At 34.4% G+C, this 72089-nt stretch overlaps 1 protein-coding gene across 1 annotated transcript; it reads right to left on the bottom strand.

Annotated features, from left to right (window-relative positions):
• Window positions 1-44799: 44799 nt before the first annotated feature.
• LOC139896199 (zinc finger protein ZAT5-like) lies at window positions 44800-45794 on the bottom strand. Its single transcript, XM_071878796.1, has one exon. It carries the CDS (start codon window positions 45747-45749, stop codon window positions 44934-44936), a length of 816 nt encoding a protein of 271 aa, XP_071734897.1. The 5' UTR covers window positions 45750-45794; the 3' UTR covers window positions 44800-44933.
• Between the last annotated feature and the right edge of the window lie 26295 nt (window positions 45795-72089).

Below are 72089 nucleotides of genomic sequence, written 5' to 3'. Positions count from 1 at the left end.
GAAACTACATTATATGGTTGAATGATCGAAACTGAGTATGCCCCTTTTTATTAAGTCTGGTAATCTAAGAATTAGGGAACAGACACCCTAATTGATGCGAACTCTAAAGATAGATCTATCGGGCCCAACAAGCCCCATCCAAAGTACCGGATGCTTTAGTACTTCAAAATTTATATCATGTCCGAAGGAGGATCCCGGAATGATGGGGATATTCTTATATGCATATTGTGAATGTCGGTTACCAGGTGTTCAATCCATATGAATGATATTTTTGTCTCTATGCATGGGACGTATGTTTATGAGAAATGGAAATATGAAATCTTGTGGTCTATTAAAATTATGAAATGATTATTTATGATAAACTAATGAACTCACCAACCTTTTGGTTGACAATTGAAAGCATGTTTATTCTCAGGTATGAAAGAACTCTTTCGCTGTGCATTTGCTCATTTTAGAAACATTACTTGGAGTCATTCATGGCATATTTCAAAAGATGTTGCATTCGAGTCGTCGAGTTCATCAAGATTATTATTAAGTCAATTATAGTTGGATATATTCTGAAATTGTATGCATGCGGTCAATTTTCGTTGTAAAGAAAGAATGTCTTTTAAAATTGAATGCAATGTTTGTAAAATGTGTCATATAGAGGTCAAATACCTCGCGATGTAATCAACTGTTGTGAATCGTTTATAATCGATATGGATTTCGTCCGGATGGATTAGGACGGGTCTTCATACATGGTGCTCAATCTTGTAGAATATTTTGATAAACGTTTCTGGATGAAACAACTGAAATCTTGTGATCCACCTTTATATACAGATTATGCGATACATTAAAACTGTGAACTCACCAACCTTTGTGTTGACACTTGTTAGCATGTTTATTCTCAGGTTCCCTAGAAGTCTTCCGCTGTTTGCTTATATGTTAGACAAGTTATGTGCATGGAGTCTTACATGGCATATTTTTCAAGGAAACGTTGCATTCACCAAATCATCACCATGTATCTTATTTTGACTGCATTGTCAACGAAACTACTATTGTAAACTATTATTTACGGTGATTGTCTATATGTAGAAATCATCAGATGTCGAAAACCTTTAATTTAAATATTCATTTTTGGTGTGCCTTTTCAAAAGAATGCAATGTTTACAAAACGTATCAAATAGAGGTCAAATACCTCGCAATGAAATCGATGAATGACGTGTTCGTCTATATGGATTTGGAGCGATCGTCACAAGAACTAAGTGAAAAGATGAATTTACTCTCGGGAAATTCCCCAAAATACATTTTTTAATAAAGTTTTATTACAAAATACACTTTTTGCGAAAAAATTGTCTATTTACACCATTAGGTCGACCACCATAGGGGTCGACTACCCCTTTACCAGGTCGACCACCACAAATTTGGGGGTGGTCGACCTTCGTTTATAACTGGAAAGGTCGACTACCATGTGTTATAGGTCGACCACTATATTCGACCCAAAAAAACAAGGGCGACCTTAATGTTGGTCGAGTATACAAAAAGACAATGAAATAGTGAGTTCACACAATTCAAATTACAACTTTAACAAAATTTTGCTCCACAAACCCTAGATACGAACCATCAACCCTGATTCATTGCAGATTCAATCAATTGCAGATAAACCCTAAATCGATCTTTAGGCAAAGATGACAGATATTGAGGTAAAACCTAATTCGCGTTATTGTATCTTTATGTTAGTGTATCTGTATGTATATATATGTATATGTGTGTATGGATGTATCTGTATGTGTGTATACATCAGTATATGTATAGGTATATCCGTATATGTAACTGTATATGTAAATGTATATGTATATGTATATGTATATGTATATGTATATGTATATGTATATGTATATGTATATGTATATGTATATGTATATGTATATGTATATGTATATGTATATGTATATGTATATGTATATGTATATGTAACTATAGATATACATATCTCCCATTGTTTTTGCTAAAGTGTATAACTGTATGATGATGGTGGTGGTGATGTTAGTAATAAATTAGATAAATTAGTTAGGGCAGAAGATCACTTGCATACTCGACCTTTCTAGGGGTCGAATGACAACAAAATACGCTATAGTCGACCACATCCTGAGTCGACTATAGTTGAATTAAACTATAGTCAACCGAAATCAAGGTCGACTATACTGTATTTGTCCCTTTTTTATGGTATGTACATGTATAGTTAAATGTATGTATATGTATAGTTAAATGTATGTATATGTATGTATATTAACATACATATATGTATAATGACATTTTCATTGTTTGATTACAGGTTTGGTTCGAGGCAAAGATCACCATTCGAAGCAAGATGTCTCTTATTCGTGAGATTAAGAACAAACTGACTCCGACTCAGACAAAGATTTTCAGAGAAACGTGTTTTGGTCATTGGTTAGATATAAAGTGTGATGACAATGATCCGGGATACATACATTGCTTATTAATGAATCAGATTGACCGTCCGAAAAACTTTGCAATCAATGGACGTGAAATATGCGAGGAGCCAGAAGAGCTATGGTTTCAAGTTACCTGAGATCATGTCATTAAATGTGGTAGACGTGAGTTTTGCTTGTTACCGGGATGCGGTTTGGTCCGGTTACATCTTTTGTAGATTGGATAGGTCAAGAGAGGTCTGATTTTGACCATTCGGTTTCATCTCGTGTTTTTAGTAAACGACATAGTGGTCCCTGTCATCTTTCAGAGTTTCACGACACCTTTTTTAATGATGAGTTGAAAGGAACTGACAAGGATAAGGTCATAGTCACCATTGCGTTGATAATTAACTTATGCTTCCTTGGCAAGCAGTTGCGGGATGGTGTAAATGATGATATGCTGCTTTTAATAGAGGACTTTGATTTGATGAACAAGTATCCATGGGGTTCTTTCTTATGGACCAAACTTTACAATAGTTTGCGTCACGTGTTAGTACCTTATAAAGAGAGGGCAACAGATAAAACCAGGAAGGGGGTGATGACATACCATTTGAGCGGCTTCACTTCGGCGTTTAAGGTATTCATCCGTACTTATACCCTGTTAAGCAATTAACATGTCTCATGTTTAATCAAATTTGACTTTTGTTTGAAGATGTGGATATGGGAGGCATACAAATAGCGAATAGAAGCATACGCTTTCAAGCCAGAAAGTGATGGCATACCTCGTGGAATCCACTAAGAAAGTCATGGGCTGGAATGAGTACGTTGAGTTGATGCAACTCTCGATGAATATAATTATACCAAAAATTGTATGTATATGTATGTGTATATGTATATGTATATGTATATCAGTGCTTATATGTATATGTATATGTATGTATATGTATATGTATATGTATATGTATATGTATATGTATATGTATATGTATATGTATATGTATATGTATATGTATATGTATATGTATATGTATATGTATATGTATATGTATATGTATATGTATATGTATATGTATATGTATATGACAGGATGCTATCCCTACCAAAGAACGACCTCTTAATCATTTGAGGCCCACCAAGACAGAGGCTAAGTGTGAGTGGTGGGTTGCTAGTGTCAACTATTTCAAGAACCCCGATGCTAAAGTCCCGGTGAAGAAAGCTGATGATCCGAAGAAATTTGATGATGAGACAAAGAAGGAGTTGATGGATATGATTCAGAATTTGACAAAGAGATTAGATGATCAGGAAAAGAAACATGTCAAGGAGATTAAGGTGATGAGTGATCGGGTTGAGTCTGGCATCCGTGTTACACATGAGACACTAAAGATAGTGCAGAGTTTACATGTTTTAGAGGCATCCATGTAATTTAGAGGCATCCATGTAAACTGTATTTTAAAACTCCATTCTATGATACAAAAGCTTCAACAACAACAACAAGTACAGGTAATTTGTTATTATATAATTCATTTATTGTGCAAGTTGATAATTTTCCCAAATTATAAACTGGGCAGTGTGTTGTGGAGTAGTCGACCTTACAATTGGTCGACTATCACATTATTTGCCTATAGTCGACCATTAATTAGGTCGAATATAGTAAAGTTTTACTATAGTTGACCTTAATCAAGGTCGACTATATTGAATATTTCTGTTACATTTGTTCTGTGTTCTCTGTGACAGGATGATGGTGGTTTCATTGGTGGATATGTGTCAGATGTAGAAGTTCAAACAACTAAGAACGATATGTTTGATAATGTGAAGTTTGCTTCACCGGTTTATGTTAGGAAAAGCAAAAGGGGCCGTCAGGTTGCAAGGGCAAGGATGTCTCCTTACGTTACACCATCACAGATGATCAAAAAGGCTGGTAAAAGAAAGCCTGACATACCAGAGAAAGAAATCCCGATAAAACAACTGAAGACGGGGAGACTGAGGGCTTTGGTAGTTGCTGATTCTGTTATTCTAGAAATCATTAACGATTTGATCCATGGATCTGGACTTATCTATCCCAGCCCTTCCACATTATATGATGATGAAAGGAATCTAGAAGGCCCTAAGACACCGGAAGAGATGATGACTCCACATTACGAGTGCATTTCTGTATTTGTTCGGGGCCTATCCGACGGATTTATATTCATCACTGAAGAGTTTTGGGAGCGGATCTACAAAAAATTTGAAGGCGGTTACTTAGATAACTTTGTAAGTGTTTTATAAACTTATTATTAATATCGTAAATTTAACTTCGAAAACATGAGATTGACTACATGTTTGTTAATTGTAGAATATTAATGGTTAGGGATCTATGTTGTTGTGGTGGAGCTACCGTTTAGATCAAATGGATTTTCGGCCGCTAAAGGACCGTCAAAGATGTGCGATCATGCCGGTCGACATGATTAAGTGGATGGGAATTTTTAAAACGAGTGTAACACTTGACCCGAATTACACCAATCCCGATATTACTTGTTATGCAGACGGTTCGAGACTCCCTTTCCCACATTAGTCGAAGTGTCAGAAGGTTAGTATACTTTATACATATACATATACAGTTTTCATATACATAGACATATACATTCAGATTATAGTTATTTGTATAACTTTAAATTGTAGGTCCTATTCCCAACATGTTTGGAAGATGCGGATCACTGGGTGCTTATTGTGCTTGATCTTAAGGACTTCACCGTCGTCATTTATGATAGTTTTGTCAAGCATAAATCAATTGACCACCGCGCTTATTATGTTAAAGAGTTAGGTCAGTGTCTGCCAGAGTTCTTGAGGGCAATTAGCTACACTCCTCCACCACATGTCTCGATGCCATCTACATTTACGTATATCGATTCACCTCAGCAGTCAGGATATTACGGTGACTGTGGTGTATGGGTTTGCATACACATGGAGCGTGTGTTTTGTGAGCTAACGTACCTGTTTGAGAAAGATACGGCGAAGGATGGGGAGGACATTCTTTAGATCTCGAATCGAAGTACGTAAAAGGTCGATCTAATGTTTGTGTTGGTATTGTATTTTGAAAAGGTTATATAGTGTTGTATGTATGTGTAGTGTGTAGTTGTATACTAAGTCAGCAGGTTGAACAGGCTCCAAACATACTGTATTTACAGGTTCCATTTTGAGTGGTCGACCACTAATGTAAAATGTGGTCGACCACTGCTGAAATACACTATAGTCGACCCTGTTGTGGGTTGACCACTTGTAAAATATGCTTTAGTCGACCACTATATATGAAGTGGTCGACCATTGCTGATATACACTATAGTCGACCCTGTTGTGGGTCGACCACTTGACAAATATGCTTTAGTCGACCACTATATATGAGGTGGTCGACTACAAATGGTTTTCATGATTAAAAAGGCAACCTAGGTCCTACATTTAGATAACATTTCTTATCCTTATTAGCTACGGATAGAAAATCTATCTTTCATGATTTTTAATTGGACAACGTTAGATCCTTTTATCCTTTTGTACTCTATAAATAGTACCATACATGATCGATATTCAAACACATCAAATTCATATTCGCAACAAATTAGTAGTTGAAGTTAATCAGAGGTCATTTTGAGGTCATCACTTACTGGTGAGTAATACTTTTATATGTCTTTACATTTTTAGTGATGAGTAAGTTAAAGATATATATTTGTTCAGGAGGTTATTTTGAACATGTCAATAGTCATATAGTTTATATGCCACTTAATTGTCCCAGAGTACCTTTGAAACTTCCAATCGCGCCAAACAAACCCTTAAATCGTACGATTTTGTTAAAAATGTGTTAAAAAATATCGATGTTTCACAAGATTTAGTTATATCTATGAAATACGTTGTCGATAACTGTGTCTTGGATATCAATGATGATGAATATGATTTTAATGATTTTATGAATTTCGCCATCTCAAATAAACCCGTTCACATATATCTAGAAGATATAACGAATTCAATGCATGTTTTAGGTCGAAACCTTACTAATCCTACTGATCAGTTCAACCTAAAACAACAATACAATAATCAGTTAAACCTACAACATCCGACCAATAATCAGTTCAACCTACAACATCCTTACAATAATCAGTACAACCTACATCATCCATCCAATAATCAATTCAACCTACATCATCCATCCAATAATTGGTTCAACTTACAACATCCATACAATAATCAGTTCAACCTACAACATCCATACAATAATCAGTTCAACCTACAACAGTCATCCATCAATTAGTACGACCTAGAACACCAAACTGACAATCAATTCAACCTACACCACCCGTACAATGATCAGTACAATCATACACATCCATACACAAATCATTTCAACCTACAAAATCAATCTGTAAATCAGTTCAACTTACACACTCAAACTACAGATGAAATCAACCAACAAATACAATACACCAATATGTTGAACCCAAAACAACCACAAGTTGAAGAAAAGGAAGATCCTTACATCGTTGACCTACCTACATCTGATTAAAGCGAATCTGAGCATGATGATATGGAAAATGTGAATCCAGTCAAACCAACAAAACACCCTTTTTCTAACTACATAGTTGATGAGGATGATGATCCTAATAGTGATGATGAATACGAAGATGAATACGTAGATCAAAAATCAACTTATGACCAGCCAATTAAGTATAATCCCCAACCAGATAATATATTTTGGAACATGCCACCGTTACTGTCTAACACCTAACCCAAAATGAAACCTAGATCAATGACAATCTATGAAACCTCAGATCTAGTTAAATTGAATCAGACTTTCGAAAACAAGGAATATTTTCTTATGCAATTACGTACAAAGTGTGTTACTGAAGGGTTCCAGATAAAACCAAAGTACTCAGACAAATTAAGGTATACAGCTATATGTATATCACCAAATTGTTCATGGCACATTACTGCTAGGTGTATACAAGATAGCAACAACTTTCAAGTACGGAAGTTGAATGATCTACACACCTGCTCAAATACGCAAATTCTTCCAAACAATAGGCATGCCACCAAGAAGGTCCTAGGGAATATACTGAAAGAGGTGATGAAACAAGAAGGTCGTGTCTATCGACCGAATGATATCAGGACTGATATGTCTGCGCGATTTAAAATTAGTCTATCATACCACCAAGCATGGAAAGCCAAATGTTACGCAATTGTGATGTTGAGGGGTAGTCTTGAAGATTCCTTTCAAGTACTACCTAATTATCTATATAATCTTAGATTGTCTAACCCAGGTAGTGTAACCAACATTCGAACGGACAACGAAGGCAGATTTGTTATGAGTTACATGTCCATTGGTGCAGCGGTATGTTTAATGCTCTCTTCATTTACTTATTAATTTAACTCGTATACATTAACAATTTTCCAATACTTTTATATGTAGACACGTTCGTTTGTTAACTATGCACGACCAGTAATCATAGTCGATGTGGCTCATTTAAAAAGTCGTTACTTGGGGACTAACTTGATTGCTGTCGCTATGGATGCTAACAATGGAATCCTTCCATTAGCCTACGGTATTGGAGCAGGAGAGACCACCGATCATTGGACATGGTTTTTTTGATAATCTAAGAGACTCTCTACAGTCTTCGGGGTGTTGTATTGATAATGTTACCATTATATCTGACAGGGCACATGCAATAGCCGTTGGCATATCAATTGTATTTCCAGAAGTATTTCATGCAATATGTGCTAGACATTTGTTGGGAAACCTCAAAAGTGTGTCTAAAAGGGTTAAAAGTTACGAGTGGCACTACTGGAAAATGTGCAAAGCATATAGAAAATCTGATTTTGATCACCACTATGGTATACTATCACGACGTATTCCAGACAGTACACGTACACTCACTACTGTTGGCCTCAACAGATGGTCTAGACATCATGCAGATCGTGTTCGGTATGCTTACCTGACTACTAATAGTGCAGAGTCCATGAACGCGCTGTCAGTTCATGCGAGGAAACTCCCTGTTACAATGCTTCTAGAATTCTTTAGAGCTTCAGTTCAACAATGGTTTTGGGAACATCGAAACACTGCTGATGGTTTAACAACACCTGTCACACCATATGCAGAGCGTAAGCTGGGTAAAAGAAATAGTAAGTCTCTTACTTGGAGTGTCAAACCAATATCACAAGTTAAGTTTGAGGTAATGGATATGAAAAAAGGCGGTAAAGTCAATCTACAAGATAAAACTTGCACATGTAAACAATGGCAGTTTTCCGGTCTACCTTGTGGACATGTAATGGCACTAGCAAGGTATTTTATCTTACATGACGTTACTACACACGTTCAGAAGTATTTCCACACTGAAACGTACAAGTCTGCATACATGGAAGACATTAACCCGCTAGATCATATTTCTGAATGGATAGATCCAGGACACCTACAAACCGTCCGACCGCCATTGGTTACAAAACGACAATCAGGTAGACCGAAGAGTACTGCTCGTATATCGTCCCAAGGAGAAGACAAAGACAATTTCAAATCTAAAAGAAAATGCAGTCGTTGCTTGAAACCAGGACACACTAGATCAACTTGTACCGCACATTATGATCTATCTGAAGGTACACAAAAGTCCAAGTGTAAGTCAAAAACTAAGGCAAAGCCAAAAGGGATGGTAAAGGGGAGGGGGAAAGGAAAACGTGAAGACTCATGCTCAATAAAATTTGACTCGACTTACAATTTGAGTGATGATTAACTTCTTTTTTTAAGTTTTAAATATGTTAAACTGTCACGGATGATAGGTATGTGTGTTTGTATATTTTCTGTTTCGTGTGTTTAAGTCTTTGTGGTTTAATAATAAGTTAGGTATGTAATCTGATATATCTTATCCAATAAAAGAGTGCTTTTATGCTTAGTCGACCTACATGTTGGTCGACTACAATGCAAATACGGTCGACCTCGTGGTCGACCGTGTTTTTGAAGTAGTCGACCATCTCTTACAAAGAATGTTGGTCGACCACATTGAAATTTGTGGTGGTCGACCAGGTCAAGGGGTAGTCGACCCAAAGGGTGGTCGACCTAATGGTGTAAATAGACAATTTTTTTTCTTCCAAAAAGTGTATTTTGGAATAAAACTTTATAAAAAGTGTATTTGGGCGAATTTCCCTTTACTCTCTTGTGTCCGGCATGTGACTTGATTTAACCGAAATATTGTGCGGCCGTCAAAGAGAGTATTATAGCAACTTTTTCAAACCATGAGGATTATATTAGTAAAACAAAACATAGGGACTATTTCAGTAATTTGTTACAAATTATAGGGACTTTTTCAGCAATTATGTATAAATAAATAAATAAATAAATAAATCATTAAATATGAATATTTTTGGTTTAAATGTTTATTCTGTTTGCTCCATGTGTAGATTGGACTTCGTCATACCCCAAAAAAGCCCAATCAAATTAAAAACCAATCACACCTTAACTTTTCAAGAGCCCATTTATCAGCTATCGTGATAGCCCAATTCTTTAGAAATCAATTTAGGGTTAATCGATTCTAGGGGCCTGCCTTGTAAAACACGACAAAATTATCCTATTACAGTTTGCAGTTAAGTAATTCATGAGCGTTTCCTTCTATTTGATCATCTAATTTGTTCAGAAGAATCGTGTGTGAAACTGCTAAATATGTTAACGTTTGTTGCTTGTTCGCGTGTTCTAAAACATGTGGTGACCTGCAGATCTGGCATCCCTTTGTTGCCAGCATTATCATTCGCGACGTTTCAGTTTATTAGTAAAAGTTATCGCCTTTATTCTAGTGCTGCCGATGCGCCACGTAAGGGCTATGCTCTTGGTAGGAAGCCGTTTATCAGGTATCCTGTTTAGGGTTCAATTGATTGTAGTATATTAGGTTAATCGGTTCGTACTCATATTAAAGTTGACGTGGTTCTTAGTCATATTAAAGTTGACTTGATTTGCATGATATAAGACTTTGATTTTTAATTAGTGTTAAATATTAGTAGATCTTAGTTTTAATGGATGGACTATTAATTAGTTTTGGCTAGTATTTGTGTTGACCGAGTATTTTGGTACACGTTGAGGATGAGATGCAGTCTACCACTTATTTTAGCTTGAAGTGGCTAGTGGGTAGAGCTAGTATTTTTAGTATTTAAGAACTTATTGTATTCTGTTAATTAACATAAGCAATGTAGTTCCTTTGAGTTCCATTGTTCTTTATTTTATTCTCCATATTAATAATGTAACCAAAATGTGTCATTAGCCGTATTGTGTTTTTATGTCATTCAATCCATATCAATTTGTGATTTTGAGTGTGAGTAAATAAGGGGCCTGTGTCCCAACATAGTAAAACTGTTATTTTAGTTTGCAGTTGAGTACTGTAATTCATTAGCATTTTATTTTATTTGATCATCTAATTGCTAAACATGTTAAAGTTTGTTGCTTGTTCTAAAACATGTGGTGACCTGCAGATCTGGTATCCCTTTGCATCCATCATCATCATCATCATCATCATCATCATCATCATCATCATCATCATCGGTGACCAGCAGATCTGGTATCCCTTTGTTGCCAGCATCATCATCCGTGACGTCTAATCACTTTATAAACCCAAAAAGTTATCGCCTTTATTCTACTGATGCTGATGATGATCATAAGCACTATCTTTTTTATAGGAAGCCATGTATGTATTTCATTTATTATGATTATATATCTTTATTAATCCTTAATATAAGTAGTGTAATAATGTTGTATCTATCTATCTATCAATTGCATTTTTGACCATTAATTAACATCCTCCATCTCTAAATTTTGTAGCTTTTACTAATTTATTGTTGCTATATGATATGATGGATTAAGAAACAAGCAAGCATTTGATGCTAAATTCTGTAACAAGATTCTACTTTGATGATTTTGATTGGTTTGATCGATTCTCAGTCTTTCCAAGTCTAGGCCGGCGGTTTGGTCTTCCTAAGATACAGCTGGTTATAGGCGAAGAAACTTATCCCATTTATTCTCCTTATCCGGATGAGCCACGTAATCCTGGTACGAAGCCCCCTTTCTAATATGTATGTATACGTATGTATGTATGTATGTATGTATGTATGTATGTATGTATGTATGTATGTATGTATGTATGTATATGTATATTTAACTTGTATAGACATCCTCCATCTTGTATAAACAACCGGGTAGTATTTGATGCTAAATTTTGTAACAAAATTCTACTTTGATGATTTATTTAGCATGGATTGAACAATTATCACTCATCCGAAGTCTGAGGCGGCTCCCAAAGAGAATTGCTCTAAGATGTTCATCCAATGTACAGGTGGTTAGACCAAAGAGTAAAGAGGAAAATGATGATGGCCTCTACGTGACCATTCCTTTGTCTCGGGTGAGTAGGCCGGAGGACGTGAAGGTGTCTGTTCATCACAACACTGTGTTCATCCAAGGCATGTTTGATCTTAAAAAGCAGCATGTTTGTTGGGTTGATTTGCCAGATATTGATTTACAAGATAAGATCTTTAAAGCTACTGATATCAAGGCCGAGTACAATTCTGGTGATAAACTGATGAAGGTAACTATTCCCAAGCTGAAAAAAGAGGAAGTGGTGTATAATGTTAATATCAAACTTATTGATGATGAGATTTCCTATTCGGGGTATAAAATCAAATGACATGTTCATGATTTTTGACGAGGTAATTGTGACAAAATCATCAAGAAGTAAAGAAGTTAGAGTAAATACTAATTTGGATAATCAAGGTGAGTACAAATTGTGTTAGGGATGGGAATGTGTTCTTATGTTTAGATACAAAATATGGTGACTAACTTATATATAGCTTAGAAACATAAGTTGAAAGTATTTAATGTTGATATCAAAACTACTGATTGATAGAATGTCCTGTTTGGACCAAGATCATCTAAATTGTGTTGCTTCCTTCTATCTTTCCTTGTGAGCTTTGAATAAACAAAGTTTTATGTATTGCGTTTGTCAATATAACAATACACTATGAAAAATCATGGGCCAATTTCTGTGCAAGATCCAAAAGCAGCTTTAAGTGCCATCCTAAATTAGGTACCACACAAATTTTTTAAGTTTTGTATCACGTTATAGGAGTTTAAGGGCCGCTGTCCACAAAAACACAGATTATGTAGTGTTCATTGTTCACTGCCTACGAGAAGTCTAAGGATGTCGTAGGTGAATACATATCCCTAGAGGATGAAAATTCAACCCATGTAGTTGAAAAGGAGTTGATTTGGGTTGTATTTGTACTTGAGCATGTTAAATGGGTCAAAGTTAATAGTTACCAAATTATTACAGGGCGAGCCCAACATGTTGAATGTAAAATTTGAACTGATTATAAAATTAAACAAAAGAAAAATTCATCCCAACAAATAGAACTGTAGGATTATTGGTACACAGAAATTAAGGATTACTGGTTAGATCTTGTGTAAATGACTTGTTACATGTAGCTCGTAACATGAAATATATGATCCATGATTGACCCGATAGTGTGAACTATATAATTAACTTGACCCTTTGTATTTATTTATACATACAGTACAAATTATATAAACCAGGACAAATTTTAACTATGGAAGTTTCTGGGAATTTACGTGCAATCATAATAATTCTACTATACTGTGCAATTATATTATGTGCGTCTATATTCTTACCAATAAAATATATGGTGTATATTTCCTTTACATGCATTATCATATCATGGTATCCTATGTCATACTACTACAAATATGTTCCTTTCTATACTCCGTGTAATACAAGAAACTAGATTATATGAGCATGTATATGTATACGGTTTGTCGAATGTTTTATTTAGTGGCGAGTCTATATAGTTTCAAGTGGGATCCTTTGACCCCATTAAAAAAGAATTTTTATAGCAAAATATTACTATTAAAATTGCATAATTTTATAGGACACCACTAAATCTATAGATAGGACTTCATGTATTTTAAGAATAAATAATTTTAATAAAAGTAAAAAGTCATTTTTTAGAATAAAAAATTACAAACTACCTCTCTAATTGTATAGGACTCCACTGGACTACTGTTATTATTCTATTCTATTAACTATTTAAGTAAATAATTATACGAAATAGATCCATTAAAAATATTAATCTTTTCTTGAAATAATCGATCATATTTAAAAGTTGTGTCTAAATGTCTCGTAATAAAATGTAGTGTTCCTATTATTAAATCACGATTTCGATGGATCATGACAATGGATTAAATATGAATAGGTGATTTCAAATTCATATATAGTTAACTTTTTATATATATGTTCATATTTAAAATAATTCATCAATCTATATCAATATCATATTAGTTGGATTAATCGGTTTACTATTCAAAAACATGTTAAGATATTCCGATTATTAAAATAAACCACTAACATGTTTTTAACAAACATAAATATAACGTAATATAGTAAAATACATACTAGTTTTAATAAGTCATCAATAAAGCAAAATATGTTACAGTTGTATGCAAGTAATAATATGTTTTAATTAATGTTATGGGTAAACTCAAAAATTATATATTATAGTTGCTTTAAGTTACTTTTTATTGTTATTATACTTGATTAAGACTTTGCTATATAGTTTGGAGTAATATTTGACTTACCTAAATTGATGTTTACATTTTGATTTGATAAGTACTCAAATAACGTTAGATACCTTTAGATATATATGATTTATTTATACTCACCTATCTACTTATATCTTCGCAATCTATATTTCGATAACAATATACAATTATATGCATAAGAATATGTAAATGTATATCCATACATTTTAGTACATGTGTATATATATACAAATATATGTATATATATTTTTCAGATTTTCAAAGGATAATGGATTATTTGTGAATGACAGATTGTCATCCATATTCGATCTAGTAATTTTTCACATCATCTATATCCACACCCATATCAACTTTACATTCATTTAGATTATTCATATTCAATTTTTTAACGGCGGTTAGGAGTCACTGACGGAGGTCGTACGCGATGTCGACACTCACTTACTCGATCATTTCCTTACGAATCATTACAATCCTACCGCACCTCTGGAGAAAAACCCCCACGACGAATTCATACGGGCATCGCGTGTGGTAAAACCCCTCGGAAGAGGTCCGAACTCAAGACGTCTCTAACTTCCGAGGTCTATGAAATAGGCGGGTAACAACAAGGAAAATTTTGCAACGATTAAGAATTATGAGAAGACAAGTCATTATCACTACGAGAACTCCTTAATTGTTCCTTCATATCCAATTCGAATTGATTGGATTGAATATTATGAATTAGAGATTCGTTGCAATCCCTACTCATGGGTAGTATATATGTGGGTGCTAGTTTTCTTGTAACAAATTAACAATCCATTAAATTTAAATTGAGAAAATAAAATTGTCGACCATGGAGATCGAGTTAATAACAATAATAATAAAATTATATTATTACTTTATTTGTTTCATTTTTACCTGTAAAAGCAAACTGTAGCTATATATGAGATGAAACGTTGATAGGGACAACAAAATAAATAAACATTTATTTTTAAAATTAATTAATGCTTTAGAAAAACAAATTTATTTGTTCAAAGAAAATTGTCAAGGAAGCTTTGTTTCTCTCATAAGGTGAGCTCATATATCACCGATACTTGTCTAATACAAGTTATTCGAGCCTCATGAAATTATCGACATCATCAAAACCTACAGCTGGTGATGATCCCAACCAGCTGGATGATGAAGATCCAAACTCAAAAGACAAACAACAACTAGCTGACGTCGTCAACGATAATTATGATCAAGACTGTCAAACTCCAACTTCTGATGATCACAAAATCCAGCTACCACATAATCAGTCGCCACCACCACCACCGCGTAAATTCATATATAAAAGACGAAGAAGGTCGTCGGATGATGTCACAAGTGTTGAATTCTTTGAAACAACAAGGCGTGAAGAGGTAGATGCGTTTTTTCAATTGTTTACTTTTAGGGTTTCTTCTTCCTCTTCTTCTTCGTCTAGAAAAAGACGTAGTCATAGTATATGATCATATGATTAATTTTATATGTATGTATGTAACTTACTTTTTCTCTCTATACACGTTAAACTAGCTAGATATATTGTACATCGATCATGTAATATTTATATTTATGTACAAGCTAAAAGAATTCAAGAATTAAGTACGCGAATCTTAGTGTGATTATAAATTTCACCAGCTCTATGATATATTATGATTCTTGTTTGGTTTAATATATATAGAATATAGAATATAGATATAGATATAGATATAGAAAACGTAACTATTTATCTGAGTTTCACAATTTGGATTTATATTAGGAAATAAAGTTGAGTAGTTATTAATGATCAAGCCTAGCCTGCAACACCAATCTTAAGATCAAATCATCTTTTTCTTTGAAAATGAGCTAGCTAGATCGAGTTATACTACATATTACTCCCTTTCTTCCCCTTTAATGATTGAAATGCCAACAAAAATATATGATGTTTTGATTAACTAACTAACTAGACATATATAATCGTATAGAAATTAATGACAATATATATATATATATATATATATATATATATATATATATATATATATATATATATATATATATATATATGTATATATATGATGATCACAGAATCAAATGTCGGGTCGATGGATATTGTAACATCCTGAAAATCACAGAGGTGCGCCGCACCCTTAACAGGTGCGGTGTGTGTCTGGTGGAGTGGGTTTTGACAACTTTTGATAATTGAGCGACATATTGTGTACTTTTGACAAACTCGGGTTTTAATCCCAAAACTGATCCAAGAAGCCTCAATTCTCACCTTCAACATTCCAGCGACATCTTCTACCTAGAGTGAGAAGGTTAGTAAGAGAGTGGCGATTTTACATGATTGATGAAGATTGGTGACCAAAACCTTGTAGATTCTTGTCCTAGCTTCCTTATACACTGATTTGACCTTGTTTGGTAAGTCTCTATCTCGATTTTGTTCTTTGATTCTTGATTTAGTCATGGGTTAGGGTTTGTATATAACTCCAGACTCTTTTCTTGAGAAAATGGGTTTAGATTATTAGGATTTTTGGGCATGCAACCTTAACTTTGGGGTTTTGATTAATTAGATCAATTGGTTAGGGTTCATGATTTGGATGATGTCCAGATGTTTCAAATATGTATTTTATGATGGATTGACTAAATGGTACATGTAAATGTATGGTTTGTATGTTTGAAGAGTCAAAGATGATTTTTGACTAAATTTGATTATAAGACTTGTTGATAGTTTTGTATGTAAAATTTAAGTGTACTATACATCTAATTGATACATAATGTTGGAGTTATCAAAGTTTGTAATAGCAAAGTATCAGTGAAACGCCCTTAAACTCGTATGATTCTATTATTTTTTATGGGCAAATGGCCCGAAAAGGCAACATAAGTTATCAAATTTGACAATCAAGGTAACCCCCAAATCGCATAAGCCCTAAATGGATTTCAATTTTATTTTTGCTCAAGAAAAGGATTGTGTGTTCAAAATTTTTAAAATTAGGGTAATATTCGTCAAATTCATTAACGATCGTTAGTAAAAAATACATGATTAGTCCCTGAAGTTTCTTAAAAATTATACCCATCGTCCTCTTCATCAGCTTCATCCTTTTCATGTGTTTTATTTCAGACCTACTACTGAATTCGTCTCAAAATCAATTTCCGCATCAGTTTGGAGTATCAATTACACGAAATCAAACAATAAGTATTTCATATCTGAGATCCAAATTAACGAATCTCATCATCATCATATTCATTTCAGATTTGAAACGAATTAACAAAAAGTAAAATTGTAGATCTGTTATATTGAAAATGAATCATCATCATATTCATTTCTGATTCGTTTGGAACGAATCTCATCATCATCATATTCATTTCTGATTCGTTATATTGAAAATGAATGGTGAAGTCAAAGCCCGTGGGTTTAAAAGTCAAACTGTTCTTCATTCATCAAATTGAAGAATTATATGCCCTTTTTGGACATGAGTATGTCCAAGGAACCTAAGGAAGATGATTTCGAACATCTTTCTTGAAGGAATCTTCATCTTAAAACATCTAGTTCGTGATTTTGGATCTTGAGTTTATATAAAAAAAAAAAAAACTCACGCTGTTTGCATATCAAGTAATTTGCAATCTCTATTTGCATATCAAAATTTATATTTAGGTTAAATGCACTGATATGACATATTGCTAGTTAATAATTGAAATTTTTACTTGTTAGATACTTAGATCGGTAGGTCGTTAGTGTAAAATCATCATAAAAAGGATTATGGTTGAAATTTTAAAGTAACTTCAGGGACCAAACGTGTATTTTTGTCTAACGATCGTTAATGAATTCGACGAAGATTATCCCAATTTTAAAATTTTTGAACACGCAATCATTTTCTTGAGCAAAAATAAAATTGAAATCCTTTTCTGGCTTATACGATTTGGGAGTTATCTTGATTGTCAAATTTGTTAATTTATGTTACCTTTTCGGGTCATTTGCTCTTTTTTATATAACTACGCGGTGCCCCAAATGTTGCGCGGCGCGCAGTACAACAAAAAATAACATCAGTTGAAGTTTTGTTGACTGACTTTGTAATTCCATTTACGGCACGACGCGCAACATTTGCTTGGCACGCCATAACACTGCACAGACCAGCACATTTTTATTTACAAGTTTGAACCATTACCAAATAACACAATTTCTACCTAAACATTCATTTCAATAGCGACGTGTTTTAAAACATAATTTAAATCTAAATTTAAGTATTCCAAAGAAATTTACATATTAAACGCCCATTAGGTCTTTGATGACCCGTTACACATTAAGTACGCAATTTAGGCCCATTTTACATCTACCAAAGCATAATTTGATGAGATCCCAAAATTAATTCACAGAACACAAAAAGGGAGTGGTGGCGTTCAAACGGTTAAGCATCACGGTGGCAAGAGTCTAGACAATCCTCTTACCACTATAAGCACTTTCTCTAATCCTTAGTCGGTTGTTTTCCATCCATGTGCACATTTGTCCCGCTTGAACCTAAACTCACAACACAAACAAACAAGTAAGCTACAAAGTTTAGTGTGCACAACATAATATGGTTAAATAATTACACATGAGCACAATGCAACTTACACTCCCACACTAATGGATATCCGGATTCCTTAATAACCTTACTTGCCCGAACATAGTCGTGACGAGTCGCTCAAGGTAATTAAACCACATCATTACCATTCTAATAAATAGCCTCTTGCTAGTACGAATCCAACCCGATGGACTAATTATTCACATTTCACCACTTTAGCCAATTAAATAAAACAAGTAAACACTTTTTGAGAACCCAACGAAAGCATGTAGCATCTTGCATGGGTGCAAATCCGGTTCTATGAAATCGTTTCCCAAAGTAACCCTACTAGTTATATAATCACCTTGAATACGATCATATTTGAAGAATGATTCGTTATCTAGAGTCCGCCACACAACCTATACGATTAAACATACATATACACACTATGAAACAATAATTATCAAGTATCTACTACGCGAGTCCTAAAGGTAGGAGTTTGACCCATTTTTACTCTTCCACCTCTAATACACGTTCAATTCCCAACCCATGTTAATCTCACCCAAAAGGCCCAATCTCAAAGCTCAACTTACATATAGAGATTTTTAGCTCAAAATCACACCCATTTTAACGCCACTTCTACTATAGAATAACTTCTTACAGACCTACTCACTAGAATGAGTTCACACACACTCACACACCCAAAATAATAATGATAATAGTGATATAATTTCATAATAGTTGATATAATTTTCATATAGCTAAGATATTATTATTAATTATTAAGTCTTATTATATGTGAATAAAATATATATATATATATATATATATATATATATATATATATATATATATATATATATATATATATATATATATATATATATATATATAAGTATATAATATAATATTTGTTGGTCCCTTAATAACAACAGGAGTATTGTAGAGGGGGGGTGAATACAATTCTTTTCTTAATTAACTAGTCAGTTAAACACGTTTAGTATTCTGTAGTAAATAAGATAGAGTCACAGGTAATTTTCAACTGTTATTCTTTATTGATTAAATCAGAAAGAATCACAACTATCCTTGGCGGAAATGATAGTTGGTTGATACAGATTACCTAGATTATAGCTAAGAGATAAACTAAAGCTATTACACGGTTTTGACTCTAACAGATAAACCCACACCACTAGTTTTTACAATAGTGGATACAACAATATATATAGTAGTTCAATTAACCGTGTAATTAATCTATTGTCCACTAGTACATTGGATGCCTTGTACTTGTGGGGACAATTGTGTCAGAAGGCGTGCTCTCCTTCTTTCCTCTTCGGTAGCTATTTGCTGGAACACATCAATTCGGTTTGGCACTACCATTTGACTTAAACAAATGGAATGTTGTGTTCCCTAGGTATGAATAAAGTATAACACATGTCTGCACATGCGTTCCACTTCTGCATTCCCACGTGGTCTTGTAAGGTCACTTGTCAGCCGCCGACTCCTGTCCTTTTCTGTTCAACTTTGTCTTCGACTTCTGTTGAATAGTGCGTTGATGTAGACCACTCTGGGAAACTACCATGCTTGTAATGGAGCATGGCTGTCTTGTGTTGTATGCTAATATCCAGACTTACTGGTCCTTCATATGCTGAGTCACTTGATATTCTTGATTTGCTGGGTGCACATCCTGTGCTGATTCGAAGAATACATTTCTACCTTGTGCTGATAGACTAGGCAGCACACTAAACACTCGACACAGCTATATTAGCTGACTATACATAAACAAACGTGTGCTGGCTGCACATAACACTTTAGTGCAAATAAATATTGTTTTGTCATAATTAAATCCTTAATTATTTTGGGGACTCAACAATCTCCCCCTATTTGATGATGACAAAACCTATGACTTGAAGAGAAAACACTAAAGCCAGCACTTAGGGACCTAGAGAGAGTAGACAGTAAATTCGTCCCTTTAAGTTTGTTTTGGGATCTTTTGATGAGTTATCTATATCTTATAATTTGATATGATTTTGAAGATAAACTCACTTTACTTACATTACATCAGATATATACAATAATTACAAGATAATTCATAATAAAAAGTAAATTACAAAGATACAAGTTAAGCACATAGGAGACTATCTATCTTTATCCCTTTCTCTTTCTCTTTCTTCATCAGATAGCTCCTCTTGTTTAATCTTCCAGGCTTCAGGGAACAGGAGAGGTAATTCAGCAGGGTCAAAAACAGGGATGGAAGGAGGTAGAACAATTCGGCTTCTCCCAGTTGGTCCTTCACCAGTAGGTTGCTTCCCTTTAGGCTTTTGAGCAAGAAATTCATCAACATCAACTACTGGTGCATTCCCAAACTTAGTTGCCTTCTTGAACAGCTATTGGAGTTCAGTCTTAAGAGCACTCTTGATAGCACTCTCACCTTTACCAATGAAATACTCCAAGATTTCTATCCATTCACTGAATCCAAGAGTTCTTAAGTCATCAAAACTAATCCTTTCTTGAACATTGTTCTCCCTGACAACATTGAAAGCCCTTTTTGTCCCCCTGTTTACCTTGATAATTCTGCAGGGATTAGATCTTCTATTCATCACATTACCATACCTGCTCTTATAATAAGTATCAGGAAACTCAATATTGTGATCAGGTACTACAGGAGCAGTGGTAGGTACTTTCTCAGCAGTTTCTATCTTATCAAAAACCTTATCCTGTTCTTTGACAATGGCTTTGGCTAGTTTGAGGGACTCAGCCTGTTGCTTTCTGTCAGCAGCCAATCTGTCTTCAATATCCTGAAGCCTTGAACGTTCAGCAAGTTCAGCATCAGCAGCTTCTCTGGCTTCCCTTTCAGCAGCTAAACCCATCAGATAATCATCATAAGAAATGTTCAGGGATCTTACTGCTTCAACCATCTTTCTACCCTCTTCAGTACTAAGGGCAGCACAATACTCCCTTATATCCATACCCAGCTGGAGAGCATCTTCAAAATGAATTCTTTCATCAGTAGTGGAGAGCCTGAGACCACTGTTATTCAAGTACACCCTAATGTCAACGCCAAAGGTTAGTGCAGCAATATAGTGTGGCTGATCAAGAGGGTGATGCAGCAGCCTGACTTGACGAATTCTTTCATTAAGTTCAATTTGTCTTTGTTCAAGCAACTCTGGAACAGTGATCTGAAGTCTGTAGGCATCTCTTTCATCTGGGTTCATTTTTCTGATGTTTGGCTCACCATGGGTTACTGAGTCATCTTCCCAAGTGATATGTTTGTCATGAACCCTTGGGGAAGATGGAGGATACATAGATGATTCATAGCTGCCAGATGAACTAAATGGATGCAGATTGACCCGGTTATCCTGTGTTCTGTCAAAGTAAACTTGAATCTGGGGAGGAAGAGGAGATAGAACAAATGTTTGGCCGTCTCTTCCCCAGACTGTGAAGTGAGCAGGATCAACCGTTTCATCACCTACTTGTTTAGCACCCAGCTCAACCGACTTTGCTGGGTCTTCAACACTTGTACTACCCAGCAGCACACTTCTGGCTGGGTCTTCTATCACAGCACTCCTTGCTGTGTCTTCAATGCCAGCTGACTGATTAGTATCAGCTGGCTCAACCACATCAGTACCTTCATCAGCTGCCTCGAATAGGGGTCCTTTCCTCAGGGGCTGATTGTCCCTAGGAGCAGATTTCACCCTGTATTTGTCAATAGGCCTGGGTTCAGCTGATGGTTCTTGTGTCGATACTGGTTGAATAGGAGGCAGGTAAGGAACAATAGCAAGATGCTCCCCCTGTCTAATAACATCATCATCATTAAGGATGATTGTTTCTGCTGGCTGTGTTTGTTGTGTAGCTGGCTGAGCAGCAGATGTTGGTTGAGGAGTAGAGCTGGCTTCTAACATAGCATCAACCCATTTCATGAAAATATCAGCTCTAACTCCACCAGTTGACTCAGTAGAATCAAGGTAATCCTTCATCTCAGCAGGAGTCATGTTCCTGATTCTTTCTGCTCTCTGTGCATACAGCTTTGCCCTCTGTTTGTCGTATTTGACCATGAACTTGGCATTTCTTTTTCTTGCCTCTTTTCTGTATTTATCAAAGGCAGTCAGGTCATCATCGACTTCCATTGCTTTTGGACTCAGCCATCTTCTGTGCATAATCTTACGACGTTTAAGTTCAGCAAAGGCCTCAAACTTGGCATTGAAGGCATCATCTAGTTCCTGCTGTCGCTTTTGATGTCTCTCTAACTTCCTCTTCATTTTACGTTCAATAGATTGAGACAGCACAAAAGCTTCAGCTACAGCCATATCAGAAACATCACTGGGCTTACTGCCAGAACCAATATCATCCACTGGTGTGGCAGACACACTGGGTTGAGTACCACCAGTTGCCTGTGCACCACCAGCTTCAGTATGAGCGTTGCTGGGCTTAGGGCCAGTGTCTTGACCATCACCATCACCATCTCCATCTCTCCTGGGTTGTTTAGGAGCCTTTTCATGTTCATGCTCCCCCTCAGACTGTTTTCTCTTTTTAGATTTCTTTTGAGACTTTTTCTCCCCCTTTTTGTCATCAGCACGGGCAGTAGGGTGAATAGAAGGGGAGACAGTAGCATCAAGATCACTGTCTGACTGAGGAGCAGAGAAGGCAAAATTGTTCCACTCAGCAACCTCTGGAGTAAGATGGGCACCAGGATCCACACCAAATTGTCTTAGCAGAAGATTGGAGGATCTAACTTCATTCCTGGCTACACCCATAGCCATTTGTTCAACGATGGCCCGAACATCACCTTGCAAAGCAGCCATTCGTTGCATGTTTTCAACCATCTGAACATAGGCAGTAGCAGGAATCATGTTAGCCATTTGAGCTTCCTGCGATTCCAATCTCTCGTGTAACACCCTGTTCTCCTCATTTAAGAAAGTATTTCTGCGGTTAGCAGCATCCAAATCAGCTTGGAGTCGGGTGATATTTTCACAGTACTCATTGTGAGAGATAATTCGCCTTTGAAGCTCCTCTTCATCTTCGTGGTGCTTTGTGATTGCTTCAACTGCCACATCAGCAAAAGCACACACCTGCTGGAGTTTAAGATCAATAGGAGTTGTAACAGCCTCTCCAGCAGATCTGACAGCAGCAGAGACACTTTCAACAATAGCTCTGCGAATAGTTTCCTCCAAATTTGGTGTGATCCCTTGCAGTGTCTTATAGACAGCAAAGGTGGAAATATCAGCAACCTCATCTGCATTGAACTTTAAGTATGCAGAGGTTGAAGGTTGGTCAGCACAAGCTAACAGAGGAGTATCACCGTGGGGTGGTGGAGATGGAAGGTCAGGAGCTGACTCATCATCATGATCACCATCGTTTTTACCTTTGCCCGAAGGCTTAGAACCACTGATATCCTTGTCAGCATTACTATCAGCATTGTCATCAGTAAGATCCACTGGTTTGTCTTTGGAACCAGTCACGTTATCATGAATGACTGGTTCGCCCTTACCAGTACCTTCATCAGCATCCTCATCAGAAGAAGATGAGGAGGAAGAAGCTGAGGAAGAAGAAGGTACTGGCGAATCAGGGACATTTTGCATAACACACTTACCAGTAGTAGGATCGATGACAAACTTGAGAGGCCTCCATGTACCAGGAAATGGCGAAGCAGCTGGAGCCATACCAAAAACATGATAGTAAGGCTGTTCATTGATTTGCTCCAGCAGGGCTATCCTCTCATAAATTTCTTCTCTAGCTGGTCTATCAAGCTGAGATAATAGCTCAACCATCTCTTCACGAGGTAATCTGCTGGCTGAGACTATCGCAGATTCGGGATCAATGGTCAGCTGATCGACCAGCATAGCAATCTTGGGAGAGATTGAAGCTCCCTTGAAAATGAAGTTAGGAACAACTTCATCTGGATCTGGTACCTGCACAACATATGGCTTTGTTTCCTCAGTAACAGAAGCCTTAGTCGAGTCAGTAGTTGTGTCAGCAGAGGTACCAGCATCCTTAACATCAGTAACCTGTGCACCAGAATCAGAACCAGGAATGACAATAACATTAGCTGCATTCGGCTGAATGGTTTCAAACTCCGTCTCAGCAGTTGGTTCAGTAGCAACCAAAATCGGACCAATAGGATGACGAACTGCCGATTCTGTAAGAACTTGACGTTCCATAGAAGAAGAATCAGAAGAATCAGCAGGCTCATCAGACATTAATGCAGAGTCCACTCTTGGCTGGGTGACAGGTTCATCAAGAAGAACATCCTTGACAATATTGTCAATAACCTTCTCAAGAATAGGAGGTTCTTCCATGATAACATCTTCCACACCAGCAGCAGCAGAATCAACAGTACTAGCATCAGCACCACCAGTAACAGAATCAGTGGCGCCAACACCAGTAGCAGAGGCAGCAATATCACCAGTAGGAATAACAACATCTTTATTTTGCTCCCCCTCTGCCTGTTCATCTACCCTGCTAAGAACTGAAACAATAGAACAAGTTATGTTAGCAACTGTAGAACCAAATAAATTTGACTCAACAATTGCATCTGTTTTTGGTCTCTGGGGACAGACTTTTGATTTGATCAGCCCTTCGAATGAGACAGAAGAAGGTGTCTGTAAGTACAGCGATGACTCTGCTGACTCATTGGCAACACATGTTGACCCAGATAGTGTAAGAGATCTGGCTGGTAATGATGTAGGAGTGCGACTCTTAACAGTATCCGAGTAACATACTGGCTGTGCAGTCACCTGACCTGGTTCAACACGATGAAGACCCAGCTCAAGCCTGCTTTGGGGGTCAGTTATGTTCTCTGCTGGTTGTACTGTCAGCAGAGAGTATTGCAATAAGTTCATTTCAGAAAAATGTGGAAGTGCCTGGTTAGACGAGTATGGGTTGCTACTCTTCTTGACACCAGTTTTAAAACCAGTCAGCTTGGGAGTCAGGGTTATACCGTTAACTCCCTCAACATTTTTCAAGTCAGCAGTTAAAAAATTTTCAATTAAGTTAGATTGTTCTGCTGTTTGGTCTAGAAACGCACCAGGTTCCATAGCTACATCCTTTGCAGGAGCAGCAGCTGAGACTGGTGCAATCTCCCCTGTGGTTCGCTTGGAGCCAGCTTTAGCACGCTTAGGTTTGCCTGTTACCAAGAAATAGATGAGCAACGGATTCCAACACTAGAATTGGGTAGTCAGTATATAAGACTAGGGCTGTTCTTTATGATTAGAGAGCACTAGATTCTAATACAACTACTGCTTTACCAGTATATGAGACGGTGGCTGTACTAGTTGAGGTAGCTGGCTGCTTCCTTCGCGTTGCTGGCTTTCGCTGAGGACCCTCCCCCTCAGCTGGTGCAGAACCAGAGGCAGTCGATTGGGTGGCTCCACGACGAGCAGCAAGATACTCGTTCATTGCTGGTGTCAACTCAGCATATGGAGCAGCAGGTACATCCTTTGGCATACCCCCTTGTTTTACTGGGACCTCAAATGACTGATCAGCAATTTGCTGATAAGCTTCACCCAGTTCACTTTCAAATACCAGGCTTAAGAATCGTGGAAATGGAATCAAGTTGGTTCTTACTCTAGCAGTCACCATTTCCCTTAGCCTCAAATAAATTTCAAGGGCGTAATCGATGTTCCTGTTGAACAACAACCCATGACCAAGCTTGAGCTCAAAATCTGAGCATTGGTCAAAGCTTCCTGACTTTTGACTCATGCACTGAGTCATCAACCCAAAGAAGTAGTACCACAGAGGTGGCATATGCTTTCTCAACGGTGTATGTGCCACTGGTCCAGCAAACCCAATGGTCTCCAACACCTCCCTTCTTAATTCGTCACTAGTAGGTGAAGCAACAAATAGTCCACCGGGCAATTGAAGAGCACGTCTAATAGCTTCGACGGTGACAGAGCAATTTAGGGTTTCAGTCACCATGCCACGAATACATGGAACGTTGCCGGGAGTGGTGGCAACAGTGGCAGTATACCAAAATCGTGCCAAACAGGCAGCATAGAATCGGGAAGGTACACCGGTGATGGCTCTTGCCAGAGGTGATTGACGGATGTATTCGATGAGGGCCTCATACCCTTTGTTAACCTTCGATTTGGGAATAGATAGGGCATGTGCAGCATTGCCTCTAGATAGGCGAATCAGTGAGTGATCAGGTGCATTGGGAGCCCTAATCAGGTTGGGGTGGAGATTGAACAGTGGTCCTTGAACGACGTGTTCTTGAACCACCGGTTCCTCCGGTGCCGGTGCCGGTTGTGGGGCAGGTTGTGGTTGCTGTTGTGGTTCGACTGTTTGAGGTTGTTGTTGCTGTTGTTCCTCTTGCTGGCTTGCAGCACGTGGTGATTGCTGTTGTTGTTCTGCCATTGATGAGTGTAGGATGAAGATTTGAAGATTGAAAAGATTTTGAGAGTAAAAGTGTGTGTGTTTTGAAAAATGAATAACCGAAGGTTATTTTGTAAGATGAAACACACTTTTATCCGTTGTGATTGGGTGAAAAAGTGCAGGAGAGAGAAAATTACTGTCATCTGCAGGCGCGTGGGCAGATGTGACAGACTGGCACGTTTTCAAATGGAGACAGACGGTTGACATGACATTTATACGGCTTAAACACTCATTACTCCCATACAGCATTAAATGCATCAGATTTCATTTCAAACAAATTGATTTAAAACCTCAAAAATAATTTTTTGTATTAAATACAAAATACTTTTGTTACATTTAATATGTCATGAATTTAATTTAAATCATTGGAAGTAAATGAGTTTCCAGTTTTAAGGAATCATTAAATTTGGAGAGCTATTTATTATTTCATTTAAAACATTTAAGTAACCAAACTATAAAAGACCTTGCTGTGCTGGTTGTTTGACATGTAGGCAGTAAGTAAATAAATGTGACTTACTGGTTTGCCCTACACGTTGTAGAGCCAGCACACCAACAAAAGTTGTCTTTTATTTAAAGCTCAAGCATACCCAGCTCAGAGATGAGATAGTTAAAACGTTTCTCATCTAATGGCTTTGTAAATAGGTCTGCTAATTGCTGGTCTGTAGAAATAAAATGTAACTCAACATCACCCTTTTGAACATGATCCCTTATGAAATGATACCGAACATCGATGTGCTTAGTCCTTGAGTGCATCACAGGATTGTTGGTGATAGCAATTGCACTGGTGTTGTCACAGTAGATTGGAGTTTTTGTAACATGAACACCATAGTCCTTTAGCTGGCTTTGCATCCACAGTACTTGAGCAGTACAACTACCAGCAGAGACATATTCTGCTTCAGCAGTGGATGTGGACACAGTATTTTGCTTTTTGCTTGTCCAGCTGACTAGCCTACTACCCAGTAACTGGCACCCACCAGTAGTACTTTTCCTGTCTATTTTACACCCTGCAAAGTCAGCATCTGAATACCCAATTAGTTCAAAATCCTGGTCTTTGGGATACCAAAGACCACGTTTAGCAGTACCTTTTAGGTATCTGAATATTCTTTTTACTGCCAGCAAGTGTGACTCTTTAGGATCAGCTTGATATCTGGCACAGAGACATGTGGCGAACATAATATCTGGTCTGCTGGCTGTGAGATAAAGTAGGGATCCAATCATACCTCTATATTCAGTGATATTGACTGGTTCACCATTTGGATCAGCATCTATTTTAATGGATGCTGCCATTGGAGTCCCTATGTCTTTTAAACAGGTCAGACCAAATTTCTTTAACATATCTTTGATATATTTATCTTGACTTATGAATATTCCATCATCAAGTTGTTTGATCTGCAATCCTAAAAAGTATTGCAGATCTCTTTGTAAACTCATTTCATATGCCTTTGACATACATTTTGAAAAATCTTGACAATGTTTTTCATTTTTAGAACCATAAATAATATCATCCACATATATCTGTACCAACAAGAGATCACCATCTATCTCTTTTGAGAATAGAGTGGTATCAATTGTTCCAACTTTAAAACCTATACCAGTGAGATACACATGAAGTGTCTCATACCATGCTCTTGGAGCCTGTTTAAGGCCATAAAGAGCTTTGTCTAACTTGTAGACATGGTCTGGATATTTACTTCTTACAAAACCAGGAGGCTGTTTGACATAGACTTCTTCTTGCAGCTTCCCATTCAGAAATGCAGATTTAACATCCATCTGAAATACTCTAAAGTTCATCCTAGCAGCATATGCTAAGAACAATCTGATAGCTTCCATCCTAGCCACTGGTGCATAAGTTTCCCCATAATCCAATCCTTCTTCCTGTCTAAACCCTTGAGCAACCAATCTTGCTTTGTTTCTGATAACGACACCATCTTCATCCATCTTGTTTTTAAACACCCACTTAGTACCAATGATCTTCTTTGTCTTATCCTCAGGTTCAGGTACCAATGTCCACACTTTGTTCCTATCAAACTGAGTAATTTCTTCTTGCATTGAACCAACCCAGCTAGGATCTAGAAGTGCTTCCTCAGGACACGTGGGCTCAATGGTAGACACAAAATTAACATGCATACAAAAGTTACTGGTAGCATGCCTCCGTGTTTTAACACCACTCGCAAGATTACCAATAATCTGCTCAATCGGATGCTCCCTTGTCCATTTGGTGTTATGAACAGGTGAGCTGGTTGTAGAACACACAGCATCTTGATCATCAGCTGGTTCAGATGAGTGAGCAGCAACAGAAGGTTGCTGATCAATATCAGTAGAATCAGTACCAGCTTGTGATCTCTCAGAACCAGCAGACCTAGGCTCAAGTTGCAGCACTTCAGTACAGCCAGTAGGTCCACTTGGTTTAGACACAGATGGAACAGAATGTTCCATTTCATCATCAGAGAACCCAGCAGCATGGATTGGTGAGGGTTGTGCTGCTGGCTCTTCATCATCAAGAGCTTGCTGAGTAGGCTCTTCAAACAGTAACACTTCATCTTCACGATCAGTAGATGAAGCAGAGGCAGTTTCATCGAATGTAACATTAATGGATTCTTCAAAACAACCTCTTCTTTTGTTGTAGACCCTATATGCCTTTGACATGTTGGAATATCCAAGGAATATACCTTCATCAGCTTTAGCATCGAATTTGCCCAGCTGATCCCTATTATTTAGAATGTAACAGGGAGTGCCAAATACATGAAGAAATGAAATTGAGGGTCTTCTTCCTTTGAGAACTTCATAAGCAGTTTTCTGATGTCTTTTCACAATAAGAGATCTATTCTGGGTAAAACAGGCAGTATTCACAGCTTCTGCCCAGTAGGAATTCTTCAACCCAGACTCAGCCAACATAGATCTTGCTGCTTCAATGAGAGTTCTGTTTCTTCTTTCTGCAACACCATTTTGCTGAGGTGTTCTCACAGCAGAGAAATTTTGGGAAATACCTTTGTCAGCACAAAATTCTTCTAATGTAGCATTTCTGAATTCTGTACCATGATCACTTCTTAGTTGCTTCACCAGTTGCCCATTCAAAAGCTCCATTCTTTTGATAAAATTGATGATTTCATCAGCAGCTTCACTCTTTTGCCTCAGAAAGAACACCCAAGTGTATCTCGAGTATTCATCAACAATAACCAGTGTATACTTCTTCCCACTACAGCTGGCCACATTCACTGGACTAAATAGATCCATATGAAGTAAGTGAAATGGTTTCTCAACAGATGAGATTTGCTTTGATTTGAACGAGGCATGCTGATGTTTCCCCTTTTCACAACCAGGACACAATCTGTCCTTCACATAAGACATTGTGAGTAGCCCAGACACCAAACTTCTACTGGATAATTTGTGAATATCTTTGAAGTTGAGATGTGAGAGTCTCTTGTGCCATAACCACTTCAGGTTGTCTGCTGCCTTCGAATAGAAACAAGTATCAGTTGTTGTGACTGCTGTGTTCATGTCAATTTGATACATGTTTTCATGACGTTTTGCAGTCAGCAGTGGCTTCCCTGTCTTATCAAAAATAGTACCAATTTTCTTTCTGAATTGGACTATCTTATTCTTGCTTGTCAGTTGGCTTATGCTGAGTAAGTTATGTTTAAGCCCAACTACATATGCAACATTTGAGAACGTGACATTCCCATTTGTTAAAGTACCAAAACCCTTTGTGTAACCCAACGAATTATCTCCATACGAAACAACTGGACCATCCTTTTCCTGATAGTCCATCAGCAGGGACTTACTTCCGGTCATATGTCTCGAACAACCACTGTCGAGATACCAGATTTGCTTGTTTTGAATGCCCTGCACGATAACTTAGAGATTAGTTCTTTTTGGGAACCCATCCAAGGATGGGTTCTGAAGGAGTCACCTTTGATGACTTCTTCTTTTCTACTGGCTTGCTAGAAGAAGCAGCAGATGGGGTTTGGGTTTGAGTACACTGGTTAGCCAGGTGAGCTTTGCTGCCACATTTGTAGCATTTTCTCACTTTTGGCTTTTGTGGCTGGTCATGCACAGATCTAATAAGGGCAGTAGGATCGGGTCGACTTTTAGTTACTGCCTCAATTAGCTGGTCAAGCTTGGCTGTCATTATCTCAGTGATAGACAGCTCATCAGTCGAGTCAATTTTTGCTTTTCCCTTATGGGCAGCTTTCCTTTTGGAACCAGTACCATGACCATGGCGAACTGTCTTTCCTTTATCATTAGACAAGTTAGCGTGGGAAATTGCTGGCTTGTCTTCTGATGCTGATGAACCAGTAGGTATCTTAACTGCTGCCTTAGATTTGCCAGTATTTCGTTTCACTGGCTTGTCTGCAGCTACTGGGTGACCAGTAGATTGGTCATCAGCTGGCTTAGCACTGGTAGAACTCGAACACGAAGGGGAATCAGTTGGTTTAACTTTTCTCAAATTGTTTTCAGTGATTTCCCTTTTAATACGTCTTTCTTTCGGAGTCATGTAGTGGATGCTTGAGGGGTCAGTAGTCTCATCAATTGAGTTACTGGCTTCTCTTGCTCTAACTTCATCCTCCAAAATTTCTTTCATGGCTGGTGGTGGGGACACAGTAGGTCTAACAAATTTGTTTGTCACAACCTTTTTACCTTCAACTATCTTGGCAAAAGTATTTGGCAAGACAGCTTCAGGATCAGTTTCAAGAATCGGGTCCATGAAAGTAACTTCTGCAATAGCAGCAGCAGCAGCATAGTCACCAGCAAAGAAGGCTTGAACTTGGGCAGGCACCTGCTCGTTAACACATTTAGCTGTGCGTTGAGCAGATGTGCACCATGAAGCAACAACTCTTTTGAGATTGTCCAGCTGGGTCTTGACTTCTGCTGCCTCAACGTGAAGAGTTTCTAAAGCAAAGTTTTGTTTTTCAAGTTTGGAAATTGTATCTTTTAAGATCTTAATTTCATCATTTTTGCCTTTGAGTTTTTCATTTAAAGATTTGTTATTAGATTTCAAACTCTCTTCTCGTTTGCAGCTTCTGCATAAATCAATTCTTAGGTAGTCAAACATTTCAGCTTTTTCATCATCAGTATAAGTTCGAAAATTATCAACCTTATACATCATTTCAGTTTTCCATTGAGGAGAATCTCTGTTTTGATCAGCTTCCCTCATATCAGCCAAAAACGTACTACCACCATCATCCTCATCAGACTCCTCTACCTCTTTGGCCATCAAATACAGCTTTTTACCAGTAGCATAACCAGCACTATCATCATCAGTATCACTATCAGAAGATGAGGACATGCTGGCTTCATCCCAGTCATGATGTTCAGCAACTAGAACCTTTTCTGGCTGTTTACCCTTCTTGTCAGTCTTTGCACTTTCCTTCATCTGAGCTTTCATAGCTTTGTACTTGTTTTTGTACTTATCAGCTTTTGAGAAAGAGTTAGCATGTGACGTGGAAGGTTTCTTGGACATGCATTCAGCATCAAAATGTCCAACCTTCCCACAATTAAAGTACTCAGATTTAGGACCCTTGACTGACTTGCTGTTGTACCTAGCATTTGGCTTTTTGCTCCCTTTGTATGACTTGCTGGTTCTACTACGATTGAACCTTTTGAACTGCCTAGCCAGCAGAGCCATACCTTCAGCAAACCCTTCTACATCACTTTCATCTGTACTACTTTCTTCAGACCCAGTACCACTTTCCTCAACACTATCAGCTGACTCTTGTTCTGCCAGTAACTTTTGAACCAGTAAAGCTTTTTGAGCTTTCTTCCATTTAGCAGCAGCAATAAGAGCAGCATCATCATTTTTAGATGATTTTGAAGTGGTGGGGGCAGACCTAAAGTTTTCTTTCATGTTAAGTTCAAACTTGGCTTCTGCCTTCTCATGATTCCAAAGGGAACTGTAGAGAGAAGACAGGTTAAAGTTCTTTAGGGTCTGTGTGGTTCTTAATGGGTCAGTAACAGGTTTCCATTTACATGGCAGTGCATCAATGAATTTGTTCACTTGTTCAAATTCAGTGTAGGTTACATTTAAAGTGGTCAGGTCTGCTATCAAAGAGTTAAACCTAATGAAGGTTTGCTTAAGGGTTTCATTCTTATAGGCAAAGAACATTTCATATTCTCTTTTAAGAGCAATCATCCTGTTCTGCCTAACTTCTCCCATACCCTCATAGGTGACATCTAGGTAGTCAAGCATAAGCTTAGCATTTTCTTTTCCCTTGATCAGTTTGAACAGTGGGTTAGGCAAAGTTATGGCTAACAGGGTTCTGATTTTAGGGTCAAGACCAACTCGACGTTTATCCTCATCATCCCATCTAGAGGGAGTAAGAATAACCTCTCTGCCAGGGATGGCAGGAGTGTCAGCTGTTGCTGGTGCACTACCAACTGTCTCAGTGGGAACAAAAGGGCCATCTTTGGCAATTCCAGGCATGAGTGAATCCACAGACTCAAGATGGAGCATGAACCTTGCCTTCCAGGTTTCATACTCATCTTCATCAAACTTAGGTGGTCTGTTAGACGAGCCATTCTCAAGGTAAGCTGAGTTTGAATACGAAACCATAAGAGAATTCAGATCCAAGATATTAATTATCAAGACTGACGCTCTGATACCAGTTGTTGGTCCCTTAATAACAACAGGAGTATTGTAGAGGGGGGGGGTGAATACAATTCTTTTCTTAATTAACTAGTCAGTTAAACACGTTTAGTATTCTGTAGTAAATAAGATAGAGTCACAGGTAATTTTCAACTGTTATTCTTTATTGATTAAATCAGAAAGAATCACAACTATCCTTGGCGGAAATGATAGTTGGTTGATACAGATTACCTAGATTATAGCTAAGAGATAAACTAAAGCTATTACACGGTTTTGACTCTAACAGATAAACCCACACCACTAGTTTTTATAATAGTGGATACAACAATATATATAGCATTTCAATTAACCGTGTAATTAATCTATTGTCCACTAGTACATTGGATGCCTTGTACTTGTGGGGACAATTGTGTCAGAAGGCGTGCTCTCCTTCTTTCCTCTTAGGTAGCTATTTGCTGGAACACACCAATTCGGTTTGGCACTACCATTTGACTTAAACAAATGGAATGTTGTGTTCCCTAGGTATGAATAAAGTATAACACATGTCTGCACATGCGTTCCACTTCTGCATTCCCACGTGGTCTTGTAAGGTCACTTGTCAGCCGCCGACTCCTGTCCTTTTCTGTTCAACTTTGTCTTCGACTTCTGTTGAATAGTGCGTTGATGTAGACCACTCTGGGAAACTACCATGCTTGTAATGGAGCATGGCTGTCTTGTGTTGTATGCTAATATCCAGACTTACTGGTCCTTCATATGCTGAGTCACTTGATATTCTTGATTTGCTGGGTGCACATCCTGTGCTGATTCGAAGAATACATTTCTACCTTGTGCTGATAGACTAGGCAGCACACTAAACACTCGACACAGCTATATTAGCTGACTATACATAAACAAACGTGTGCTGGCTGCACATAACACTTTAGTGCAAATAAATATTGTTTTGTCATAATTAAATCCTTAATTATTTTGGGGACTCAACAATATTAATTGAATAAAAAAATATTAAGTAATAAACAAGTCGAGCTCGAGCCGAATTCGCGCTTATATAATATCAAACGAGCCGAACTCGAGCTTAAGATATTAGGCTCGAACCAAGCCGAGCTCAAGCGCGAGCTTTGTGATTTTCAAGCGAGCCGAACTCGAGCCTAGTCGAGTTCGGACTCGTTTACTTGTTTTAGCTATTCACTTGATATAATAATTGGATTTGGTTATTATATATATATATATATATATATATATATATATATATATATATATATATATATATATATATACACACACACAAACACACATATATATACATTTAATTTATCCAAATTGTTTCTCTTTAAAAATATATTTGTTTCGAATATAATTAATTGCATTTTATTCGTAAAATTATTTCGAGTTGAACGGTGATAATGGAGAAACCTAAATCGCGGCGAAAAAACGATAAATTCCGTCAAAAATTGGAGTGAGTTTTATTTAATGGGTATTATATTAAACTAAAAGTTACATTTCAGCCTCAAAGTTACCATTCATACCTCTGAACTGTTACAACTTTTACTCATGAACAGTTACAATTTTTACCCCTCAAAATCTCAAATAAGCTCATTTGATCCAAATATTCCCTAGCAAATACAACAACTATCACCACCTAAAACGATAAAATTTTTGGTGGCTATTTGTATATAAGGAAATTTATCTTATATATTTAGCATAATATTTGCTTTTAGTCATAACAACGTAATGGGTGGTTTATTTTTTTCTGAGTTTTCTTAGGTTTCCATTTTTCTCTTATTTTGAAGGGGCGTCTGATTTCATATCTCCATAAAACAGACCAAATTTCTTATTAAATGACAGATTAAGTGACAAAGAAACAATAAATTTACTTTCCGAATTTTAATATGTACAGTAACGGATCATTAAGTGAAAGTAAATAGGTTGTAAGATGGCAGAATGAGCGTTGCGGCGAGAATATAATACAATACATGTATGATGTATCGATGGTTATTATAAAACTCAATACTTATAAAAAAAAATGGCAAATCTAATGTAACCAAAAGAAAATAGTAAAAATTGGGGGACAATTAAGAGGAAAGGGGAAGATAATTTTCTTAAGTTATTAGAATTGTATTTGCAAATAGAATATTTTGTAAATTTGAAATAGTTATTTAAAAGAAATATAGTGATAAAGGGAAAAAAAGTGCAAAACTAAAATTATGATTTTGGTGAAAAAACAGAAAAAGTTGAAAAATTAGAAGGGTATCAAGTGAAAATATAAACAAATAAAAGTAAGGAGTGAGTTTTCATGAACACGCACCTCTCTCTTCTCCAAGAAACGCGCGAACCTACTAAGCTATTAATACAATTATCTATATGAATAAATATTAATAGTAGTAAATGAAAAAATTCACACGTATATACCCTCCTACTGAATTACTGGTACGTTCGGCAAACTAGCTAGTAAGTGGTAGCTTGTAGTTGATAAATAGTAGCTTGTAACTGTTAGCTCGTAGATTATAATAATAATCAATGACTAGCTAATCCCTCTTAAAAGTCCTGAAAGCTCCTAACCAAACATACACAAGACAAGTGGTCATGTACGAGGAGTATCCAAAGGTAAAGATGCAAACCAAAGGGCACTTTTGTGATTTTCTACTTGCCTTAGATACAGAGTTAAAATATTATTATTTTTTCTTGACTAAAATAACGATTATTTCATCTTGATGAAAGACCGTACTTAGAGGATGTTTGGATTTGCATTTTCAGAATTGATTATGGGATTTAGATAATTATAATCAAATAATCAACTGTACCAAACCGTGTTGAATATTAATGGTGTTTGGATTCGATTATGTTGTTTCAAGCCGTAATAATCTAATAATCGGCTTTTTTAGGTGTTTGGAAAAATAAGATTATTTGATAAATTGATAAGTAACTAGGGAAAAAGATAAGCATAAAAGGAAAGAATTAGATTATCATATAATCACGTTTTGCTTCAATAAGAAGTGACATGCTTTTTTATTTTCACGTTTTAAGACCTTCGCGTTACAATTAATTGATTCTAATCTTGTGTTTGCCAAACATTATTTTTTAATTATTTACAAGTTAATAACGTAATAATCAAATAATCACATTCCAAATAAAAAACAAAACAACAAACGCCCCCTATTTATTTTTATTTTTGTTTAACTTGCGGGCATAGTCCAACGGTTCCCCCATGTACTTTGTGTCATGGGATAGGGAGATGTCATGGGTTCGATCCTTAGGGATGACATGATTTTGTTTAAACCAATTTAACACCAATAATGGTGGTATATATTGACCATATAGGTAGGTTTTACCGGATTTGTTCACGGACCTCTATCCGGAACACTGCCCGAATGGATGTGTTCCCGGGTACCGTCGTTCGGGTTCGGGTTTCCGCCCGAACGTGTGTGTTACGTGGAAATGATTAGGGTCATTGAAATATATGATTTACTGATGTAAAAAAATCGCCGTTTAAAAAAAATTGTTTTTGTTATAAAATATCTAGATTGTGTTATAAAATATCTAGATTGGATGTTAATTTTATTATTATTATATTTCTTGCATAGTAATATTTTATACTATAAATAGACATGTATGGTAACCATTTAAGGTGTACCATTTCTCTTGAAATATCAATATCAATATTTCTTCTCTCTTTCTTCTCTCTTTTTCTCTCCTTGTTCTTATAACCATTAAAGGTAGTTATAAGCCTACTGAATTATAACACGTTATCAGCACGAGTTAATTAAATTGAACTCATCGTGTCTACATGTAAATTTATTAGCATTGATGTATAGTAATATTGAGGCTGTCATTATTTATAAATAATGGCTCCATGATATCATGTAATCCGTGAGTCACCGTATTGGGAAAAAGGAGTTGAACATCATTTTCAGTTTTAGTCGTATGAACTTACTTTTTAATTGGTGGATCCATTTATATGAGTGGATACACTTTTCTCGATTTAGGATGTAGATCATAAAACATAGATGATTTAATCATGACAATATTTTTATCCACACCCACAAATTACACCCTTTTTTCCATTACGATACTTACATATGCAGCGAAAACTTACGTAGATATCAAATGAGGCAATTTTACAGTGGGAACACGAGGCATATTGTACAGGTCCCACGGATGGGGCCAAATGATCAAGCCAAAACTTGAGTGCAACTTGTGAGGGAACTGCCTCTTTACACTCCGGGTCAAACGATCACGAGTCACTAATCAAGGTATGAAATTATTAATAATTTTCAGACTCAGACATATGAAATTTTGGACTACTAACATTTTGAACTACTAATTTTTATTAAGTTCTTAGTGCATTTGTATTGTTCTTATTATATGGTTGGCTCTGCCACCTAAATTATATATGGTCGACACTGTCGCCTAACTATCATTTATGTTTACTAACTTTTATTAACTTCACTAACATTTATATTTATGTTATTTAAGTTATATATGGTCGGTTATACCGCCTGAATTATATTTTCTGTAATCTAACTCTTATTAACTTCACTAACATTTATATTTATGTTATTTAAGTTATATATGGCCGGTTATACCGCCTGAATTATATTTTCTGTAATCTAACTCTTATTAACTTCACTAACATTTATATTTATGTTAATAAGACCTCATGATTGTACGCAACACGTCATTTGACAACACGGTACTTTATGTACGCAACACGTCATTTGACAACACGGTACCATGGGTCGAGATTAATTCCGATCAATACGAATATGATGAGGTCTTTATATGTTATCTAACATTTATGATTACTTATGCAATTAATCATTATTTATTTCATGCATACTAATGTTTATTCTTAAATTTATAATCTTAAAAGTTAAAATAAGAAAAAGTAGTTTGTACTTTTATTAAAAGTAAATCTTAAAAGTTAAAATACAAAAAGTAGTTTGTATTTTTATTAAAAGTAAATCTTAAAAGTTAAAATACAAAAAGTTGTTTGTATTTTTATTAAAATGTAAATCTTAAAAGTTAAAATAAAAAAAGTAGTTTGTATTTTTATTAAAAGTAAATCTTAAAAGTTAAAATAAGAAGAAAAAAAGAATGGTAAAATGGAGTAGCTTTTGTCAAAAATGAAGTATTGAAAATGAAGTGGTCTCCTTCTATAATTAAAAAAAAATATACTTTCATCAAATGAATTTTTTTTGTGGCCGACAATTCCAAACACGAGTCAGTGTTTAGTTTATCAAGAATATCTCTTGCTTTGGTGAAAGATCACGATCACGATATCGGGTGTTGTGAAAAAATTAAAAAAATTAGTCAAGTGGCCTTTTAAAAACTAGAAAGTTTTTTTTTTAAAACAAAAGGTTTTTTTTATATATTTATAATTTAAGGGTAACGTAAAAAAAGGAAGTTTTTTTTTTTTTTTAAAACAAAGAAAGTGTTTAAATGAATTTTACAGAAAGGGGGAAAGCAAAGTAAAAACAAAAATTTTTTCCAAACTTGTCAAATGTTTTGTTAAAAACGTGACCGTTGAAAAAAGGAGGTTGAATAATAAAACTTAAAAAACAAATTATTTTTTTTAAAGAGTGTGCATCAAAATGACCCGTTTAATAATGGGGAGTTAAAAAGATAGTCAAATTGTTTCAACGAACAAGGGTTCAATTGGATTTTTTTTTTTTAAAAAATAATAAAAAAAAATAATCCAAATTTCCAGTTATTTGATTTAAAAAAAAATCTGCGGGTACGCGTGATGGATCCAATGAATCTGCATCCACGACCCGCGGGTGCTATCCCTAATTGTGACAAGTACAAATCAACTAAAAGTCTAAAAGATAAATGCTCTTATAGGGACCAAATGTTCACAATAATTGCCTAAGCTAGATATGAAACAAATAGTTTATCAAGAAAAAAATATGCATCTAAAGCTTCTACTGAAAATTAATGTGCAAGGTACAACATATAACTATATGTTCAAATTCATTTGAGCCTTCGGAGTCACAAGTATATGATGTATATATATTACTCAATTAACAAAATAGTAAATCGAACTTAATTCATATGAATAGTAAAACGAAATTAATTAAATTACTATTCACATAAAAAGCGCATATGATGAAAAGCGCAGCGCATATGATAAGCGCATATGATAAAAAGCGAATATGATGAAAAGCGCAGCGCATATGATGAAAAGCGCATATGATTAAAAACGCATATGGTGAAAAACACAGCGCATATGATTAAAAGCGTATATGGTGAGAAGGATATATGATGAAAAAACACATATGGTGATTTATGAAAGAAGAAAAAAAAACACATATGGTGATTAGTGGAAAGCACATATGGTGATTAATGAAAAGTATATTGTGAAAAAGAATCACAAATGTTTCTTAAAAGAATTCAAGGTAAGATATATGAACCAATTCATCCATCATGTGAACCATTTTGATATTTCATGGTTCTAATAGACGCATCTAGCGGATGGTCTCATATTTGTATGTTATCAAGCCGTAATATGGTTTTTGCAAAGTTTCTTGCACAAATTATTAAATTGAGAACACATTATTCTGATTACACCATTAAAAGGATGAGACTTGATAATGCTGGTGAGTTAACATCTCAAGCATTTAATGATCATTATATATCTACAGGGATTGTTGTTGAACATCCAGTTGCTCATGTGCATACACAAAATTGGTTTAGCTAAATCAATAGATAAACGCTTGCAGCTAATAACTAGACAATTGATAATAAGTACAAAACTCTCAATATTTATATGTGGACATGTAAATTTACATGCTGCGACATTAATTCGCATTATACCATGTGGAAGTCATAAATATTTTCACTTACTACTTGATTTTGGCCAAGAGCCAAATATTTTCCACCTTAGAACATTGGTTGTGCAATGTATGTTCCAATTATATCACCACAACACAATAAAATGGTTTTTCAAAGAAAGATGGTAATATATTTTGGATATAAAACATCTTCAATCATAAGATATACTAAACCCATGATGGGTGATATTTTTACAGCACGTTTTGCTGATTATCATTTTAATAAAACATTGTTCCCTAGATTAGGGGGAGAAATAAAAAAAAATGATGCTTCATGATGTGAACATCAATTAAGGTATATTGAACTCGCACAAAAGAATGTGAAACGAAAGTTCAAAAATAATGCATATGCAAGATCTTGCAAATTAATTACTTTATGCATTTACAGATGTAAAAAGAAGTGACTAAATCATATATACCAGCGATAAATGCTCCAGCTCAAATTGAAATTCCAAAAGCTGGCAATAATGTCACTGTTGAGTCTTTGCCACGCATCAAACGTGGAAGATCAATTGGTTTCGAAGATAAAAATCCTCGAAAAAGAAAATCAGCTGATAATGAGGTAAAAGAAAGTGTTCAAGAAGAACCACAAATCAATATTCCTTCTGCAGAGGATATTGATAAATGTAAATACTAAAATTGCGATAAATTATGCAATATTATGGAACCGAAATGAAATTAAAATCTCTATGAGATATTTTCATATAATGTTACAATGACATCATGAATAAAGATGATGATCTGGAACTAAAATCTATCATTGAATATACAAAATGGACATGATTGAGCTCAATGGAAAGGAACAATACGAGCTGAATTAGAATCGCTCGATAAAAGAAAAGTTTTCGGATCAATCGTTATCACTTTTAAAGATGTGAAACGTATGGGATACAAATGAATTTTTATCCGAAAAGAAATGTGCAAATGAAGTTACAAGGAAAACTAGACTTGTAACTCAATATTTCCCACAAAGACCATAAATGAATTAGGAGGAAAACTTATCCTCCTGTAATGGATACAATTACTTATTAGATACTTAATCAACCTGGTAGTTATTTAAATGCATCTCATGAATGTTGTTACTACTTATCTGTATGGATCACTTAATAATGATATATATGAATATACCTAAAGAGTTAAGGTATCATAAGCATCTAATGTAAAACCCAAGGGAATATATTCCATTAAATCACAAAGATTTTTAAATGGGTTTATACAAACGGGACGTATGTGGTATAACCGATTAGATGACTACTTGATAAAAAAAAGGGTATAAATATAAACTTATTTTGCACGTATGTTTTATAAAAACAATGTTCGGATATGAGATCGTAGTTGTTTATGTCAATGTTCTTAACATCATATGAACAAATAAAGAGATCTATGAAATCATTCAACTTCTAAAGAATTATTTTGAAATGAAAGATCTTGAAAAAACCAAGTATTACCTTGGATTGCAAATTGAGCATATGCCTAATGATTTACTTGTACATCAAACAACTTATACCGAAAAGATTTTAAAACATTTTTTTTAAAGACAAACTCATTGTTGTTAGATCACTCAATATTGACACTGATCTATTTCATCCCTGCGAAGATCATGAAAATCTTAACAGATCGGAAGTTCCATATTTTAGTGCAATTGAGGTTCTTATGTATCTTATAGATTGTACAAGACCTGACATTTCTCTTGCAGTTAATTTGTTGGCAAGATTCAGCTCAAATGACAATGGAGCGGGATCAAACACATATTTTGATACCCTTGAGAAACTGCTGATTTAAAATTATTTTATTCTAACGTTTCAAAACAAGATTTGGTTGATTATGTATATACAGGTCATTCATCAAATCCTCATAAAGATAAATCTCAAACTCGATATGTATTCCTAAATGGAGGTACCACAAAATCATGGCGTTCTTAAAACAAACACTTGTTGCAACATCATCAAATCATAACGAAGTGATTGCATTATATGAAACTACTCGAAAATGTGTTTGGTTGAGATCAATGACACAAATCATTATTGATTCTTGTGGACTAGAACGCTATAAAAGACTAACAACTATCTTCACCAACAACTATATATGAAGATAATGCAGCTTGCATAATACAAATGAAAGAAGAGTATCAAAAGTGACTAAACAAAATATAAATACTGACGAGGCGCCAAAGCCATAGACGGTCTTAACGGTCATAAGTTTGATGGAAAAGAATGGTATATTGGTAAGGCTCAGAAAAGACTACAAGGGAATAGGAATTGAAACAAGGGTTTGAGCAAACCATGAAGGAGACTGTAGACAAATCACATGGGCTAAACTTGTACATAAAAGATTTAGATGATACAGTTTCAAATGAAAACCTCAGATTCTTCTCATATACTCAAGATCTCGTAAAAGACAACCAGATTAAAATGAGATACGTTCAATCAACAACTCTGCTGATCTTTATACCAAAGCACTGCCAACTGCTATTTTCAGAACACACGTTCATAATATTGGCATGAGGCATGTTCAGAAGATGTAACAACTCAGGCGTTGCCTACTTGAGGGGGAGTCAACTCTATGCTGCACTCTTTTTCCCTTAGCTAAAGTTTTATCCCAATGGATTTTCTTTAGCAAGGTTTTTAACGAGACAGTACTAGTTATTCTCTAATAAAATTGTCATCCAAGGGGGAGTGTTATAAAATATCTAGATTGTGTTATAAAATATCTAGATTGGATGTTAATTTTATTATTATTATATTTCTTGCATAGTAATATTTTATACTATAAATAGACATGTATGGTAACCATTTAAGGTGTACCATTTCTCTTGAAATATCAATATCAATATTTTTTCTCTCTTTCTTCTCTCTTTTTCTTTCCTTGTTCTTATAACCATTAAAGGTAGTTATAAGCCTACTGAATTATAACAGTTTTTGTTTTGTAAGGTGGTTTTCTCCTTAAATGAGCTGGGACTTCAAGAAGAGTAAACCGGGCCGGCTGGGTTTGTGTGGTCCTTTAAACAAGGGCCTGCAATTGTTTCACCATTTGTTTTCCTAATAATGGCCCACTAGAGTATACAGGATTTAAGTATTAACGAATAATAATAAATCACATTAAAAAACAACCTTCTTAAAATTAAATCGAGTGAAATGGAAACATAGCATTAGAGTTTGGTCGGGATTAATTATATAACAATTCATCTGGTACGTTATTATAGCTGAATTGAGACATTCTAGCTTTTATAATTTGACTTGAGATTATTTTATTGGCAAATTGTAAACATGTATTGTCCATAAAACGACTATTGACAAAATTTATAGCTTGTGGGCCATATACAAAAACAGAGCATTACCTTTTTAATTACGGAGTATGTGTACGTAACAAAGATATCAAATACAGTCTGTAATGTTATACTAAAGATTCTAATAGAATTTCATAATAATATTTCCCATGCGCAATGCGTTTCATATGCACTCGAAAGTATCTGCTATGAAATTGTTTTTTTTAGACATTAGTTTGGGATCACCCAATTGTTTTAGTACAAGATATAAATCATATTAACGATTAAGTTTGTTTTATTAAGTATCATCATAATGATGACCTTTGATATGATTCACATTTTTGTATGTAAAAACATTAGTCTCAAATAATGCTAAAGTTCGCTTATGTTTATGTGGTGTAAAACCATAAATAGTCGAACCTAATCCACCACTTTTGGGTGTGGTACTACTTGTGCCAAACCCTACTCATTCCATTCCCATGACATCTTGTCTTTCTCGATACACTTGCTAGACTTCGTGCTCCACACGTACAACTTTCTCACACACGTACAACTCCCAACTTGGACGATTTCAAGTTATGCCCGAAACCAAACCAAATATTTGGTTTCTTAACCATGCTAATTATAGAAATTTAGTCGCTTTGCTTTGATTAATCTTCAAAAACAAGAAAATTAGGCTTTTGAACATTAAAATGGCAACTAATCCATGTGTCCACGCATACTAAGATTTTAGAATCGTGCAGCATACATACTAATACGTGTCGATTAGATATGAATTCTTTGTTGGGTTTCAATACCAACTTTTGCCATGATCTAGAACCATATTTCTTTCTCAGAAAAAAATAGTTACTAATTTTGATATTTAATAAGATCAAAAATGGAAACCATTTTTTTTTTTTATCAAAAAAAGAGAAATAAAAAAGGGAAAGATGCCTGCTTTTGTATATCATTCACTTTTCGTGAATGAAAGGCAAGGCATGACATGCACCACATTACCGGTTTAACACTCACCACTCACTTACTCAAAGTATTCCACACTCACTACACCACTTCAACGCCAATTAAAATATACCAATATAATGTTATTGTAATGTTATACATATCTTCAAGACATCTATCTAATTGTACACCAACAACAACATTACTAAATCTCATCGAGATATAGTATGAGAAAGTAGAATTAAGACAATTATGACCTTCGTAAAGATAATGCTTTCAGAAAAACTTCCGACGTATCTTTATACATATAGGGAGCTAGTAGTACTTTATAATGTCAATAAACTACTACCATAACTTGAATTAAACTAAAGATATACAATAATAAGTGCTTGTCACATTTCAATTTGGACATCTCATTCTTTTGTAATTTAGTAATGGCAATCCACCACTGACACGGCTGAGAAGACAATACGTGAGTGGACGTCCTCCATAACTTCTGGCGGTGGAAGGTTTAGATCTAAAGATAATACGTGAGATTTTGCAGTGATTTGGGTGGTTGAGGGTGGAATTGTGCGGTGTCTTCTCATGTGACCGCCTAGAGCTTGTCCTGAAAAGAACTCAGATCCACATATTGAGCATTCATGAACTTTTACCGTCTTGTTCTTGTGTCTTTCTTGGAGAACATCTGACGCCGGATAAGAAAACTTATTATTTCTCATAATAAATTTGTTTTCTTCGTGATCAGCCATAACTAATTCCATCTGATCTTCTTCTGATAAATCTAATTTCATGGGCGCAATAGAATTCGTATCTTCATTTCTAAGTTTAGGTTTCTTGTGACTAGCTCTATGTCCACCTAGAGCTTGGAATGTAGAGAAAGCACGATTACATGTTTTACACTCGTAGTTGTGAAAACTTGAATTTGGTCTAGTAGTGGTGGTGGTGGTTGTGATCTCATTTAGACGACGGATTTTTAAGGTATCAGTTTTGTGATGATCTAATTTGTTTTTCTTGATTGGAGAAACACTTTCGGCTAACATAATCAAGCAATTCGCCATGTCTTCATCCTTTTCATTATCCGATGATGGCCGACTATTACCACTATTGTAGGAGCTAGAAGTTGCTTCAACCATAGCAAAAGAAGAAGAAGAAGACCTTTGATGGTCATCAATATGCATTTTTGTGATGTATTGGTGGGATGTAGTATGATTCGTGCTCACCATAGATTCTGGATTCATGTTCATTCTGTCCTGGCCTATATGCAAGATGATGTGAAGTTTTCTTAAAGAGAATTTGTAGTGGTTATATATTATGGAAAAAAGAGTGAGGATATTAGTCCATATATATGTGTATGTGTGTGTACAATATTATTGACTGGTATAACTTGCTGAAAACTTTATGACCATAAGTTTGACAGAAATTAAATAGTGTAATAAGAATAGTTAAAGTGAAGGATTTAAGGGTATTGAAAATGAGTAATAATACTTTGGTGAAAACTATGTGTGATAATAATTTATTAAAATATAATGTTATTATTATATTACTATATTATTAATATATTGAGAGATGAGAGAAGATTAAGAGGATGCACCCCTTTTGGAACAAGGGAATACGTAAATTGTTATTTTAATAATATTAAAATTGGAATTTAGATTTAGGAAAAAAAAAATTTGTGTTAGTATTCATTATGTAGATTCAGAAAAAATAAGAAAAAATATTTTTTTTACAACACGTTAGTTAGAAATTAGATTTAGAAAAAAAATATTCTGGAGTTGGTATTCATATGTGTATATTCAGGGGTTAGTATACATACATCAAATGTGTGATAACTAGATATCAAATGTAAGTTCATACGTATGATTATTTGTTATCATACATCGGATCTATGTTAACATGTTGTAATAAAACATATATATATATATTTTTTCTGAATCTACATAATGAATACTAACCAATAAATTGAAAAAAAAAACATAAATTTTAAACTCTAATTTTAATTATACAAAAATAACAAATACTTATCCCCAAAAAGATGTTTATCCATTGATCTCTCCCTTATTATATTATTATTATTATTATTATTATTATTATTATTATTATTATTATATAATAATAATATAATATATTATTATTATTATTATTATCTATCTATAATATAATATAATATAATATAATATATAATAATAATAATAATAATAATAATAATAATAATAATAATAATAATAATAATAATAATAATAATAATTCACTGGAAGCTATAATATTTACATTTTTTCCTTTTTTTTATCTGTATCCTCTGGAAGCTTCTATTCTTAGAATAATTCACGTTGATCGGAAGAAGATGAAATCCGATATTTATTCGTGAAATTAAGTTACGTTTTGTAGTCGAATAGTGTATTTAGATACTGATCGGCTGGTTCTGTTATCAGTTTTGGTTAATTTTACACAAATTGATGTTAGTTTCACTTCAAATGCGTTTGTTTTAAATCGTGGAGTTGGATCACCGATTGGAGTTAAATTTCGTTTTGAACAGTTTAATTGGGTTTTGAAGGAAATTGTACGGTGTTGATCACCAGTTTCGATTGAATGTAGTGAACTTCTGAATTGATTGAAGAGTACTATTGTAATTGATTGGAATCAAATCATGGCTCAGAGTACTTGGGAAGCTGATAAAATGCATACGGAGAGATATGATTTGATGGATTGAGGGTTGTAGCAGCTAGCAGGAAGATTTTGGGAGAAGATAGAGTTGTATCATTACTCAATTGAATTTGTGCCCACAAGGTGTTTGTTAAAAGTCCCCTATGAGTTTTTTCTTGGCTTCATGGTTATAATTTTATTGGTGTATGGGGATTTTGTCTCTGTCATTTTAGCTATGCACTACAACTAAAGGTTATGTGCAGTTATGTCGCATGCCACAGTGAAGTTTCATTGTCCCTTTGTGGGTCTTAGTGGCTGTCAAAATGGGAGTGGAAATGGGCTTGTTAGAAGTTCTCTTATCAAGCATCTTAGTGATCGTCATTGTGGTATCGATGCGCGGGATATCACTCGACATTCTCTTACTTCTAATTTGGGTGTTTATACTGAGGCTGATGTTACTTTTAGGCGTATGGGGATTTGGTTATGTGGTGTTTGCTACAAAACACACACGGTACGTGCTAAGTGCCGTCATGGTAGGGGCTCGGATGTGCCGCCCCCCGATGAGGGAAATGGTGTTGTTCGTTTTGTGCTTCATAATTTTTCCAAGCCACTAGCTCCCTCTTCTCCTGCTCGACTTTGTATTGAGGATGGTTCGGTGCGTGATCATAACGATGGTTTTGACGTGGCTCTCCTGGATCAGTTGTTCTCTAAGGGGTTTCGCACGGTTAAGTCTATCCCTCCCAAGTGTCGTTTGGGGTTTTCTCGGGTTTTGAAAGGTGCTCTTGATAAGGTGATCTTTAAGCCTGATGACATTTCTAGTTGGGTCTCTTTGTTGGTGTTACCCCTTTGTACCCTTAAAACCTTTCGGCCACAGAGTAGTCGTGAGTCTAGGTCTTCGATAAAGCGTCGGCATCAGGAAGAGAATATTTCCCGTGCTATTTGCTCTTGGGGGACAGCGGGTGGGAGTTTACAGCTTGTGAGGGAGTATTTGGCAGAGGATTCTCCTATGTTGTCAGTGGTTGATGATGAGGTCCTTGATTTGGAAGAGCGTAATATTAAACAGTGTCGTAGGAAGATTTGTGATGGCCATTACACCGCTGCAGCTCGTGTTCTTTCTTCATCAGGCGTTGCTCCTTATAATGACGCCACACTGGCGGACTTGCTGTCTAAGCACCCTTCTTCTATCGCTCCATCCTTGCCTGATATGACGGTTGATCACCTTCACCTCGTTACGACTTCTGCTGTTGTTTTGGGCCAGATTAAAAGTTTTCCTCGGGGCACTTCATGTGGTAGGGATGGTTTACGTGCACAACACCTTATGGATTGCTTGAGTGGTGCTGCTGTGGCAGTCTCGGATGAGTTGGTTGGCTCTATTACCGGAGTCGTTAATCTCTTTCTAGCTGGAAGGTGCCCTATGGAATTAGGAGAGTATATTGCTAGTGCTCCCCTCACACCGCTTGTCAAGCCCGACGGTGGTCTTCGTCCTATAGCTGTGGGTACTGTTTGGCGACGTCTTGTTTCGAAGGTTGGCGCTGCTATGGTTGGCCAGTCTTTGGGAAGTTACTTCGATGGTCTTCAGTTTGGTGTTGGTGTTTCTTCAGGTGGTGAGGCTATTCTTCATGCTGTGAATCGGCTGATTGAGGATCGTGGCTCTGATGTTGGCCTCTCTATGTTATTAGTTGATTTTCAAAATGCCTTCAATCTAGTTGATCGTACGGTCATGTTACGTGAAGTTCGCCGCCTTTGTCAGAGCCTTTCTCGGTGGGTTGAATTTTGCTACTCTAATCCAGCCAGATTGTATTATGGGAACCACACATTATGGTCTTCTCAGGGGGTGCAACAGGGTGATCCCCTTGGTCCGCTGCTTTTTGCTTTGGTCCTACAACCCTTGGTTTCTAAAATCAGAGATAATTTTGAGGTTTGTCTTCAGGCGTGGTATTTGGATGATGGTACTATTATTGGGGACACTTTGGTGGTGGGGAAGGTTTTGCATTTGATTATAGAGGATGGGCCTCGTTTTGGGCTGCATCTCAACGTTGAAAAAACAGAAATTTTCTGGCCTACGGAGGACCCTCGCAGCAGGCAAGTAGGTGTCTTTCCTCCTAATATTGCTCGGCCTTTAAATGGTGTTAAGTTGCTTGGGGCCCCCGCAAGTTCCGATCCTGGTTTTAGTAGTGAACTGGTGATGCAAAGGGTGACCAAGTCCATTGCGCTTATGGATAAGGTTGCTAAGCTTGATGATCCTCAGTGTGAGATGTTGTTGCTTAGGGCATGTACGGGAGTTTCTAAACTCTACTTTTCCTTGCGTACTTGTCCTCCTAGTATATTTGAGGCGGCTCAACGCGCTTTCGATGGAGCCCTTCGATCTTCCTTGGAGCGTATTGTTACTGCTTCAGGGCCTGGGTTTGGTGATTGGCAGTGGCGGCTTGCCACCTTGCCATTTGCATTTGGAGGGCTTGGTGTTTATTCTGCGGGAGATGTTCGTCATTATGCTTTTCTGGCTTCTCGATTACAGTCTGCTGGATTGCAGACCAAGCTACTACGTCATGCGAGTATTGTTGGTCTTGGTCGTGCTTTTGAAGATGCATTGGGTCTGTTTAATAAAACAGTTGGGTTTGATATTTTAGGTAATCCGAGTGAGGTCGCTGCCCCAATACTCATGAAGAAATTGGCAGATGTTTATTTCACAAAGGTTACCGCTTCTGCAGAATCCACTTTTTCGTTATCTCCCCGACAATCGGCCTTATGGAAATCACAGCAGAGTGATCACACCTCTGCTTGGCTAAGGGCAGTCCCTATTTTGGGGTTGGGTCAGACGATGAACGCAAAGACTTACCAATGTGTGTTGTGCTACCGGTTAGGTGTTCCATTGTTCTCTATCTCGACGGCATGCTCTGCCTGTTCGAGGGTTTTTACTGGGGATATTTTCGGGGATCACGCGGTGTCTTGTGCTGGTATGGTGGGTATTAAGCATCGACATAATATTGTCCGGGATTCCCTTGTTGATGTTTGTTATCGATCTGGGATTTCAGCGAGAAAGGAGGTTGACATTGGGTTGTCTGGAGGGAACGATAGGGCCCTCAGACCTGCAGATGTGTTACTTTATTCCTGGGATTGTGGTCGCGATGTTTGTGTTGACTTGACAGGATCTTCTCCTTTGACACAGTCTGGGCTTTCTGACTTTGTCCCTGGACGTGCTGTGATTGATGCGGCTCGTCGGAAGCGGGTCAAGTACGAATCTAGTTGTCTGGCGATTGGTTATGGTTTCATTCCTTTCTCATTTTATTCCCTTGGGGAATTAGAGAAGGAGGCTGTTTCTTTGCTAAAGCGGGTTCAGAAGAGTTCGATAGCGCAAGATATTGGTGCCGGTGCTGCTGCTCATATTTTTACTAGGATAGGTTTTGCTATTGCTAGAGGTGTGGGGGCCCAGATTGTCTCTAGGCTTCCCACCAATTTTTTTTAAGTTTTAAAACTTTTAAGTTTATTATTATTATTATTATTATTATTATTATTATTATTATTATTATTATTATTATTATTATTATTATTGGAGTACAAGGAATCGTGATAGTCAGTGTCTAATTTCGTTGTTTAGATAGACACTGAAAGTTAACACTGAAGGCAAGTGAAAAAATAGTCCAGTGTCTAATCCAATGTCTAATTTATTATTTAAGTATTTTCAATTATTTAATATATTTTAAATAATAAAAATAAATAAAAATATTAAAATAAATTGTTAAAATAAAAAATAAAATAGAAATTCCATGAATATGAATAACTGTTACGAGTTAATAAACAAATTTGGCCGAAGTTTAAGGGAAAAAAATAAGATCATCTTGGTCTTCTTTAACCTAAAATAATACTCCGTAAAATACTTCAACCCCATCTCACCCTTCTTCACCCCATTCATCTTCAACAGCTTTTGCAACACCTCCATTTATCTCAATTTTGAAAAAAAGAAAATCTAAAAGGGAACCAAACACACCCTGAAGGGTGAGTCACTAAAGTCTCACGCTCGACATTGCACCCGAACGTCGGAGCCAAACGCTGGGGATACGCCCCACGGTGTCGACGATGGTCGTATTTCATCGTCGCCAAGTCAAAACGCCGAAAAAACTTAACGACTCCTTGTACCCTTATTATCATTTAAATTTAAATTTAAATACACATCGACTTCCTTTTGTATATTTTAAGAAAGACTGCAAATTAAAATATATAAAAGCATAAGCCAGCAATCACAGGCTGAGCCAAAGGGATGCAAATGGGGTCAGATGACCCCAGTCCAAATTGAGGCCAAACTAGCATTTTTAAAAAAACAAAATATATAAGCCCAAAATTAGATTGGTTGCCCCTGTCCAAATTTAGCCATTCACTTATTAACACTACGTGCTTTAAAACACTATCGCAAAACACCCCGTCTCGAGCCATTACGACGCCCGTTGCGACGATTTGGTGACTAATTGTGATGACCCGGAAAATTTTGACTTATTTAAACCAATTCTCTATATGATTTAATATTTTCGTCATGATAAGCAATGCATTTTGACAAGTTTTAAAACTTTTGTAAATGAGTTTTATATAACGGTTGACCACCTTGTTTGTCCGACGATTCACGAACGTCATAACTTGTGATAATTATATATTTGTGTGTGTATATATATATACACGTAAACATGCGAATAATATTTATATATGAAATGATAAAAATTTATAATTGAATGATGCAATTTTCAAATTAAAATTTTTACGTATTTAATCGTTTTATTTTTATGATGTAATTTTTCTTAATTTATAAGAAAAATGCAATTAAATCAAAGATGTATAATCTGTAAAGCACAACGTACAACAATGTAACTTAAATAGTTAAATCAAAATTAATTCATTTACTATTCATATGAATAGTAAATGAAAAAAATTAATTAATTTACTATTCACATGAAAGCGGCTTGATAGAAATAAGTTACATAATATACCCCTAATGTATTTGATAAATACAACTTTTTTAAAACATTTATCATTCTTTGAATTCAAAATTTTATTAAATTATTATATTTTATTTCAATATTATTATATTATTATATTATTATATTTAAATTAATATTATATTATATATCTTTGTCCAGTTAAAAACTAGGAAAACACATATTAAGTGTACAAACTTTATAAACGAACCTTTTTACCACTAATTTTATAAAGCTTAAGACTAAAACAGATATATATATATATATATATATATATATATATATATATATATATATATATATATATATATATATATATATATATATATATATATATATATATATATTCAAGTATAAAAAGTAGAATTTTTATCCATATTTTTACCCGTCAATTATTAGCAACAGAGTACGAAATACCGGTCCGTGAAAACTGTCGGTAGAAATTGACAAAATGAATTCACACGTTTTTTTAAAATTATTATTATATTATATTATTATTATATTATTATATTATATTTATATTATTATATTTTATTTTAAAATTATTATATTATTATTTTATTAATCTATATATATATATATATATATATATATATATATATATATATATATGAATGATCGAACACACATATCAATTTTTTTTCACATATACACTCCGTAAGATTCTATTATTATTATTATTATTATTATTATTATTATTATTATTATTATTATTATTATTATTATTATTATTATTATTAATCTTATTATTATTAGTATTATTATTAAGTAGTATTAGTATTATTACTACATAAAATACTACGAAGGAGTTATGCTCGGGTGATTTTCAAAACGAGTTAAAGCTAAGGAATTCATGGGTATTAAATAAGGAGTTTATGGATATTGATCGGGGTTATTGTTCGTGAATCAAAGGCCAACCTTGCATTTATCATTTTCGTTGCGTCTGCATACTTTTCCTACAATATTGAACCACAATATTGATATGTGAGTTTATAGATCCCCTTTTAAATGCTTTAAATATTTTTGGGCTGAGAATACATGCACTTTATTTTATACGCAATGGACACAAGTACATACTTAATTATACACTGAGTTTGAACCGAAAATTCCTTAGCTTTGGTAACTAGTAACTGCCGGTTATAAGAACTGGTGGGCGCGAGTAGTTGTATATGGATCCATAGGGCTTGACATCCCCGTCCGTTCCAGGTATAGAGACCCTAGCCTGAACTATAAAGTGGACGTATGCTATATGAGTTTAGTACACGTTGGTTTGCATGTATTGTACATGTTGGTTGCATGTATGTTAAAATACGGGGTACTTATTATATATATGTTAAAGTTTAGTTACCAGGGTGCTCAATCTTGTAGAATATTTTGATAAACGTTTCTGGATGAAACAACTGAATTCTTGTGATTCACCTTTATATACAGATTATGCGCAACATTAAAACTATGAACTCACCAACCTTTGTGTTGACACTTTTAAGCATGTTTACTATCAGGTTCCTAGAAGTCTTCCGCTGTTTGCTTATACGTTATACAAGCTATTTGCATGGAGTCATACATGCTTTATTCGAGAAAACTTTGCATATGCTTTATTCGAGAAAACTTTGAATATGCTTTATTCGATAAAACTTTTCATTCACAAAATCATCACCATGTAACTTATTTTGACTGTATTGTCAACGGATGTAGTATTGTAAACTATTGTTTACGGTGATTATCTATACGTAGAAATTATCAGATGTCGAAAACCTTGGATTTATATATTCATTTATGGTGTGCCTTTACAAAAGAATGCAATGTTTACAAAACGTATCATATAGAGGTCAAAACCTCACTATGAAATCAATGAATAACGTACCGCGTCAATAGCAATTTTGACGGGTCGTTACAGTTGGTATCCGAGCTTTGAGGTCATAGGGAACCAGAATTTGCATTAGTGTGTTTAACTGGTAATTGTTAGGATGCATTAGTGAGTCTGGACTATGACCGTATCTGTTTTTACCGAGTTTTGGTTATCATTTCTTGTCAGAAATTACTTGATTATCATTCCTAAGTCTAGACATGTTTTCCTGCATTTATTGCATAGATATTGTACAGACGAATTCATATCTTAGCATATCTGTTACTGTAAACTTTGCCTGACATCTTCCGAAGATTCCTCCACGATTTATGGAATTTTGGTATTATATATACACATGTAAATTATGTATTGAAGAATACCAATATAAATCCTATAATCTATTTCATATCAAAAATTATTTCCCTGATTACACAAGATGGATCTCGTATCTAGTTCAAATTCCTTAGATTCCGACAGCTATTCCGATATGGATTTTCACTCGAGCTCCGAAGGCAGTGTAACCGAAATGGATCAACCAATCAGCCATCATCAATTCTGGATGAATTGGGGATGGGTTCGTAGTCTACTTAATCATTGGAGACAAGAAGAAGGTGATCCCTTCCATCCACCACATTGCCCTCTTGGCGAAGAACTAGAAGCACTTACCGGCGAACCAGTCCGAAACACCATTTTCTCTCTCATTTCCAGAGTATCTCATCACGATTATATACTATCTCAAATTCTAGATCTTATTCATCCGCTCGTCTGAACCGCCAATCATCCCGGTGTAATAGAAGAAGTCAACGAGCTTCGCGCTCGAGTAGTGGCTTTGGAGAAAATGATGCACAACTTGCAAGCATCACAAGCACCAACAGCATCAACAGTACTGTTAGCATCACCAGCACGTCGGTACCGTCAGCATCGTCAGCACCAGCAGTACCTATAACATCACAAGCTCCGCCAGTTCCATAATCACCAACATCATCACAAATCAACAACGCGTATATTATATTGATATTGCTCAATTCATGCATATTCTTAGTCGCAATATCAGTTCAAAAAGTTATGATTTTATGTGTATTCGAGTAGTTTTCGGTTTGCAATTGGTTAAAATGTCCAAAGTGTCGAATGAAATGTTATTATGGATTTTCAATGATATAAGATTAAAAATGAAGATAAAATGAAGATTTCTAATGAGCAACAAAAGACTACAACATCGCGCCTCAAGACTACAAGTTAAAACAATTGAAATCACGAAATCTGCGCGCCTGCACGAAAAAAATCATAACTAAATCATACTGACTCGAAAAAAGGTGAATCTAAAGCCCAGACGTCCGTAACTCAAAGCTCTACAACTTTCATGAAGACTTCTTACGCGAAACGTGAACCAATCTACGCGAAACGTGTACTTTTTTGACCAAATCTAGATTACAAGTTCACATGGACGGCTGCTTTATGGGTTTTATATTGCTACTTTTTTCATTTACAACATAAAGGATGTCAGGATACAAATCACAAATTATTACAACTACTACTGTCTAATTTAAATATGGAGATATAAAACATGGGACAGTTGGCTTGTGATTATAAAATAAATTCTTAATCAAATTGCAGACTTTCTTTACAATAACATACATCAACTATGATTTATATAATAGAAAAGTAGATCAAGTGAGATGGAAGACTACTACTACTTTGCTATATATAAATATGGAGGAAAATGAAGATGGGGAGATACATACCCCGTAGGACATTTTAGGACAGTAGGTAGTTAGATAGAACAATACACAACAAAATGATAGCTACACTGTCCATTTCAAGTTCAAAATTTACTCCGTATTAGTTATTTCCAATTTATGTTCCGTCTCAATTTTAATTTCAAGTATAATAGGATAGTTTCAATATTGTACGGGTATTATTGTACGTGTGCATGGGTGCTGTCATTTCCATTTCTACCGTTTGCAGTTAATAAATTGAAGCTTTGTTCATAAGTTTGTTACTTTCATTTTTTATTATTGTTATTGTTTATGTTTATGTTTATGTATTTATATTTTTACTCCCGTCCTATTATTATAATTAGCTAGTTTACTCCCGTGTGTTTGCTTAGATGTAGAACCCCTCGATTATGGATTGTTATCATTTAGAACATTAAAATGTAACCTGAGTATTTTTAACATTGTGCCTAGCTAAAAGAACCATTGTTATACAATTAGATATTTAATCCTTATCACTTAATTTGTTAGATATAAATAGCGAAGGTTATTTCTATTAATATAGATTAAGCTTTAACACTAAAAGTGGTTTAGACGAACTTATGGATAAATTATTAACACCAATTTAGAAATATGATTCGGTGGTTTCGGTAATATTATAGTTTGTATAATCGTGAAATTGTAAAAGAGAAACCGTTATGATTTAAGTTTTGGCGAAAGTCAAAACTTGGATAGGTCACAATTTAAATAATCATAGTATATTTGACTCGCTAAAATAAGATTTAACGAAAGTTAGATTTAATTTTAGTTAGTTAAGATTTTATATAAATTCGAAAGAAAAATATATAAAGTAAACATTTTAAGAATTACAATTGTTATTTTAGTCATTTTAGATATTGTGTTCAATCAAAAGATCCATTATTTTGTAAATTTAATACTTAATCCCTGTCACATAGTTTATTGAATCATTTAGCGAAAGTTAAATTGGTGATGTTTAAAATATGCTTCAACACTATTTGTGATCTAGACAAAACGTAGGATTATATTCCTGACAAAAATATAAGAATATGGATTTGGTGATTTGGTGGTATTAAGATTTATATAGTCATGAAATTATAAGAAGAGAAACCATTTTAGTTTAGGTTTTAATGAAAGTTAAAACTAGGTTGAATCACAATTCGAATGATCAGGTATAGTTGATTTGTTAAAATGAGATTAGCAAAAGTTAAGTTGAATTTTAGTAAATCAAGACTTTATGAAATCGAGAGGTTATCATGAATATATACTATATAATATTATAATCGGACTTACCAACAATCCATAGTAAATTGATTATGAATTGTGTGTGATTCATATCAACGAGGGGGATGAAATCTAAGTAAATACACTTTCTTATATTTTGATTTATTGTAATTTTTATTATTATTTTAATTAATTATATCCAAAACCAAAAACCCATTAAAACCCATTTTCTAGTATAATTAATTGTCATTAAATTCTTGAATACGCTTCTCCCTGTGGAACGAACTTGACTTGCCAGTATCTATTACTGCACGATCGGGACCAGTTGCCTGTAGTGTGATAATATTTAGCAGCTAGTTTAGTTGTAAAATTTAAAGGTCGGTTTTATCACATCAACTTTTTGGTGCCGCTGCCGGGGAGAAATTGTTCATTCGGGAATTTAATTACTTTTAGTTATTTGATCCTTTCGTCGGGATTTATTTTCCTACGAAAGTTCTGTTTTATTTTTCTCTTTGTTCTTTTTAAATTTCAACTAGGTTCCAGTGATACTGTAATATGGATGATTTTGAGAATATGACCATGGAAATCTTTTTAATGCCCAATAATTTAATCAATACTCTCAAACAAGTTTTGATGATAATTGGTGCGATTTATCTATGTTTAATAGGGTTGAAACTACATATATTTGTGAAAATTGTAGAGGTTACCATTTGACTTGGGAATGTGATTATCATATTTCCATGGATCAAATGGAGAGTTATGAACCCATGAACTATATATGGAATGAATATCAAGAGAATAACTCGAATCCAGATTTTTATTATCCAAACCAACCTTATTACGATTCCTCACAAAATTATCAACATTACCAATTTTCTAACCAAATGCCACAAAATTTTTAACAAACTCAAAATGAAGAAAATTATTCGTTTGATTTTCAAAATATTATGATGAGCTTTATTGAAAGTCAAACCGAAACTAGGGAATTACTAAATCAACAATGGCAACACAATCAAACATCTATTCAAAATCTAGAAAGAGAAATGGAGCGTTTGTTTACTATTCTTTCGGAAAGAAAATCAGATGATTCATCGTTTGAGTCTTCATATTGTTATCCTAATCCTATTTTACATGTTCCAAATGAACAAACAGTTGAGGACAAGGTGCAAATTGAAATTGTAAAAATAAATTCACAGGAACCTCTTGAATTAAAAGAATATGAAACCTCTATGAAATATATAAATAGGATAAGTCAAAATGAATATGTAGTGAATGGAAAGAATAATGATGAGGATTCTAATTCCGAGGTCAAAGTGATAGAACCGGTTATTCATACACCCGAGAACTTTTCAGTTTATAATAATTCACTCGGGTATAATTGTGATAATGAGGAGGTCGAGTTGATGAAATCATCAGGGATCATTGAGGATGAGGAGTTTAATATATTAAAACCACTTGAGGAGTCACCTTCTCATGTTGAATTCGTATATCCTCAAAAGTTTACACTTGGAATACCTTAAAAGATGATCCATTTGGGCAGGATCCATCTAGGAGAATAAAATTTTTATTGCAAGCCGCACTTAGAGAAGAGTCGTGTGTTGACTCTCGGGTTGGGTATTCCTTTTTCAGGAATCTGAAAAAGGATTTATCTGATATATTATATACCACACGAGGTGTAAATGAATGGCTCACACTTCTAATTCGTGGAACTTTCTCCACTGATTTTACATGTCGTCCGATAAAAATAGAGAAATTTGACCTCGCTAGGCAATAAAGTGTGGGGTCGAGTCGAGAAAACGACTTGTTAAAAAAATCATTTTTTGCGTGCCTTTTATTCATTATGTGCTTTATAAAATAAAAGTAAAAAAAATAATATAGAGTGCATTTAATTCTTGTTAAATTTGTGTGATTTTTAAAAATCTAAAAAAATATTTAATTTTTTAATACATTAAATTTTAAAAATTGAATTTTAAAATTTATAAACGGATAAAGACTAGGTTTTACAACCGAACTTTTCGTTATGAGAAATATAAATTTTATAAATGATATTTTAAAAATTTTAATAGTTACTAAGTTGGAAAAAAAATAATAATTGTGTTTTTAGTTTATTATATTTTTGTTTATTTATATATATATAAAAAAAATTTTAAGTGTGGGGTAAAATTTTTGTACTATTAATGTACAACCCCATCTTATGTGTGATTAACATGGTTGTTGACAGGTACTTATGATGATGATGCATTCAACATAACGAAACACCAAATTTATATTGTGATATAAGGATTTGATATGTTCATACGATAAGCATTTTACGATCTCCAATTTTTAACCAAGGAAGTTCTAACTACCTTTACACTTTTTGTCCTCTCAAATTTATACATTACTATCTGATTTTATGTAATGAGGGCATTACATAATCTTAAGTGTGGGGTGGGGATATATAAATTCTCGAGAACTTATAACTTGGTCATTTTTACGAAAATTTTGAAAATTTTTAAACAAATATAAATAAGTTATTTGATTAAAACATCTAAAAAGAAAACCAATTATAACGGAATTTATAAACCCATATGTTTAGAACCATTTATCACGTGTTTCTATGAAGTTTATTACAGATATCATTGCTTTGGAATGTATAAACCTAATTATCCCATTGATGCGAGTAATAAAGGATGATTCAAGTCCATCCTTAAAGGAAGTAAAGTCTTCCGAATGGCGTTTTACTTGGTATAGCATACTTCCTAAACTATATCATTTCATACTAATATCATATCACGATATAAAAGTACCGTGGGAAGAGAAAGTCTTGAACTTTCAAACCCGAAAATAAACTTGGTAGGGTAAATCCGAGTCGCTATCCAGTGCAAGACCGATTACGGTGTATAAGCTGGAGCAGGATCTGTCCCACGTGATAGCTCAGTCTTCGCAGTTTTAACCCTTGAATTGAAATGTACAAATTGTCATAAAAGACCGATAGAAATATCGTGTCAGGGGACGCCCGGTAAAGAGTTCCATGATACTACAATCATGGGGGCGAATAGCTTGCTAATCGCCGACTGAGGCTTCGGTTTTCAGTTACCCTCAACCGGAATTTGAGGTTAAAACCGGAAAACGTGTCTAGTATAAAACTAGCATGACATTTTAAAAAAATCATAAAACGTTTTCACAAGGTCCAAATTTTCCCTAAGGATCCAAATTTTTAAGTTTTTTTTTTGAGATTCTAATCACGAATTTCAACTTTGTTTCTGTTGCCAGGATTTTCATTTCGTGTGGTGTGTGTGTGATTCAATAAAAATTGTGTGGCGTTTTCAATTCATTTCATAAAGCGTGTGTTTTCATTTCGTGTGGCGTGTGTGTGTGTTATTTAATGATTGATATGGAAGATTATGTAGTATTCCGAGTCTATTGAAAAGTAGTAATTGCTTGAGGACAAGCAACGGTCAAGTGTGGGGTAATTTGATATTGCTCAATTCATGCATATTCTTAGTCGCAATATCAGTTCAAAAAGTTATGATTTTATGTGTATTCGAGTAGTTTTCGGTTTGCAATTGGTTAAAATGTCCAAAGTGTCGAATGAAATGTTATTATGGATTTTCAATGATATAAGATTAAAAATGAAGATAAAATGAAGATTTCTAATGAGCAACAAAAGACTACAACATCGCGCCTCAAGACTACAAGTTAAAACGATTGAAATCACGAAATCTGCGCGCCTGCACGAAAAAAATCATAACTAAATCATTCTGACTCGAAAAAAGGTGAATCTAAAGCCCAGACGTCCGTAACTCAAAACTCTACAACTTTCATGAAGATTCTTACGCGAAATGTGTACCAATCTATGCGAAACGTGTACTTTTTTGACCAAATCTAGATTCCAAGTTCACATGGACGGTTGCTTTATGGGTTTTATATTGCTACTTTTTTCATTTACAACATAAAGGATGTCAGGATACAGATCACAAATTATTACAACTACTACTGTCTAATTTAAATATGGAGATATAAAACATGGGACAGTTGGCTTGTGATTATAAAATAAATTCTTAATCAAATTGCAGACTTTCTTTACAATAACATACATCAACTATGATTTATATAATAGAAAAGTAGATCAAGTGAGATGGAAGACTACTACTACTTTGCTATATATAAATACGGAGGAAAATGAAGATGGGGAGATACATACTCCGTAGGACATTTTAGGACAGTAGGTAGTTAGATAGAACAATACACAACAAAATGATAGCTACATTGTCCATTTCAAGTTCAAAATTTACTCCGTATTAGTTATTTCCAATTTATGTTCCGTCTCAATTTTAATTTCAAGTATAATAGGATAGTTTCAATATTGTACGGGTATTATTGTACGTGTGCATGGGTGCTGTCATTTCCATTTCTACCGTTTGCAGTTAATAAATTGAAGCTTTGTTCGTAAGTTTGTTACTTTCATTTTTTATTATTGTTATTGTTATTTATTATTATGTTTATGTTTATGTATTTATATTTTTACTCCCGTCCTATTATTATGATTAGCTAGTTTACTCCCGTGTGTTTGCTTAGATGTAGAACCCCTCGATTATGGATTGTTATCATTTAGAACATTAAAATGTAACTTGAGTATTTTTAACATTGTGCCTAGCTAAAAGAACCATTGTTATACAATTAGATATTTAATCCTTATCACTTAATTTGTTAGATATAAATAGCGAAGGTTATTTCTATTAATATTGATTAAGCTTTAACACTAAAAGTGGTTTAGACGAACTTATGGATAAATTATTAACACCAATTTCGAAATATGATTCGGTGGTTTCGGTAATATTATAGTTTGTATAATCGTGAAATTGTAAAAGGGAAACCGTTATGATTTAAGTTTTGGCGAAAGTCAAAACTTGGATAGGTCACAATTTAAATAATCATAGTATATTTGACTCTCTAAAATAAGATTTAACGAAAGTTAGATTTAATTTTAGTTAGTTAAGATTTTATATAAATTCGAAAGAAAAATATATAAAGTAAACATTTTAAGAATTACAATTGTTATTTTAGTCATTTTAGATATTGTGTTCAATCAAAAGATCCATTATTTTGTAAATTTAATACTTAATCCCTGTCACATAGTTTATTGAATCATTTAGCGAAAGTTAAATTGGTGATGTTTAAAATATGCTTCAACACTATTTGTGATCTAGACAAAACGTAGGATTATATTCCTGACAAAAATATAAGAATACGGATTTGGTGATTTGGTGGTATTAAGATTTATATAGTCATGAAATTATAAGAAGAGAAACCATTTTAGTTTAGGTTTTAATGAAAGTTAAAACTAGGTTGAATCACAATTCGAATGATCAGGTATAGTTGATTTGTTAAAATGAGATTAGCGAAAGTTAAGTTGAATTTTAGTAAATCAAGACTTTATGAAATCGAGAGGTTATCATGAATATATACTATATAATATTGTAATCGGACTTACCAACAATCCATAGTAAATTGATTATGAATTGTCTGTGATTCATATCAACGAGGGGGACGAAATCTAAGTAAATACACTTTCTTATATTTTGATTTATTGTAATTTTTATTATTATTTTAATTAATTATATCCAAAACCAAAAACCCATTAAAACCCATTTTCTAGTATAATTAATTGTCATTAAATTCTTGAATACGCTTCTCCCTGTGGAACGAACTTGAGTTGCCAATATCTATTACTGCACGATCGGGACCAGTTGCCCGTAGTGTGATAATATTTAGCGGCTAGTTTAGTTGTAAAATTTAAAGGTCGGTTTTATCACATCATATATCAACGAGTTATGAAGTATTAACTCATTTTCTCTGAAGAAATTATATGTATATTTTATATATATATGAATTTTGAAATCAAAATAAATCTTTACGTACTAAGCTATTACTTGTGAATTCTCAAGGGTGGATACTACTCGGTTAATTCATATTACTAATATGTTATGATGTACATCTTTCGTTAATGACTTAACAATCGTTAACTATAATCAAGTGTATTATTCAAATATATGTTTGATTTTACACTTTCATCTTCGATGTACTCAAAACTTTCTAGACAACATCATTCGTATCTTGCGAAACTCACAAGAATTCCACGAACACCAACATCATTCACCGAGAAAATATCAATAAAAGTGAATAATGAAGTATTAATTCATAATAATCCGCGAATATTACGTAATTTCTAAAGTTTTAGAGATTATTCATTTCTAGTTTCAGCCGAAAATCAAATGAGCTTAATATAATATTAACTCATTAAACCTGTATTACATCTGAAGAAAATATACATACATATATTTTCATAAAGACTGTAATGAAAATCTTGGTACACAATATTATTTGTGAATTTTTTAACGGGTAGGTAATACTCGGTAAATATATAAGTTCACAATTAATATGTTACACCGTACATTCTTCAATTATTTAATAATCGATATCTATACTTACTACTTTCACAACGATACACATTCTTTCATAGAAATCAAAACAACCATTCTCATCCAAATTTGATTACATATTCTGATTTTGACAAATCAGAATCCAAGTCAAGATTTAACAGAAAACATCACTCTTAGATCCCTACATCTTTCAAAGCTATACTTTGACTTCAAAACTGTGCTAGAACATCACTTCTATTCATAGAACCCAGAAAAATATTCGTATCATTCAAAATTCTAGAACATGATATGTATATTGACAATTACAATCTGCGTTCAATGCCTTCACGATTCTTGAAAACACCTCAATTAAAAAACAACTGAGAGGAAGATCCAACAACACGTTATCTACGAAAAGAAGAACTTATGCATATAATCATGCGCCTGGAAAACTCTTGGAATTTGAGTAGAAGTTTAACACGAATCTATGATCCATTGGGGTTGTTATTACCGAAAAATAACTATACAATCCCTCTCCAAGTAGCCAATTTTGTCACACCTCCAGGAAAATCAATTTCGACTGTTCATTCGGATTAGCCTTATTATAACCTTGATATATACGTTAACCTGTATGTCATTGTTACCGGGGAACCGTTTATATCCCACCACATTAGCAGTAAACTTACCAACAACTTTGTTGATCTTTGACTTTCCGAAAAAAATCATTATATTTATCGAAACTCCATCATGTGTTCATCCACATCTTATAACGAGAATTGCTATACCAATTACTGAGAATCAGCAATCAGTATTTCAAATCTCGTAGCGTTTCTACATCAACAGTTATATGTGTATATATAACATTTATCTCTTAGAATTATGATCTTTCATTCCGAAATTCTGAAAAGCACCCCAAACTACGAATTAGTTCTTCGAATATTCGGAAAATGCTGATGAAGCAGCAAAAACTGTAAACAACCTTAACAGTCAAAAGTTTGATGATAAAAAATAATGTGTTGGAAAAGCTCAGAAAAAGAGAAGGTTTGGAACTTGAAAATGGATTGAGCAAACCAGGAAGGAGGCTGTGGACAAATCACAAAGACTAAAACTGCCTTTAAAGAATTCAAATGATTCAGTATCTGCTGAAGTCATTAACAAATACCTTGCTTCTAACTCTAAACCCTCACAGAAAAATCTTCTTCATCATCCATCGATGTTAGAAATTCTAAGATATCATCATATCTTTCATTACAAATATCCTTCACATTTCTTAAAATATTTTCATAACTATTCTTATCTGAAATCATTTATTTCCTCACAATATCAGTGTTACATCATAAAGGAAACTGTTTTAGTTTCTAAATTCTGAAAAATTCAAATTTAAAATATGAATGTTTTTGAAGTAGTGTTGGGAATTGAAGCATGAGTTAGTATAATATAATGACACTTGATCAACGTGATTATATTACAGTAAGTCATGCTGAGTTTCTAATGGAACATGACGATTCACAGACCATACCGTTATCATGTGCCATGTTACACGACTCTTACATTTTACCTAATCTCTAAACATATCACGAACATATTTTCTTGATAGTTCTATCTTTTCCATAACTTCTGGTAATTTAATCAATCAAGATCGTGTTATTACAATTTCTTTCTTAGAACACTAGTTATGTTCATTCGAAACTCCATACATACGAACTCTGGACCATTACTTGCTGTGCTTAAAGTCGAGAAGAGAAAACAAAAGTATAGAGCTTCGAAATATATATAGGAGTATAAATCGCAGCAAATAGGAGAGATCATTAACCGTGGATGTTAATAATTATGGAAAGACGGATGCAAGGAAGGATTATAAAAACCACCACCCCAAGAGCGAAGTAGAAGTAAACAGATTCCTCCAGTGGGAGTTGGAAAAGAAGGAAGATTGTTGCAATAGTCAGATACATATCAAGGATCAAGACTGGATTGAGCATATTGACGAATGTTTTGGAAGTATGAATTAAGGAAGAAAGTATAGAAGATGGGAGGTGTAGAAATAAGGAAATGAAGGAGGTTGATTTATAGTGAAATATCAGACAGAGCAATCGAGACAGATTTTCGCATTTAATCAAAGAGGATCATATTTCCTTAATTACCGAAGAATCAAATCTTATTATGAAGATCTTCTTTAAATCCCTTGAATTCCAGAAATCAATCGTTACTACGTCGAAAGATAAGACGAATCCTTATTTTCTTCATTCCACTCTTTTGCAATAGCTTCACTCGTACTCTTCACATAATTAAATTGTTTTATCCATATTAATCACCAATGATAAAACTCTATTTTTTTTCAACCCATATTCTTCATGAAAATAGTCTTGTTGTCAACCATGACGATCTCTGTCAAATTTCGGGACGAAATTTCTTTTAACGGGTAGGTACTGTGATGACCCGGAAAATTTCGACTTATTTAAACTAATTCTCTATATGATTTAATATTTTTGTCATGATAAGCAATGCATTTTGACAAATTTTAAAACTTTTGTAAATGAGTTTTATATAACGTTTGACCACCTTGTTTGTCCGACGATTCACGAACGTCATAACTTGTGATAATTATATAAGTGTGTGTGTGTGTGTGTATATATATATATATATACACGTAAACATGCGAATAATATTTATATATGAAATGATAAAAATTTACTATTGAATGATGCAATTTTCAAATTAAAATTTTTACGTATTTAATCGTTTTATTTTTATGATGTAATTTTTCTTAATTTATAAGAAAAATGCAATTAAATCAAAGATGTATAATTTGTAAAGCACAACGTACAACAATGTAACTTAAATAGTTAAATCGAAATTAATTTATTTACTATTCATATGAATAGTAAATGAAAGAAATTAATTAATTTACTATTCACATAAAAGCGACTTGATAGAAATAAGTTACATAATATACCCCTAATGTATTTGATAAATACAACTTTTTAAAAATTCTTTGAATTCAAAATTTATTATTATATTATTATATTTTATTTCAATATTATTATATTATTATATTTAAATTAATATTATATTATATATCTTTATCCAGTCAAAAACTAGAAAAACACATATTACGTGTACAAACTTTATAAACGAACCTTTTTACCACTAATTTTATAAAGCTTAAGACCAAAACAGATATATATATATATATATATATATATATATATATATATATATATATATATATATATATATATATTCAAGTACCAAAAGGAAAATTTTTATCCATATCTTCACCCGTCAATTATTAGCAACAGAGTACGAAATACCGGTCCGTGAAAACTATCGGTAGAAATTGACAAAATGAATTCACACGTTTTTTTAAAATTATTATTATATTATATTATTATATTATTATTATATTATATTTATATTATTATATTATTATATTTTATTTCAAAATTATTATATTATTATTTTATTAATCTATATATATATATATATATATATATATATATATATATATATATATATATATATATATATATATATATATATATATATATATATATATATATGAATGATCGAACACACATATCAATTTTTTTTTCATATATACACTCCGTAAGATTCTATTATTATTATTATTATTATTATTATTATTATTATTATTATTATTATTATTATTATTATTATTAAGGGGGATGATTCTCACACACACTTTTTTGATCCTCGCACACCAATTGAGTATTATTAGAAGAGTAAAAAGTTAAAATAGGTGTGTGAGGATCAAAAAAGTGTGTGTGAGAATCATCCCCCTATTATTAATCTTATTATTATTAGTATTATTATTAAGTAGTATTAGTATTATTACTACATAAAATACTACGAAGGAGTTATGCTCAGGTGATTTTCAAAACGAGTTAAATCTAAGGAATTCATGGGTATTAAATAAGGAGTTTATGGGTATTGATCGGGGTTATTGTTCGTGAATCAAAGGCCAACCTTGCATTTATCATTTTCGTTGCGTCTGCATACTTTTCCTACAATATTGAACCACAATATTGATATGTGAGTTTATAGATCCCCTTTTAAATGCTTTAAATATTTTTGGGCTGAGAATACATGCACTTTATTTTATACGCAATGGACACAAGTACATACTTAATTATACACTGAGTTTGAACCGAAAATTCCTTAGCTTTGGTAACTAGTAACTGCCGGTTATAAGAACTGGTGGGCGCGAGTAGTTATATATGGATCCATAGGGCTTGACATCCCCGTCCATTCCAGGTATATAGACCCTAGCCTGAACTATAAAGCGGACGTATGCTATTTGAGTTTAGTACACGTTGGTTTGCGTGTATTGTACATGTTGGTTGCATGTATGTTAAAACATGGGTACTTATTATATATACGTTAAAGTTTAGTTACCAGGGTGCTCAATCTTGTAGAATATTTTGATAAACGTTTCTGGATGAAACAACTGAAATCTTGTGATCCACCTTTATATACAGATTATGCGCAACATTAAAACTATGAACTCACCAACCTTTGTGTTGACACTTTTAAGCATGTTTATTCTCAGATTCCTAGAAGTCTTTCGCTGTTTGCTTATACGTTATACAAGCTATTTGCATGGAGTCATACATGCTTTATTCGAGAAAACTTTGCATATGCTTTATTCGAGAAAACTTTGAATATACTTTATTCGAGAAAACTTTGCATTCACAAAATCATCACCATGTAACTTATTTTGACTGTATTGTCAACGGATGTAGTATTGTAAACTATTGTTTATGGTGATTATCTATACGTAGAAATTATCAGATGTCGAAAACCTTGGATTTATATATTCATTTATGGTGTGCCTTTTCAAAAGAATGCAATGTTTACAAAACGTATCATATAGAGGTCAAAACCTCACTATGAAATCAATGAATAATGTACCGCGTCAATAGCGATTTTGACGGGCCGTTACACTAATCCTTCACGTCTCGAAGTAAACCGTCTAATATGACAGTCAACGGTCAAAATTCGTGTCAAAGTTAAAAAAAAATCAGGTTAAAGTCTGTCAAAATTCGAAAAAGTCAGAAAGTCGGTAAAATCAGTCAAATTTGTCGTATTCTAGTTTGAATTTTCTATATTAAATTAACGGTGATAGCAATTATGGGTACAAATTAGTCAATTAAAGTTTTTGACTTCAAAATAAGTACACATATATATATACATTCATATACTTATATATTTAAAAGTCAACTTTGGTCAACGTCGTCTCGACCCCCGTCTCGACCCTGTCTCGAACGTCTCGACCTTTTTAGGACCCGACCGTCTCGACCCCGTCTCACGTCGCAACCTTGCTTTAAAAGTTAAAAGTGGGTCCTCACTTCTTATTTTTGAGGCTTGTTCTATAAGCTTATACATTCGAATCAATATACCTGTTACATCTTGTAATTGTAATTGTATATATATATTTGAAGAGAGTTTATGTTACCGAAAATTTATAAAAAGTTTATATTTGAATAAGATATTTTTTTTATAAGCGAGGAAACCCTCATATGCACGAACACATTGGTTCCTCCATAGAGGGTAAACTTCGGGTAAATAAGCTCCCGAGCGCGAGACCTTTTACCGGAAATTATGCATTATGCGTACCCTCTGGTCACACTCACTTTCTAAATAATTTGACATAACTGAGAATTGAGTTCGGGTGATGTGTTTCATTCGGCAACTCGGTGGCCGCTCAATCAAGTCTACGTGGTATGTAGTATGAATAAGATTATGTTAAATTGTTTGTTCATTGATACATGTTTAATCAAACCGTTTATTATATATTGAATAGGCTTGAGTTAACTGATTATTTGAATACTTGAACAACCACTATATTTATGTTGTTGTTTTCTATAAAAAAATTTGCCCTCGGTGATGTAAAATTTTAGATCCGCCACTGCCTGCATTTATTAATTTTTTCTTTTTTAACACCTCATTTGTCCACGATAAATCTAGAACTCATAACTCTTAAATTTGATGGGTTACTGTGATACCGCTAGGGCAAAAACCTTTTTTGTCGTTCATTTGTTTTATCCGTTGCTCTTGTTTTCAACCAAAGTTCTCAGATTTATTACATACTCGTATATGATGTGATCATTTAAACTACTAAACTAAATAAACATAACAATTACTTTGACTCACATTAATGTTTGAAACAGTAACATAGATATAATTTACTGTCAAAAGTTGCTATATATCCTTAATTATACTGGATAAGTGGATAGTAAAACCAGTGACACCTATATAACATGGTTGATAAGTAACATTCAATTAGTCCAAATCACAGATAATTAGAGCATTCCTAAATGAATTTTATGCACAATGACACAGACTAGCATATTCTACCATTGCCTAAAGAAGCGGTCAAAAGGTTTTAAAAGTTATACCATGTAGTTCAATTGCACCATTAATTTACGCTCTCTTACTTGCCTACCAAAAGTGCACGTTTTATTGCAACATTCTTTGATCAAAATATCACTTAAAATATCAACATGGATTCATCTAATTATTAAAGCATGTAACCGGGAATAGCTTAAGACGAATACAAGAAGTAAGTAAGTGTAAAAACCTGTCATTTGCTAATCAAATAAATACGAGTAAACATATAAACTTGTTTGGAAAATTTAGGTGGTTAGTTGTTAACCGCACGAGGATGGTAAGTGATCGTGTTCATGTTGTGGATAACCCCAATGAGGTCTACTTTAATCATAGTATCATATACACAAATTAACAAATTGCACAAAATGGTGGTCCAACCATTGTTGCTAGCTTAGTGGAAATACTTTGCATAAAGGCTATTATATAGGAGCAAATGAGCAATCAATCTGTAAAGACTGTAAAATCACTATAAAAAACGTCACAATTTAGGCAGGTGTTACACATTTAACACAGACTATCTGTTGTCCACGCGAAAGTTAGTATTTTACTAACGATCAATAATACAAACGGGAGATGAACAATTGATAAAAACAATAGCATGTATCAAGTGTATCAATTTAAGGAGGAAAAACGAGTGAGCCGTATTTAAGCAATTAGATGTTATCGAATTGGGTTAATGCCAATTTGAAATTTGCACCAAACTTTTTTAAGGCCCAATCCTAAATTTAAAGGAAATTAATTAAAATTACTCCGTACATTTTTTAAATAATAATTTTTCTAAACATAGTTATAACTAGAAAAGTGGCCCGCGCGATGCCACGGTGCCTTTCGGGTTACATAATCATAGTTAACGTAGCGTTATGTATTTACGGAAATAAAAACGCTTTGTTACGGGTGTTTTTGGATACACGTCGTTATTACCTAGTATATCTAATGGCATATGCATTTTTAACGTCAGGAATATTGTGTAAAAAATGGAAACATAATCGATATGATGTAGGTAGTTTGAGTTGTGTACTATAAGTGTATATATATGTATTGAAAATAGTCTGAGGTGTTTAGCGTTTTTTTTAGAAGTGTCCGTTTCGCGTAAAGTTAGTCCCGTTGGGTTCGTCAGATTTTTTCGAGTTGAACGGTGGTCTCGGAAAAATTTAACTCACACCGAGCGAGAAAATATAGCCCGTTATATATTCGGTTGGAATTAGTTTCTTTTATTTTAATAAGATTATATATTTACACTTTCTACCCGTGAAAAAGTGTGAACTTGAGGGGTATTTGTGTAGTTTGAGCCGAAGTTGAGGGACCGTTTGTAGTGTGAACGCAAACTCAAAACGACAATCCGAAACAAATGAAACGACAAAAATTCAGGTGTGTTTTAGTATGTAGGTATAATATAATATAATGTCTATGTTTAAGAGAATTATGTGCACATAAATAATACGAGTAGTAAATTATGTTGAGTAGTGAAGAGTTTGCTCAAAGTCTTCAAGTGAGAGATTGTTGAAGGTATGAAGAATTTGATCAAAGGAACAAGACGTGACTTGATGAACAAGGCGCTTGACTTGGTGAACAAGTCGTAGAGATTTTGTTGCCTTAATTAAATCTTCTAGTAGAAATGGAGTATGAAGCAAGTAATAGATAATTATGTAATGTCTTTTACTTGAAAGACAAGTTTAACTTGGTGAACAAGTTTAACCCTTCCTATAAATTGTAACCCCTAGCCTCATTGTAATGTGTGCACGAAAATAATAGAATAAAATCTCTGATTTGCGCCCGTGGAGTAAACCTTTCTCCGCGTTTTGGAGTTGGGATATAACCACGTTAAATACCCTGTGTCGTTTATCGTTTTTATTTATCGTTCTAGCTTTATTAATCGTTTGTCGTTTGTAGGTTTGGTGATTTGATGAATCACCTGTCTTGTTAGGGCCTACCGATTTCCTAACAAGTGGTATCAGAGCTTTAAGGTTCGAAGACGGGCACGATGGCGATTTGAAAGCAAGATATTCGATATGTTTGATGATTCGGGTGTTCATTAAGGTTAGATTAAACGACAGGGTGGTGTGTCTTGCAACTTGTGTCGAGATATCGAAGATTTGTTGCTGAAGACAAAGAAGAGATTTTTCGGGAAGATCCGGGTATCGGATCTAAGTTTTCATTCCTTACGGTCCCGTTCGAGGGAATGATGAACTTTCAAAATTCGGATTCTACTGCGCAGCTGGAGGAGAAAAATTGTAGCAGGTTCGTTAACCGTTGGATCGGTTTGAAAGTTTTACCGAAGTTGCTGGAGGCATAGATCTAGTAGATATAAAAATTTGAGCAAGATCTGACGTTAGATTTCAATATATAATTTTTCGAATCTGTTGCCATT

Source organism: Rutidosis leptorrhynchoides, chromosome 3 (assembly GCF_046630445.1).
Source record: "Rutidosis leptorrhynchoides isolate AG116_Rl617_1_P2 chromosome 3, CSIRO_AGI_Rlap_v1, whole genome shotgun sequence".
Classification (NCBI taxonomy): Eukaryota; Viridiplantae; Streptophyta; class Magnoliopsida; order Asterales; family Asteraceae; genus Rutidosis; species Rutidosis leptorrhynchoides.
This window is presented reverse-complemented; position numbering and strand designations above follow the sequence as displayed.

What these genes read in the sequence shown, in the direction of transcription:
- LOC139896199 (XM_071878796.1), bottom strand. Translation starts at nt 45,749, where the DNA reads ATGAACATGAATCCAGAATCTATGGTGAGCACGAATCATACTACATCC.